Source organism: Triticum urartu, chromosome 2A, assembly GCF_056163025.1.
Source record: "Triticum urartu cultivar PI428250 chromosome 2A, HENAU_Tu73, whole genome shotgun sequence".
Lineage (NCBI taxonomy): Eukaryota > Viridiplantae > Streptophyta > Magnoliopsida > Poales > Poaceae > Triticum > Triticum urartu.
In genome coordinates this window covers 754606697-754678785 of record NC_141874.1, presented here as the reverse complement: position 1 = coordinate 754678785, position 72089 = coordinate 754606697, and the positions used below count along the sequence as shown (strand labels likewise).

Here is a 72089-nt window from a genome sequence, read left to right as displayed (position 1 = left end):
CTACCTTAGACTAAAAAAAGCCTATTGCTACCTATCTATATTTTTGTGTCAAAAAAACCTATCTATATTTATGGTCTGATTTTTTTAACAAGTAAATAATGATGTGAGGCGTATGTTGAAATGCAACTTGTACAAAAAAGACAAATTTATGATCTGGCAGGATGTATAGTATCATGTGTTAAAAAGTCCCAAATTTGACTTTTTTGCACAGCTCTCATTTCAACGTAATTTGTCATGAAAATATTACCCATCAACGCCACCTATAAGTGATAAAAAAAAGTTTTACACAGGAAAATCCCCCACCTGGGCCGGCCCATGCAGTAGGGACCTCCTATACCGCGCTCTACACTGAGAGAATACACAGCTGCCCATTTGGGCCGAACCCACTTCAGGGTGGCCTTTTTTAAAATTTCATTTTTTATCTTTTATTTTTACTTTCCATTTTAGTTTTTTTCAATATTAAATAATTTGGGACTTCAAAAAGTTCCAAAATAAAAAAAATGAGAATTCTGAAGTAAAATATGTAATAAATAATAAAGGTTTGTGGATTCAAAAAATGTTCTCGATTTTGTAAACAAAGGTTAGAATTTCAGTATCTTAGTATCTTCATTGTCCAACAAACTATAAAAGGTCATAAGTTTGGTTGTCTGGCCATTTGTGTGTGCACCCGTGTAAACGATCCTTGGACATTTCCCTTTTTTATATCTCTGAAGCACCTTGAGCTAGTAATCCAACCTACAATGTCACTTTTTGCATGAAAAATGCTCAAAAGAAAATATTTTGAATATTTTCCTAACATTCTTGTGAATCTGCACTTGAAAGTTCTAATTTTTGCAGCAAACAATGCAGAGAAACAAGAGTAACAAGTACGGAGTTGTAGATCATACAAAGGATCGGTGGTGATTCATTAGTCATGGTTCAAGAACGACGGGGAAATTGAAACTAAGCACGACATGTCCGCATAATAGTAGAACCAGAGCAAGAGAAGAAAGTTGATTAGCAGGTTGACAACGACGCCTACTAATAGAGAATCTACACGTGCATCCTTTTGCCACTTCCGAAGCCCCACATCCTCGAGCTCGACATGCTCACCTACCATCCTGGCCGACGTCCTCGCCATCTCCCCATGCCTCACAACCACCTCGTTAGCTGCTGCCAGAAGAGAGCATATTAAACCCATTAAGCTACGCATAAAGGGCGGCCAACCAGCTATGCCACATGGTGCAAGCTGGTTGGCCGCGGTGAGAAATCTTTTGGAATTATTTTAGATGAAGGTGCGGATTATTTTTTAAATGTATTTTTTTCTTTTTAGATGGAGGTGAGGACCTCTGGTATTTCTTTAAAAAAAGTGGCACTCGCTGATAGGTTGCGGTGGTAATTTATTTTCCTTTTTACTTCTTCTTTTAGATGAAGGTGAGGATTTTTTTTCTAAGATGTTTTCTTAGATGGAGGCGAGAACTCTATGTTCTTTTTTAAATGAAAACATGCGCACAACTTCTTCTTAAGCGACGCCACAGGGTGGCACCCCAACCACTAGTTGGCAGACCAAGATGAGGAGAGCCCATATCACACCCAAGGTAATATTTTCAGTCACACTTACAAACAAGTTTTTCCTATGAAAACACAACTGTCGTTTCTGGTCAGCATGTTCCTCCCAGGCATCAACACCGTGCAATCAGGTGCACCAAAGGGTGAGGTAGCACTTGCTGTTGTTTTATTTGATTTTGCCAAGGCATTACATACATAATTGTAGCCCGGCCTAAGCTTTCTAGAAATACATACGTTTCTCTAGGAAGTGTGAATATGTTCTAACTCTTCTTAGTTTGGATATGCTCTGACTCTTCATGACGAGGAGTATATATTTATCTTAGAAATTTGTCAGTGGGGAGAAGACGCAGCGCGTCCGTTTTGGACGGCCTGTTTTTTAAATTTTGTATTTTTTTCCTTTTTATTTTCCATTTCGTTTTTTTAACTTTAAATAATTTGGGACTTCAAAAAAGTTCCAAAATTAAAAAAAGAATTTTTAAATAAAATATTTAATAAATCATAAAAATTTCGTGGATTTAAAAATTATTCAAGATTTTATTTAAAAATGTTTAAAAAATATTCAAAATTTTGAAAACAAATGTTCAGGAAATCAAAAAATATTCATGTATTAAAAATGTTAATGAAATTGAACAAAAATTTCACGCATTCAAAAAGTGTTCATGAATGGAAAAATATCCTAAAAATTCAAAAACTGTTCGTGACTTACAAAATAGTTTATTCATTTATAAAAGGTTTGTTGACTCAATAACTGATCTTGCATTTCAAAAAATGTTTGTTAAATAAAGAAAAATGTTCGTGAATTTCAAAAAATGTTGCACCAATTTCCAAAACAATGTTCTTCCATTCTAGAAATGTCCGCCAATTCAAGAAAATTGTCAAAAAATGTTTGCAAATAGTATAAAATGTTCATGAATTCAAAAATATTCTTGATTTTAGAAAATGTTCGATTTTTTTTAAAAGTGTTCATGAATTTGAAAAATGTTCATAATTTAAGATATGTTCGCGAGTTAAAAAAATGTTAATGATTTCATGAAATTGAGAGTGATAGTGTATCTCGGTGATGCAACAATATATGATCAGGCCATTGGAGATTATAATTTTTTTCTCCCGTTGCAACGCACGGGCCCTTTTGCTAGTACGTAATACCTATTCCTAATCTTTACCTAATATTAATGGGAGGAAGCTTTTATAGTTCTTCAGACGTCATTCTTTTATATCCGTTGATTTTATGTTAATTATAAAGATTGACCGCTGAGATTTAATTGAGGGATCCTCCTATCCCGATAGAAGAAAAACAGACGAGGAGAGCACGGGCACGTCTCCTTTCTCCCTTCTCCTGTACGGCCTACTATATAGGAGTACTTTCTTTGAAAAAGATTAAATATTATACGAACAAAAGGTTAAAAAAATTATTATATACGAGCAAATGAAAACATCACGCGCACGATCCCTTTGTCCTCCGCATGCACGAAGACGACGCCATGTCGTCGCTGCTAGTACTCCTCACCTCACCCTAGACCGGAATCAAAGTCGTTGCCGAGGGATGGAGGCCACGGGGGAACGCTGGTGGAGATGCGCCATGACCAGGTGGGGATTGGTGCCGAGTGGCTGCGGGCGCGCCTCTCCCCTAATCCCCTTTCCTCTCCATGACGGCACATGCCAGTGGCCTCTCAAGCTCTCTCTTCCTTCCCCTCCTCCAACATTTTGGTTATTCAGTCCCCTTAGGACACAATTACTTTCAAATCGTTCAACTACAACTGCACTTGTCAAAAATTCAGAACAGTGCCATGCTACTAAGTTGGAACTTAGGACGTGCCACTCCCACCAACTTGGCAACCAAGACAAGATGGAAATGCTATTAATTCTGCTACCACTACATTATCAATTAGCTTTAATCGTCTCAGTGCCGGTTCATTCTAGCAAATTGTTGATCTGTACGGTTTTGGAAATTGATGAGATACTGGATTTACTGATGTGGGAATTGTCTATTTGAATTTTCTACATTAGTAGATTACCAGCGACAGCAAGGCACGGCGATGGCCGGTGGTGGAGAAGACATTCAGCCTTTTCAGCTATGCTGTCGACCACCAAGTATTGACTACAAATACTACTCACAGAATATCTTCAGGTGAATTTGCTGGGGCTTGAGCGAGGGGAATGGAATGGGAGACGACGACACAAGTGTTGAAGGCTAGGGATTTGGGAGCCAAGGATGTGACGACGTGGAATGAGATGGGGGACGACAGTGCAAGCGAGATGTAGGAGGGTAAAATTGGAAACCAACAAAATTTCATAACATGACAAGATTTGTATGTGGAAGTCTAAAACATCTTACATATGTGAACATAGGTAGTATTAGTTTACAATGGCTCCCAATCTGAGCCTAAGATGTCATTTACCATGAAGGTAGGCCATTCTAAAATTGGATTCTTTTTCCCATAGCAATTCATTTTTGCCAATTCTGGGAAAGATGATCATCTAATTTCATGCACGTCAAAATAAATAGAAATGAAAGCAACGAATAATGAGCAAAGAGCACCTCTATCTAACCCTTATTACAGTGTAGGCGCTACTAGAGCAAATACATCAACTAAAACAATCACTAGTTCCAATATTAATTTAAGAAAATAAGATCCAGCTACAACTTCATAACCAAATATAACTACACTTGACATCATTGTTCAACAGCATGATCAACCACGCAAACATTAATTTAAGGAAACAAGATCCTACTTGACATCATTGTTCGACATCATGATCAACTGCGCAGGACTCCAGAAACTCAGGATAGTAGACTTGCCATTGATTTCAACTGCAGAGTGCCCAGAATAGTTCATTACTTAAAGCATTTGGCATTAATATGTCCCTGTGACGTCGTTGCACTCCCAAGACTGGGGCATGTTAGCTCAACCAGGCCCTGAGAACATGACAGGCTAGCTCAACAAGACTCTTATTCCTTGGGGACACAACGCCCTCGAAAACTAGCACATGCTGCATGAGTTCATTGGATACCTAAAGATGAAAAGACAACCTTCATTCAGTTAACGATTACACACCATAACTAAGTACCAACATATTTGCAGGACACTGAGCAACTTACATGCGAGATGAAAGTCTCCAATGAAAGAGAAGCACCAAAGATAGAAGCCAGAGAAGAATAATCAAAGATCCGACCAAAGAGCAAATCTTCAAGATAGATACTAAAGAATTCAGGCCAGCAAGTTTAATAGGTAACGTTGGTGAGACCATCTGCAAAAATGATGTCAGGTCAATTGCATTTCACAAGTATTAACTTATGTAATCCCATAAATAAAACAGTAGTTTTAGAGCATACCTCCCTGCTTGGCGTGCTGGACACCAGCTCTGCTCGAGTGTAACAGATCAATTCGGTGCTGTTCACTAGTAAGTTCTTCACTTGCAATGCTTCTCCGAGTGAGACTCGAACTTTGAGGTTACCTTTAAACTGAAAACTGGAGAGATTTGGAGCTCTGCTCTCTATCAACCGCAGCTCGCTGCAACGTAACACCTTCAAGTGGCTTAACCGCTCAAGATGGCAAGGTATCCTCAAGCAGTCTACCTTACTGCAATCCCTGAGTAAAACCTGCTCTAAAGCTGCAGAACTGGAAACAAGACAGCTTAGCTCGTCCCCTGTAATACCCACCCTTAACAGCTCTAGTTTTGTCAGGCTACTCAAGCCACAGTGCCCAGCCATAGGATGAAAGGAACAATCGGAAAGGTAAAGACACCGGAGCGAGTTTCCCAGCCCATTTGATATAAGTGTGCACGGGAACTCGTATTTGCGTTTGTTGCTCATAGCCATAATAGTAAGGGTGAGTTCTTCAATTCCTGGTTTAACAGCCTTATGAAGCCATTTGTCGATATAATCACGGTCCTTCGCTTTGTCATTTGGAACAAACCGAAGTTTCAGTATTCTCACGCCAGTGCCCGAGTGGTTTTCCAGAATGTGGTCAATTTTGTTTCTAAAAGCTCTAGCTGTTTCCTTGTAATCCGCATATACGTCCAACCCAAATGCTTCCCAGTTCAAAATGAGGATCGAATGGCATCTCCAGGAAGACAGAAAGGACCGCGACAGGCAGGCGGCTCTGGCAGCATCTTTCAATGGCATTAAGGAGTGTATATGATGCCAGATGTCCTGCAAGCGCAAGCATGAGAGGGAGTTAAACATCAGCAATGTAAGATACATGCGCATGATATCACAAAGTGCACCAATGCTGCAGAGATACACCATGCGTTGGAACAAAGGTTGGGTATATTGAGCATCTTTTCCAAAGTGTTGGTTATGGTTTTTGCTAAGAAAGGTAGACGCCGCTGTTACCTGGTATGATCCTACTTTATTTAGGCATGGAGCAAAGCACTGAGCAAATATTCGTCTGTGCATCTCGTTAACCAAGATGCACAGGCAGAATATACACTTGAATGGTAAAAATTAAGACAGAGTGTCAGAAGTAAAGGTGTATGCATGCTGCACAAAGAACACATTTGATACAACTCGACAGCGCTAACAGCTAGGTCACGATATACAGCAAACAAACCTGAGTCACTAAGATGATGAGATGATAGGTTGAAAATGCCAGATAAATGATGCCTATGCACTTCAAAAGTTGCAATGTATTGCTTCCAATGGGAATCTGCCTGCCTGCCTAGTTCTATTCATGAGGAAAGAAAGCAGCCTAGTTATTATTACTACAATTGTGCGTTCCAAGAAGCTAGAGATTCAAATACTTGTGACAGGTTGCCATTGAAGCAGACCAAGTAGTAGTAAGTAATACTGTTGTTCGCGAAAGGAAGCTGCATTTATCAACTACATGATACCTCTGGAAGATTTGGCTCTGAACACTCCTCTGTTTGAGCAGTACCACCTTGTTGGCAGGGTGAGGCCTCTGCGTTTGCCTGACCATTTGCATAAGTTGATGCACCCGGAACACAATCTTGCTGGCAGGGTGAGGCCTTTATTCTTTTACCGCTTGACGAACCAGCAACCAATCCATCTGTGAATCATCGGCGTGATTACTTATGGATAATATGGACAGTAGCAGCAGAGCGAACTTAGTAATACCAAACCGTTATCATTAGATTCATCATGAAATATATTTCTATATTTTGTTTATTTAGCACTGTAATGTTGATATATTTTGCTATGAACTTGGTCAAAATAGGTAAACTGAGCAACACGACACAGTCCACGTCGATGGGCAAACTAAACAGCACACTGGGCAAACAAATTGTATACCTGAGACTTTCTTGCTCCTTGTCATATCTGTCATCGCGGATCTGCACCCTCTTGTGCTTGTGCTTGGGCACCTCCGCGAGCAGCTTGTCGTGCGCGCGGCCTGGTCGAATCGAACAGCACCCTCTTCTGCTTCCCTTTCACCTCTGCAACCTCCACACGGCATGATAAAACAAAGTGAGAGGGGGTGTGGTGCTGGGGTGGGCGGGCGGAGGCGGGGGAGCGCCGCCGGGGCGGGGAATGGCTGATCCGGGAGCGGGGCCTCGTACCTGGAGCGGCGGCTGGACCGGCCGCTGCTCGCGCCGCCTCGCCGGTGGCCGGCGCTCGAGGATGGTGCGGAATAAATTATTACTTGACGAAAATACCCACGCATGGTGCGGTGCGGGCCGCGCGGCTGTGTTCTGTGGTGACGAAAATACCCTCCTATGGTGCGCTATTTGTGGCTTTCAGTCTGAATTCGTGGAGCGGGAAAGCTTTTAGGTGTGGCCGAAGGACACTTGCAGCTGGTTTCGACAATTTGGACATCATTTTTTGGGGGGTTTTGTAAGTGTTGTTTGGCAAAAATCTTTACAAAAATGATTTGCAGGTGTTCTTCGAAAACTGGTTAAAATCTTTTATGAAAATGAAGAACACATGCAACAGCTCCGTCCGCCTCTAACAAGCCTTGGAGGGCCGAACTCACGTATGTGCCAAAATACGGGACTACCCCATCGCCACTCACGGTAGAATACATGGGCGACAATGGCATAACAGCAGTGCCATGACGGTCGCTCGTGGCAGCTGTTGCACTCGGTGCTTTTTCATCACCTCCTCGTGAGGATACAAATTTGGAACCTGAAGGGCACCCTCTACCCTCCTTGGTTCAACAAAACGAGCTAGTTTTTGAGAAGTGATGTGAATTTTCACAATTCAGGGTGTTTGATTGCACTAAGGCATGTCGGGGGATACCCTAAAGGTTTCAATCTTGAATTCCTAGCTCCTCGCATATTGATGATGGTTTTAGTTAGAACCCTAACTCATGTGTCAAACATAGAAGATGGGTCATGGTTAGTTTCTTATAAGAGAATAAAACAAACGGGCGAGGCGCACGGTGAAATTAGCAAAACCTTTAGATCAAGCCAAGATGGAAGACGGTGTAAAATAAAATGTCAGCATGGTTCTTCATAGAGAAATCCATAATATTCGATCATGCCCACCAAACAAGGGGTTAAATGTCAAGATCACTACAAGGATAAACTACAAGGGTTTGTGCTAGGAGTTGAACAAACTTTGACTTTTTGAACAATGGGAGGGGAATGTGGTTATGCTCTGGATTGGGTGGATAGACACAACACAATTTCAGGTTTCATGGTAGTAAAGTGACATCTAGCATGTCATTAACACTTAACAATCAAGCTAAATAGGCTTCGAAACCAAATGGTTCTAAGATCGCACCATGTTCTCATACATGTTCTAAGGTCAAACCATGTTAAACCAAACGGTTCTAAGATTATTGCATGTTCTTGGATCACCGAATTCGTGGACAACTTCTCATGTGTCATCTTCATGGGGACACCTGCAAATGGACGGGGTGGATATGACCAGACATGTAATTATGCAAGAAAGATGAAGGAAAGCACACATGTATGCATGTACAATATATTCAATCTTTAGGAAAGATAATTAACCAACGGAACTCTTCAAAAACAATGTGATAATACATGATCAAGTGTTTTTTATCGGTGTTGTTTAGCTTCTGCTCATTGGTCACATTAACTCCAGATCCTACCGCAAGCAGAAGTAGAAACACATGGAAAACAGAGCAAATCAAGTCATTCCCCATACGTGCTTGTCTTTCCTCCTCAAGAAAAAGTCGTCTTCCTCCCCCATTTCCTTTAGGCCGTGGAGATATAGAGGATCTCGGCCTCCCGCCGATGGGGTTGTACCCCGATCTCGTTTTTGGTAGGTTCAGCATCCTGGTTGGGGTTGTGTGGCGGTGGTGATGTCCTTAGTAGGAAAAGGTCTCCCACGTGCAATCCCCATCCCGCTTGTGCACCTACCATCGTAGGAGGGTGTGTGGAGGCGTGTCTCCGTCGGATCTCGCAGGATTCGGTTGCTGCTGGTCTTCAGTGGATCTATTTCGATCTAGTTTCTTTCGTCTTCGTTCGTGTGGTTACATGCTTTATCTTTCCGATCTATGACTCTCTTCATTGCCGATGGTTGCTGCTCTTGTGCGTTGGTCCTTTAGGGCCTTAGCAGGATGAATTCCCAATTGTCTACTATAATATAAGGTTTTCTCGGCTCCAGTGAGGAAGGGGCCATGACGGTAGCGTGCCTTCGGCTCGCTCCAGTGCTTGTAGTTCTCGCTAGGTGATCCATGGACATGGCTGTAATTTTTTATTACCTCTAGTATTCTTTGTACTATCATGACTGATTATGAATATATCAAAAAATTCTCTCGCAAAAAAGAGAGCAAACCAAGATTTGGTATGGCATATGGTTTTGCAAAACTGACCTTATATAACCAAAAAATAACATTAATTGAAGTTAAATGCACCAGTTGTATCCTCTCTCATGGCTCCAATAATTAATTATTATTAGTAAACATTATATTCAAGTTATTGTGACATGAAAAAAAAACTATTTTATGAACAATTTGATACATTAATCTTAATTTTTCGAGTTCATATGAATTTATTACGATCTTGGAAGTTTAAATATCATTTAAAGGATGCGGCCCCACACACCACAACTTTTTAGTTACTTAGGGAACTCTTTAGTACTTGGATTAAGCTGCAGGGCCTACATGCCCGCCTCTATTGGCAATGTTGGTTAGCATCATTTGGTAATCACCTAACCAGTCGGGCAAACAGTTGGTGGCACACCAGCGGGTACGCAAACATGGCGGCTGTATACTGGAGCTGACGAGAGTGAACAAGGCGAGATGGGCATGCGGCCAAACCAAGGTTTCGACTTTTGAAACCAATAAATTTTCGCTCACCCTCAAAAGCACCGAGATTTCATAAATATTGAAAACCATTCTGAGCAGATTAATGAATTTTTTATTTAAATTTGGATAAATTTGAATTTAAAGTATTGAATAAAGTAGTGTGAGCCGAGGCGAGGCCGCCCCGACCTAGGGGAAATGCTGATAGGATCACCGTGAGCACGTACTTGAGGTCTGGTATGGCGGAAAACATCGGCATCCATGGCCCTGGCAAACAGCGATGGCTCCAAGCATAGCTATTCAAAGACATAAGCTATTAAAACTTAATAAACACCTTAAGACATATGTGACGCAGATGCTAAGGACTCTTGTAAAGCCTTGAAGTTACTACAATTACTAAAAAAGAGAATGATAAAAAGAACTTCATACATGGTGTAGAACCTAATGAAACTGTAGGGTTCTTCTTTTTTACCACACAAGCTGTAGAATCTAACCATGGAAAGAACAAATTCCAAACAAACCAAACATGAGCATAGGATGTAGGAATATACATAAACCAGTTTGATACAACCATGGAAAGAACAAATTCCATTATTGCATTACAACCCTGTTCTCAAGTTTCTTATGGACATGTTCTCAAGTACCTTAGAGATGGTTTTCACTTCCAGTGAGGTTCCGATGAAATTCAGTAATTCTAGTAGATGCTGAAATAATTATGTATTGGCCAAAAAAATTCGGCAATTTCATTAGTGCACATGAATTCAAATAGTTTTAAAACAATTCAAACATTTAATTGAATTCAAGCAAAAATTCAGTCATTTGGCCAAAATGCAAACCGAAAACACTGAAATTCACTGAACTTCCGTAATTTTGCTTGGTGCTGAAATTTTCCCGAAACTAGAGTTGAAAACCTTTCTTACATCAACTTTGGCATTACATTCATGTTCTCAAGTTCCTTACAACCATTCTTGAATTACAACCATATTTTCAAGTTCCTTACAACCATTCTTGCAATGAGTCCCTTCAGAAGATTAAAGACCATTGAGTCCCTTCTAAAGATTAAAGACCTGGAACAATATTCACATATATGAACACATGGCATAAAATTCAAAGATACGAACACATGAGATAACATTCAGACAGATGTGAACACAGAAGAGAAAGTTCACAGAAATGAACATAGGAGATAAAATTGAGAGAGATGTGAACACAGAAGATAAAATTCACAAACCTGGAACTACTAATCATCATCACCAACAACAGGAATACTGTGACTATTGATCTTCATTGTCACCACACTATTGCATCATAGTATCATCATGGTCATCATCATCTTCGCTTTCCTCCATTAATTCATTATGTTGTTTGACAAGTTTTCCTACTACAGTGGGATCAATCAAAGAGTGTTCTTGGTCTTTACGCAACATATTCAACACAGACGGTTCATTAGCTCTCACCATAACTTCTTCCAAATCGTCATCCTGGTAAGTTAGTCCACTTCCATTGGGCCTTGATCCATGGAAGTTTCGGTCACACTCCACAAATATCTATGGTGAAATTTCTACACAACTTGGCAATCTCCACCATACATTGTGTCTTGTAAATAAAACACATTTGTTGTCTGTGTTGCCAAAATAAAAGGATCATTTTTATACCAACATTCTCCAATATTGATGCTTTTGAAATGTCCATTATCTTTAACTCATGTCTTTTTGGCATCGAGACCAAACTAATCACAACGAAATAAGACAGGATTGACACCTAGGGTAGAGTTATACTGCAACTTGATGATTTGTTTCAGTTGACCATATAAGTCAATGAACTCCTCTTCTTCTTCATCCTTGACTTCACTATCATTGGTTCCCTCAACCATGATTCCACTGTTTTTGCGCCTTATTATTCTTCTCACGGTCTGCTGTGTGGTACCGGACACCCTCAAGAACACATGCTGAATCTGATATAACTCCAGAAGCCGGTCCACATGCTAGAGCATAGAGATCAGATCATCACTTGCCTCTTCTCTCTTCTCCACAGGCAAAGAACTCACATGATTCTGAAACCATCTGGCAAATCCTTTCTGAAGCCTTTCATCAACATTATGACTATCTTCCTGCTGCAATTCCTCCTTGCATAGTCAGCAATGCAAAAGAGAGTAAGTTAAAACACCCGGCCTAAAAAATGGATCCTTCCAAAATAAAATTTACATGTGTACAAGAGATCATATACTGGAGATATGGATGAACCTGGATGCAATTATTGAGAACATACCAAACCATCTTGTCATAAGCACCCCAACATACGTCTTTCTCGAGCCTCCAAGTAAATTCACACCATGATTGAAAACTAACAAATCAAAAGTTTGCAGATCATCACACTCTATTTCTGCCCTCCCGATTAAATATTGTTTCCACATCATCGAAGTACCTTCAAAATATTAGGTACTCATCAACAACATATGCTTCTGCGATATACCCTTTAGGTCTGGCCATGTGTCTCCCATAACGCTTAAATGTAAGTAGCCTTCTCTCAATTAGGTACATCCATCCGTACTGTACTAGGCCTATAGGAATTGTCTCATCCGCTAAATGAACAACTAGATGCACCATGACATCAAAGAAATCCGTAGGAAAAAATTACTCAACTTTGCAAAGAATAACTGAGATTTCATCTTTAAGTCTTTACATAACATCCAGTTTCAAAGTTTTGCAACACAATTCTCTAAAAAAATTCCCCAAATCAGCGACCGCTTCATATATCTCCTTATCCATAATTCCACGGATACCCACTCGTATAAGTCTTTGGAGGAGGATATGGCAATCATGGGTTTTCAGTGGTTGGAGCTTGCATCCATCGGGACTAACACATTTTTGCTAAGTAGCGGCATACCCATATGGAAATCTCACATGCCTTATAAATTCACAGAATACAATATTTTGTTCTTTGGTCATTACCATGCTTCTGGCAAACCAATTGGATTTCTATCCTCCCGTGAGTAGACATATATACCTTGGGCCACTAGCAATTGGAAGAAGGAAACTAGACAACGACTGGTTATTAGGTGAGTCTGTGTCGCAACGTACACCGTCCATGCCTGCTGCCTACTACATGTGCGTACCTGGGAGGAGCCCCTTGATTCTTTGGGGCCTGGGGCAGCCGCCGCCCTGCCCCCCCTCCGTCCGGCCCTATGTTTCGGCCTCGCCTCGGTATCAACCGATGGTTGTTGTGTGAGCACCTTAGGAGCTACTATTCCATGTTAAAACTGTGGAATTCATGCTATAATGTTCACACGGGTTGCCCACAAAGCCTTTGGTCGCTCAGCTTGCCTCCCCGCTCCACTCACTCGTTAAGTTTTTATTGCTTGCTAAACTGCTAGCTCATAAAAATCCAACTACCATTTTTATTGTCTGAAAAAGTTCACTAAATCAAATGATGTTCATGAATTTTTTAAAAACCTTGGATTTTTGTAATTTTGCAAATTAAAAAATCATCATTTTAATAAATATAGAAAGATTTCAGATTTTTGTTAATCTGAAATAAAGTTTCTAAATTTTAGAAATATTCACAAACTTAATATATTCATGAATTTAAAACCCTTACATGTGGGGCCCAGTGAACCCACATCCCTTGACGCATCAGGAGGCTCCAAATCTATGTAGCTTAGTATTGTGCAGAGGAGCACGCTTGAATGATAATAGTGCAGAGGAGCACGCTTGCACAACATGGTGTCTCTTAATCTGAGCTAGCTAAGCATCTTATATGTGCGTGGTGGTTTGACAGACTTTTGGCGTGATAAACCTGCCAAAAGTCAGTTCAACCTCCTCCCACGACAATTTTGTTTTCTCTGAGATGATGCATGCAGAAGTTTTTGAGTGCAAAACAACTTGTGCCATGAAAGGTGCATTTCAATGTACCTAATTCACACCCGTATTAGACGTTAGAGCATCTTCAAGCATGCAACCGTCATGATAATAACTCAACTGAATTTTGGCATGTTGAGGGTAGCTTCATCGATTTAACATTGTTGCAATGCAAGACGTGTGATTAGCATCCTAGAAGGATGATGTGAAAGTTTGTTCCTCCTAGTACTATAAAAGGGTCATTGCCTTGTGTCGAGCAGTTTCAGGGGAGATATCACATCCCCACTCTAGATGAGATGACTACAATTGAAACAAGAGTCGCCCACATAGTTTAGATGAGATACTAGAAGAAAACTGAAGAAATGGGTCTAGAATTTTGGCATGCAGGACGTGAGATGAGCATTCCACAAGGATGATGTGAAAGTTTGTTTCTCCTAGTATTATAAAAGCGCCAGTGTGTTACGTTGAGCTGTTTCAGGGAAGATATCAAATCCCTACTGTAGATGAGGTGACTACAAGTGAAACGATTCACCAATAAATTTAGATGAGATACTAGAAGAAAACTGAAGAAATGGGTCTAGAATATGTAGGTATAGAAGGGATAGGCCGCGACATGGTTATAGTGCTGATCCGGTTCATAGCTCTAGGCAGATCTACCAAGCGGTTGGAGGGCATGATGGCGATGGTGAAGCAGACACACAAGTCGGAGCAGCAGCCCCATTGCTTACTTCTCGACCTCATCGTTCCAATCAGGGAAGCCTCCACCATGGTTGTCCGGATTGACAACTTTTACCTGGTAGATTTATGGATGACTTGCAAAAATGGCAAACCTTTGAAACCATACATGACCAAAGCTTTTATCCTTGATGATTCTTACGGGAAGAGTTCTGAAAACATATGGGGTGTGTCTTGTAAGGATGTAAAGCTGACAACTCCGACCCACACTGCTAAAAGAATCGACGCATAATAACACCCTAGCCTTAGCCGCATGGCTTCGCATGGTGAAGGCAGACCAAGTCATCGCAGATTCCTAATACTTTTGGATGATGTTTATCATGTTTTATTCATGAATTTGGAAAATATGTTACTTATCCCTCTGTAAAGAAATATGAGAGTGTTTAGATCACTAAAGTAGTGATCTAAATGTGTCTGAATATAAAATGAAAAAAAATCATCTCCAAGTTACGAGCGGGGCTCACAGGGAGAGGGCTGAGGGCACTCCCGGTTGTGGTCTCCTGCAGGCTGAAAACGCTCGCTTGGCTGCACTCGCCTTGCTATCAGGAAAACAAAATCATGTATGACCAGGTCGTAGGTAGTCACACTGGAGACAACCTCGAGCGTGTGACACACCTGGCAATGTATGAATCTCGTAGCAACACCACCCTTGTGCCCATCGTTCGCCGTTATCAAACCGTAGCATAGGGTTAATGCCCAACCTCTCTAACGGCCCCAACTCCTGCTCGTGGCGCTCTATCCCACCTTCAACGCCCAGGTTTATCGGCAGCCCAGCTCATTGTCGGCGAGGCTTCTCGGCCTCCAGCCCTCCACTCGTGGCACCACCAGCATACTAGGCAGGTTGCGGCCAACGTCTCGCACCTTGTGTGTCACTCTGCTCGCTACTACTCGGCACCAGGGTTGACTAGTAGACTCAATTGGCAAGTTCCTATAAATTTTTGTTGTGACGAGTTATAAAAAACTAATAAAGGCAGCTCTCTTTGTTTTTCTTCTGAATTTTATTCTTATGTGCATGGTGAGCCCTATGTTGTAAACGAGTTTGATGTGTGTGTGAATGAGAAAACTTGTGACATTTGCAGTCTATAGGTGTTGTTTTCCAATCTTTGGACAAATGTATTATGATGTTTGTTGTTGTCCACTATCTTCTTTGCAATTGCATTGATATATGTTCTCAACAGTTTGGCATGGACATTCTAGATATGTAAAAGAGACAAATCCACAAGGTACTATGTTGGCCAATTCACACAACCATATAGCTATAGGGCAAAAGGATACCTTCATTGTTCATGTCGCAGCAAGTAAATGGCACCACCGGCATGAACAAAACCAGGAACATGTGTCATCACAAAGCCGCCAGGAAACATGAACCAGGAAGATATATTGTCGACATAAAACAAGCAACAAAAGTTATCTGGCACCAATCGCCGTGGCCGTCGTCTCTGAAGAGTAGGACGGCCGGGACAATACGGTTATGCCTACGTGACCAGATCTTGTACCTTGTGATGGATGAGCGACACCGAACGGAATCTGGACCAAGCTGAATACTCAATTCCTGGATAAGACTGCGTCCAGCAAGTTGTATCTGAAACACCAGTTATTCATAACGAAGATGCAGGAAGGGGCAAACCTTACTGGGCACATCAATGTCTTCAACCAAGTGTTAGCGGACCTAGGTTGGCTAGATTCTAAAATGGAGGATGAGGACGTGGTGTTACTTCTACTGGCATTGTTACCAGAGTCCTATGCAATCTTGTCCACTACTCTGACAAATGGTAAGACTATTGTCGTTGCAAGCGAGATTACAACAACACTGTTATCGTACAATCAACGTGAGAGGAAAAGTACCGCCGAAGGTGCTGGAAGCAGGCAAGGTGTTGGCCTGGCGACTAGGTATACTCAAGGTGGAAGAAAGGAGAAGGATAAACCGAGGAAAAAGAAGGGGCCACAATGGTTTCATTGTAAGAATTTTGGTCACATAAGGAAGGAGTGCCTAGAGTGGAAGAAGGGTAATGGATCATCGCGTCTTCGGAAAGTGTGGTGACATGCTTACCCTATCAAGCAAGCGGTCCTATGAAGCGTGGATATTAGATAGAGCGAGCTCTTATCATGTGATGCCTAACAGAGAGTGGTTCACATCCTACAAGTTTGGTGATTTCGGAGTAGTTTTTAAAGGTGATGATATGCCTCAGTGTGTTGTGGGCATTGGAGATGTCAGGATCATGACTAAAAATGGTGTTGAACATGTGCTCATGGATGTTGGACGTGTGCCAAAGTTCTGGAGAAATTTAATTCCACTTGGTGGACTTCATGGTGATGGTTATGTCTATAAGGTGGACAGGGTCAAGAAGACCTTGATGTTCAAGAAGGACAAGAAACTCATGATGAAGGGAAAGAGGAACAAGAACAATTTGTACAAGATGCGAGCAAGCTTCGTTGAAGGCGGAGCTGATGAGGAGATACCAATGGCGATCATATCATTCGAGGCGGCCAAGTCCGAGGTGGAGGCTACGATCTACAATCTTGTAGGTCACACATATTTTTTTACTTATGCATATTAGAGAGGATTTTGCAAGGCTTACGGATTTGAGGTGTGTATGAGCATAACCTTCGATTTTTTGCATCGTTCCTCAATATGATCCAGTCACCTTTCCTCAATATGATCAAGACATTTGTGTGGATCTGGACATGATTCCAATTCTTCCTTCGTGTGAGTTTCTTAAACAAATTTGTTAAATAATTTATATTTCTTATTTAAAAATAGTTATTATTCACCACTAACTTAACTTGTTTATTTAATTTTGACAACTTATTTTCTGTCTCCATGAAAAACATGGAATATAGTAGACCAAACCTATTACGACACTGGCTCAAAGCTTACTTGAGAGGAGGAGAATCATCTTTTCTCCTTTGTTAATTTTGTTAAGTCGGTTAAGGAACTTCTAGAGCTGACCGAAATACTACACAATATGTGCCACTAGTCCACAATTTGAGCGATACTAACATTAGTAGAAAATGCATGGTAAGATTTTCTACTATTATGTCACTAGTCCATCTTTTTCATACATTCTTTTTAAATAAACTGCATTGCTTACTATGTTCCTATTATGTTCTTCATCAGAAGATCCCAAGAGTTGTTGTTGCCTGTGTTGATGGAAGTGCATGGTGAGATTACAATTATTTGACATGAGAAGACCAATTTCAAAGATAGATACTCAACTGAATGCTTACCCGATGGACGCCTAAAAGTTGAAGGATGGAGACAAATATTGAATGAGTGCAGGCTAGAAAGGGAGAACAGTGGATCTCTCTGCTCCATCATGGAGATAGAGGGGTTTTCCTATTCTTTTCAATTTTTCCCTAAAAGAGAGGAGTAGGTCCAAAAATGCTACACTTACGGAGGCTTCCTACGGATTGTTTTCACGGAAGAGGACTCACCCAATCTCAGCCCCCCTGATTTCCGCAGGTGGCCCCGTTTCACGTCCTAATCTCCAACCACAAAGCTGCACTTCAGCCCGTAACCATAAGTCAGTAGCACATGTCCGTAAGTGTAGCATCTCTGGGAGTAGGTCCTAATTCTTGTCATGATTGGTACTAACTACTGGATGTACCCTCGATCGTGTTTTGACTACTATGTATTGGGTAGCCATCTAGCTAAGATGATAACAATTAGTTGGTGCCAATTTAGTCATCCTTGATAACAATTAGCTAGTGGTTAACATATGCTGCAATGTATCATAATTTCTTATTGTGATCAGTGTAATGTCATGGCATATTGCAATATATGATATGTGTTTTATGCAAACAGCCATGGCAGCACAATTGTTGCGGTGGCTGCAATTTTTTTATTTGCATGCCAAAGTTGTCAGTGACGGGCATCAACGTCTGCCAGCCACTAAAGAGTTTGTACCAGTGACTGGCGCACGCCCGCCACTGCACGGCATTCCCACGGTAGTGATGGGTCGGCCACAAAACCTTCCCTACCTCAGCTTGCCTCCGTGCTCCACTCGTTCATTTAGTTTTTTTCCCTCGCTTGACTGCTAGCTCATAAAAAGTCAGCTATCATTTTTATTATCTAAAAAGTTCACAAAATCAAAAGATGTTCACGGTAAAAAATAACTTGGATTTTTTTGCATATTAAAAGATCATAATTTTAATAAAATGTATAAAGATTTCAAAAAAATGTGCCAGTTTGAAATAAAGTTACAAATTTTGAAAAATTGACAAACTTCAATTTTCTTCATGAACTTTAAATATATTCATGAATTTAACAGCCTTACAGGCGGAGCCCAGTGACCGCACACCCCTTGGCGCATCAGGAGGCTCCAAATCTATGGAGCTTAGAATCTTAATAGAGTAATAGTGCGAGGAGCATGCTTACACAACATGGTGTCTCATAATCTGAGCTGGCTAAGCATCTTATACATGCGTTGGTGGTTGGACAAACTTTGGGCGTGATATACCTACCAAAAGTCTGTTCAACCACCTCCCACGACAATATTGTTTTCTCTGAAGATGCATGCAAAAAATTCTGAGACCAAGACAACTTGTGCCATGAAAGGTGCATTTCACAATCTACTACATCAATGTACCTAATTCACACCCTTAGACATTAGAGCATCTTCAAGCATGCAATCGTCATGATAATTAACTCAACTGAAATTTGGCATGTTGAGGGTAGCTTCATCGATTTAACATTGTTGCAATGCAAGACGTGTGATTAGCATCCTAGAAGGATGATGTGAAAGTTTGTTCCTCTTAGTACTATAAAAGGGTCATTGCCTTGTGTCGAGCAGTTTCAGGGGAGATATCACATCCCCACTCTAGATGAGATGACTACAATTGAAACAAGAGTCGCCCACATAGTTTAGATGAGATACTAGAAGAAAACTGAAGAAATGGGTCTAGAAAACGTAGGTATAGAAGGGATAGGCGACTGACATGGCTATATTGCATTCAGACCCCGTTCTTAGCTCAGGGCACATGCACCGAGCGGTTGGATGGGACGATGGCGACCATGAAGCTCAGGCACAAGTTGCAGTAGTCACATGTGTGGTTACTTCTCGACTTCATCGTTCCAATCCGAGGAGCCTCCCCCGTGGCGTTCTGGACAGACAATTATTTCTACTGACTTGCCTGCCGCAATGGCAAACCTTCATGAGCTTAGAGAACGACGAAGATTTTATGCTTGATGTTATTTACAGAATGAGTTGTGCAAATATATTGGTGCCCTGCAAGCATGTAAATTCCAATTTAGCATGAATAAAATAAAAGAGTGAATTTCACTTTTACCTCCAATTTGTGATTTTGTGACTGTAATTACCGCATTTAAGTTTGGAAACGTTCTGAACTGGCTGACCGATCTGGTGCTGGATCGGTCGCACCACTCGCTCGTGTACTCCCCCTATGTATACACGTGTGGAGTTGGGGCCCACCCCACTGCCCGCGTCTACATGTTCCTTATCACATCATGCGTATTTTACTGCATCCGCTTTGCTCAAATGCGCTGCAGCCAGACATTCCTCCCACAAACTCTTTCACCTGTGTCTTCCGAAAGCATGGTTAATAAGATAGCCAGCTGCTGGCTACAACATGTTGCTATGTCATTTATAGTTAATGTAATAGCCAATACATATAATAATTGGCTATAAGAAAGTACTACTTTGTCAACATATGGCTCGTCTTCTATTCTCACAAAGCTTCTTAAAACTTGTGGTACAGTCGGCTGTAAGTCTACAGCCCGCTTCTCTTTTCTTCCACCTTCAACTAATCAAAAATATGATATTTAATTTCTTACAGCCCGCCTACATCATCCTATTATACTTGCTCTCGCAGCCTCTCGCCTATGTTGGTACCACCAACAACATGCCAATCTCACCAGCGCGCTGCTGCCTGCCGTTAGGGGCACACATCACCGCTGCAAAGGATGACGAGAGGCTGCTACAAGCCTAGGTCAAGCACTTGTGAGGCTCCTCCTCACGGTTGTAACGATAATGGCTTCGGTTGTGACGTGACTGCTGCTCGGTCAGGGAGTCAGTGTTGCGACCATGGTTTTAACTTTCGTTGTGACTTTGATAAAATTTATTGAATTCCATTAATTTCGTCAGTCACTAAAATACCTTTCGCCCAGAATATTTCAGCAATCTCAGTAGTAGACATGAAAAAATATATTTTTCAAAAAATACTTTGAGAAAAGTTCAAATAGTAAGTTGGCATAAAGTGAATATTTCAGCCTTTTGACCGAAACGCGAACCGAATTCATTGAAATTCACTGTATTTCTGTGATTTTTGGTTGGTGCTGAATTTTTCCAAAAACTGAAACTGAAAACCTTGGCGGTGACTTTGCAGTGGCCAAACAAACCGAGGGCAGGAGGCGCGTGTAGGCCTACAACGCGACGATTTATGGGGGAGCAGGGGCGAAGTGTTGTGTCCCATGTGTGTCGGAAGGTGGACCGGAAAGAGGGCAAGATCCGACGGCACACAACGCAGGAATCGGTTGGCCCAGAGTTGACCGATCCATGTGACACCCAGTCGAGCAAAGGCTAGCACTCTCCTTTTAATTTTTTTTGTCACATCTTAACCTGAATTTGCGTCGTTGTTTCAGAATTGGCCAGTAATAGGCGCCGGCGTGCCGGTCAGCGCGCAGCCACCCGATCTATTTAGCGCAACTGTTAGATTCGCATCCTCCCGCCGTAGCGCTTCGTCCTCGTGCAGTGCCTTCCTTCGCGCGTTGACCAACATGTCACGTTCATGGCGGACCGTGCTTTCTGCAGCCCGCGCTCGTCCTCGGCGGCCTGTGCTTGCCGGCCAACAATGTCAGCGTGCTCATCTCCTCCAGTGGTCGCCTTCCTGCTGTCGCATGTCGCCTCTCCGCTGACTCTAGTTGGAGCAAAAATCACCCCCGCCATGGTCGCTGGCGAGGACTGCCGATTCAAGCAAATGCAGTCGCCGGGCGGTCCCCAGCATCGTCGCAGGTGGTCGCAGCAATCTTTTGTTGTTCTGGCCAAATTGACGGTTGTAGCAGGAAAAATGCTGGATGTAGCTATCCGCATTACTGGTTCCAACAAAACCCGCCGATGCAGCTCCCCCGGCGTGCTGGTCCCATCGCCGGTTCCAGCACAAAACGTCGCCGGTTGAAGCAAAGCTGATGCATGGTTCCAGCAATAATACCTCTCTCCCCCGCCGCCGTCTGTTGGTCGTAGCACCATGCGCTGCTGGTTGCAGCTCTTCGCGAAGCTGGTTGCAGCTCCATGCAGTTTCGTTGTAGCTCTCACCATGGTAGCAATCCTCGCCGTTGTAGCTTCGCCATGGTAACCATTGCTTGTTCCAACATTCCCAAAAACATTGGTCCCAACACCCTCACTCGTCGGTTGAAGCTTTTCTCCTTGCTGCTTGAAGCTTTTGTCGACGCCCTGGTCGGAGCTTCGCTGTCGTGCCGTAGCTTTCCCATCGTTGTGGTTGAAGCTTTTTGTGATGCCGGTGGAAGCTTTTTGCGATGCCGGTTGAAACTTTTTGATGTGGCAGTGTTCTAGGCGGCCTGAGCTTGTAGCACGGCCATGGCATCACCATGTCGAGGTGGATGACCGTGGGGGGGGGGGGGGGGGGGGTGGGAGGGGGAGGGCCCCCTGGCAATGGCGTCACGTGCCGAGGAGGGCGACGGGAATGGATGGCGCATGGCCGTGGCGAGCGACTGTCCAATTGGTGGTGTGGAGAAGCTTGGATCCATGGCCGTCGGGGCGCAACTCGAAGTCCAGGACAACGCGTGGTGTCGGAAGAAAAAAGAAAGCAAAGGAGGACGATGAGATAAGATTGTTGGTGGTGTGGGCCCATGTGAAGCGTGCTCGTCCAATCAAAATAGATGCGTGTGCGAGGGGACTGGCCAAAACTCGGCCGATCGACCGTATGCAAACATTTACCTTCAGATTTTACCCTATTTAGCCATTTACGCCATCCTGACAACCTGAGCCCACATGTTAGGTCGATATGGATGTTAACTCACGTGCCAACTTAAATGGTAAATGCTTGTACCTGGACGACCGGCCAGGCTTTTGGCCAGTTCATTCGCTCACGTGTCATGCTGCGCACTGGCCCGTGTTTCTTCTCTTCCTTCTCTCCTTCTCTCTTGATTCTTCTTCGCCCATCTCAATTCTCTCCGACCCAGTAGCGTCCTCCATAGCCACACGCCCATCCATGCGCCTCTCCGCTGCCGCTCGTCCGTTGCTGGCGATGTGTTGGAGCAGGACGTCATTGCATTCAAGGCCGCCATGCACCAAGGACCGAAGTGACGTTGCAGACGCACAATAATCGCCGCCCCTGTGCTATGGAAAGCGCCATTGCGAGGCCATGGCGAGCGGCATGGGGCTGGTACTAGCGTGGCGTGTCTGCTACATCCGGTGCAGTGGCGTGCTGGGACGGTCATCGTTCGTGCTACAACCGACGGCCATCGAGCTGCAACCGGCATGACGCGGTGCTACATCCAGCTGTCGGCGAGGTGCAACCTGCATGGGGCGGTGCTACAATTGGCGGTCAGCGAGCTGCAGCCGTCCTGTCCGTGAATGTTGGAACCAGCAATACAAAAAGCTCGAAGCAGTGACGCAAAAAGCCGCAACCGGCAAACGATTTTGCTACATCCATCATGGCGGAGCTGCGACCCCGCGGTGACTGCAACTTTTTTGCTGCAACCATCGTTAGATTTTGCTACTACCAGCTAGGGAATTTGCTTCTTCCATGGTGACGGGGCTGCGATGGCGGTGACCATTTTTTTGCTGCAACCGTTGGTGTTTTTTGCTACTACTAGCGATGTATTTTCCTACATCCATTCAATGTCGTTTACTGGTGGTCGTCGATCACAGCGAAGGTCGACGACGAGTGTCGGCGACGGCACATCAGGTGCTGCAACCATGGAGCGTCGATTGCGGGAGTTGCAACCATCTGAGGTGGAGCTTGCAACTGCAATTGACTAGCGGGAAGGTTCTCCGTCGAGCAACAGAGGGGCTACAAGGTGTCGGGGTGCAAGCGCCTAGTGGCCGATAGCCGTTGCCCTTGCCGAGCTGCACACGAAGGCGGAGTGATGAGGCAGCGGTTTTTTTGGGGATTCGTTGAGAGGAAGAAAACAGGTTAAGGGGAGGCTAAATTGGGGGCTACAGATTTTTTTGGTTGGCTGTAGTGCACCAGATTGAATGGCTGGGGCCCGACCAGCCGAACCTAGCGCCAGGCCGCCAGTGCCTAGCACTAGCCAACTTAAATACACTTTTTAGTTTCCCACTTTCTCATGGCCCTCTAAGGTAGGTGACCCGCAGAGCCAGGACAACCCAACGCCCGCACTGTTTCGCTCGTTAGAGTCAGAGCAAGTCATCCTATAGAGAAGAAAACAAAGTCGCAGATGTCAAATCCTTTAGGATGATGTTTATCATGTTTTATTCATGCATTTGAAAAAAAATGTTATGTTCAAATCTAAAACTTTGAAATTTATGAATTTAAAATGACTTAAATTGTGTAAGGTTGGAACATGAAACTTCAATTATACTGACGCAAAAGTGGGTTTGAAATAGCACACATATAAGATAAATAAAATGAAATAACATACATAGTGTAACGCCCCGGACACACCCGCCATTGGTCGTTACTCCTGGCGAGATCTAGACTGGCCCCACAGATCAATACTAGTCTTTTCTGCGCACTTTGTCCTCACTCATGCGCACCCGGAAGCAACTTCCCAATCGGTCACCCATCCTGAAATTACTCCAAGATGAGCATGCTTAACTTTGAAGTTCTATCCGAATGTGCTTCCGGAAAAGAAAGAATTCCTTATTGATATGAGTAGTCTATCATCCCTAATAAGCCAGGCTATCACATACACACCCATTCAGAGGAATCGATGTCCTCGTCGGGCCACAGGAACGTTCCCTCTTGGCTCATACGTCTGTGCATCCAGTTCGGTACATGTGCCATGCCGTATGCCACGACGGGTCACAAACGTCAAGGACAACATGATCGCGCACCTGTCTGCAAACATCCATGTAACCGCGAGGGTCGGCTCTTATACCAACTTGTAATGCGCTTCAAATGTGATTGTGCCCCAATCATGAATTCATCACGTGATTGGGATAAAATCGCATCTTGGGCGCTACACATAGGCTCTACAGTTTTAGGAAATCTCAAATATCATAAGGCTCTGAAACTTTTTAAGGAATCTGAAAGAAGTAAATTGGCATTGGTGGTCATAGAACTTATGGGATGAGAGGAGTTTAGTCATCCTCTACTTGAAAACTACAAAATGTGGTAACATAACTTGAGCTTCGGTGAGATCACATAACTTGAGCTTCGGGTGCATATAGGTCATAATTAACTAACTCTTAGTTTTCTTGCAAGAATGCCCTAAAATTTCTAGCATGATTTTTTTGTAATATAGATGCACCCTTCAACCGACTCCTTTTCTGCGGTTGATGTGCAAGACCTACTAATGAAATTAACACTAGTCTCGACTAGGAGCGTGCGCGGCAGTGACGTCCCATGCAGCTCCGATTGCTACCATCAACGATGAACGATGACGCATCGTAGGGTTCTAGCCATCATGTCGTGCTCAGGGCAACCTTGCAAAGCAGTTGTAGGTGATGGTCAAGTCAGGCGATGGATGCTAACGAGGCAACACTCAGCAGGGATTGCCGTTGTGGAGCGCCGATGGGGACCTTCTGGCGACTTGGCGGCCCATCTCCGCATGGTGGCAATGCATGTCTGCTTTCAAGCTCCTCCCACACCTTGGAGATTAGTGCAAAACTCCAACAACTATAGGTTCACTAGCAGCAAAGTTCGGTGGGGACAAGGGAACATGTCTTCTTCGGGCACTAATGGATCAAATTGGAGTTGACAATTGTTACGCATCGACTCATGATACGTCTCCGTCGTATCTACTTTTCCAAACGCTTTTGTCCTTGTTTTGGACTCTAACTTGCATGATTTGAATGGAACTAACCCGGACTGACGCTGTTTTCAGCAGAATTACCATGGTGTTATTTATGTGCAGAAACAAACATTCCCGGAATGACTTGAAACTTCACGGAGCAACTTTTTTGGAAAATATAAAAAATACTTGCAAAAGATGAAGGCCAGGGGGCCCACCACCTGTCCACGAGGGTGGGGGCGCGCCTGCCCGCCTAGGGCGCGCCCCCTACCTCGTGGCCCCCCTGGAGCTCCTCCGACTCCAACTCCAACTCTATATATTGTGTTTCGGGGAGAAAAAAACCAGAGAGAAGAATTCATCGCGTTTTACGATACGAAGCCGCCTCCAAGCCCTAAAACCTCTCGGGAGGGCTGATCTGGAGTCCGTTTGGGGCTCCGGAGAGGGGAATCCGTCGCCATCGTCATCATCAACCATCCTCCATCGCCAATTTCATGATGCTCACCGCCGTGTGTGAGTAATTGCATCGTAGGCTTGCTGGACGGTGATGGGTTGGATGAGATCTATCATGTAATCAAGTTAGTTTTGTTAGGGTTTGATCCCGAGTATCCACTATGTTCTGAGATTGATGTTGCTATGACTTTGCTATGCTTAATGCTTGTCACTAGGGCCCAAGTGCCATGATTTCAGATCTGAACCTATTATTTTTTCATCAATATATGAGAGTTCTTGATCCTATCTTGCAAGTCTATAGTCACCTATTATGTGTTATGACCCGTTAACCCCGAAGTGACAATAATCGGGATACTTACCGGTGATGACCGTAGTTTGAGGAGTTCATGTATTCACTATGTGTTAATGCTTTGTTCCGGTACTCTATTAAAAGGAGGCCTTAATATCCCTTAGTTTCCATAAGGACCCCGCTGCCACGGGAGGGTAGGACAAAAGATGTCATGCAAGTTCTTTTCCATAAACACGTATGACTATATTCGGAATACATGCCTACATTACATTGATGAACTGGAGCTAGTTCTGTGTCACCCTAGGTTATGACTGTTACATGATGAACCGCATCCGGCATAATTCTCCATCACCGATCCATTGCCTACGAGCTTTCCATATATTGTTCTTCTCTTATTTACTTTCCCGTTGCTGTTGCTATCATCACTACAAAATACCAAAAACATTACTTTTACTACTGTTACCTTTTGCTACCGTTACCACTACTATCATATTACTTTGCTACTAAATACTTTGCCGCAAATACTAAGTTTCCAGGTGTGGTTGAATTGACAACTCAGTTGCTAATACTTGAGAATATTCTTTGGCTCCCCTTGTGTTGAATCAATAAATTTGGGTTGAATACTTTACCCTCGAAAACTGTTGCGATCCCCTATACTTGTGGGTTATCAAGACTATTTTCTGGCGCCGTTGCCGGGGAGCATAGCTCTATTCCTTGAGTCACTTGGGATTTATATCTGCTTATCATTATGAAGAACTTGGAAGATCCGAGAACTAAGATTTATCCCTCAACTACGAGGGGAGGTAAGGAACTGCCATCTAGTTCTGCACTTGATTCACCTTCTGTTTTAATTAAGCTTGCGACACCTAAACCTGCTTCTGCTATTCGTTCTGATATGTCGCATGTTATTGATGATGCCACTTCTGCTATACATGATACTTATGATGAAACTACTTCTATGTTTGATACTAATGTGCCACTTGGTGAATTTCTTGATGAACAACTTGCTAGGGCTAGAGAGATTGAAAATATTGAATCGGATAATACTGATGAAATTGATGATGAAGACTTGCCTGTTATTCCCGAGGGTTATGTTTTTGATAAAGAAGCTTCTTTAGCTATTTTAGCTTGCAAAGATAGATACGAACTCAAGAGGTTATTAGCTAAATGGAATAAGCAATCTCTAAATGCTAGGATGAAACCTGACCCTACTTTTGCTACTTCACCTATCTGTGTTACCGATAAGGATTATGAATTCTCTGTTGATCCTGATATAATTACTTTGGTTGAATCTGATCCTTTTCATGGCCATGAATCTAAAACTGTTGTGGCACATCTTACTAAATTAAATGATATAGCTACCCTATTCACTAATGATGAGAGAACTCGCTACTTTTATATCCTTAAAATATTTCCGTTCTCATTAAAGGGTGATGCTAAGATATGGTTTAATTCTATTGATCCTAGTTGTGTGCGTAGTCCCCAGGATATGATTTATTACTTCTCTGCTAAATATTTCACTGCTCATAAGAAACAAGCTGCTTTAAGGGATATATATAATTTTGTGCAAATTGAAGAAGAGAGTCTCCCACAAGCTTGGGGGAGGCTTCTCAAGTTACTTAATGCTTTGCCTGATCATCCTCTTAAGAAAAATGAAATACTTGATATCTTTTATAATGGACTAACCGATGCCTCCAGAGATTACCTGGATAGTTGTGCTGGTTCTGTTTTCAGGGAAAGAACACCGGATGAAGCTGAAATTCTATTGAATAATATGTTGACAAATGAAAATAATTGGACACCTCTGGGGCCAATTCCTGAGCCTATTCCTAAACCAACTCCGAAGAAGAGGGGTATTCTATTTCTTAGTCCTGAAGATATGCAAGAAGCAAAGAAATCTATGAAAGAAAAAGGTATTGAAGCTGAAGATGTTAAGAATTTACCTCCTATTGAAGAAATACATGGTCTTAATTTACTGCTTGTTGAAGAAACATATGATCTTAATCCATTACCTATTGAAGAAACTTATGGTCTTGATAACCCGACACAGGTAGTAAAGGTAAATTCTCCCTATAGATATGATAAAGCTGAAATCCCATTTACTAAGTTTGCTAGCCCATGCTTAGATGAGTTTGATAAATTTCTGGTTAAGCAAGAAGATTTTAATGCTTATTTTGGTAGACAATTGAAATACAATTCAAATATGCTTGAACACTTGGGTGATTATATGGCTAATGTCAAAGGTGAACTTAAACTTATTAGTAAACATGCTTCTATGGTTAACACTCAAGTAGAACAAGTACTTAAAGCTCAAAATGATTTGCTCAATGAATTGAATAGTAAGGATAATGATAATGCTGTTAGAGTTATGACTAGAGGTGGGAGAATGACTCAGGAACCTTTGTATCCTGAAGGCCACCCTAAGAGAATTGAGCAAGATTCTCAGAGAAATAATATAGATGTACATAGTCCTTCTAAAAGGAAGAAAAAGAAAAATGACAGGACTTTGCATGCTTCTAGTGAACCTGTTATTGAAACACCTGAGAATCCAAATGAGATTTCTATTTCTGATGCTGAAACTCAATCTCGTAATGAACCTGAAACTAGTAATAATGTTAATGATAATGTTCATGATGATGCTCAACCTAGTAATGATAATGATATAGAAATTGAACCCGTTGTTGATCTTGATAACCCACAATCAAAGAATCAACGTTATGATAAGAAAGACTTTGTTGCTAGGAAACACGGTAAGGAAAGAGAGCGTTGGGTTCAGAAACCTATGCCTTTTACTCCCAAACCATCCAAGAAAAAGGATGATGAGGATTTTGAGCGCTTTGCTGAAATGATTAGACCTATCTTTTTGCGTATGCGATTAACTGATATGCTCAAAATGAATCCTTATGCTAAGTATATGAAAGATATTGTTACAAATAAGAGAAAGATACCGGAAGATGAAATTTCCACCATGCTTGCTAATTATACTTTTAAGGTTGGAACACCAAAGAAACTTGGAGATTCCGGTGTACCAACTATACCATGCTCCATTAAAGGAAACTATGTCAAAACTGCTTTATGTGATCTTGGAGCCGGTGTTAGTGTTATGCCTCTCTCTTTATATCATAGACTTGATTTGAATAAGTTGACACCTACTGAAATATCTTTGCAAATGGCTGATAAATCAACTGCTATACCTGTCGGTATTTGTGAGGATGTGCCTGTTGTAGTTGCAAACGTTACTATTTTAACGGACTTTGTTATTCTTGATATCCCGAGGACGATAGTATGTCTATTATTCTTGGAAGACCCTTTTTGAATACTGCAGGGGCTTTTATTGATTGCACTAAAGGCAATGTCACTTTTCATGTTAATGGTAATGAGCATACGGTACACTTTTTGAGGAAACAACCTCAAGTTCATAGTATCAACTCTATTGGAAAAATTCCATCGATTATATTTGGAGGTTTTGAATTTCCTCTTCCTACTGTCAAGAAGAAATATGATATTCTTATTATTGGGGATGCGCATATCCCCGTTGAGGTAACATAGTGTTATTCGAAATTTCTCCGGTTCCATGTTATTCAAAATGAGTTCGTTAACAGGACTTGATCAACCTTGTTAGTGGATTCCTTTTGATGAGCATGAGATGGATGAAACTAGAAGGCACAACCTTCTGTACCCTCATTTTACTTTTTGTTATTTATATTAAATAAAATAAAAATAAGTACTTTTTGTCTGTTATCTGATTATCCGTGCAATATAAAAATACCCCGAAAATAAAAGTTCTCCAAATGCCCTGAAATTTAAATATGATTTTTTCTGGAATATTTGAGAATATTTGGCACCGAGTACACAGAAGGGGGGGGTCAACCACCTGCCCACGAGGGTGGAGGGCGCTCCCCCTGCCTCGTGGGCCCACGGTGGCCCTCCTCCACTTATCCTTTCACCCACACACTCCTTCTTCCTCCCCCAAACACGAATATCCAGTTCATACCCGAGACCAAGCTCGTTTTGCTGCCATTTTCGATCTCCTTTCTCAAAGCACCTCTCACAAAACTGCTTGGGAAGATTGTTCCTTGGTATGTGACTCCTCCATTGGTCCAATTAGTTTTTGTTCTAGTGCTTTATTCATTGCAAATTTTTGCTGCTTAGGTGACCCTGTTCTTGAGCTTGCATGTCAAATTTATATGGTCAAAAGTAGTTTTGATGCATGATATAGGCCCTAGGCACTTGTAGGAGTAGTTGCTATCAATGTTATTGAGTTTGGTTTACTTTTATTTTGAAGTTACTAAAAATTTCAGAATTTTTCAAAAAATGATGAAGAGACTTTTGAGGGGCTCATCAAGCCGAAGCTCGAAGGAAAAGGCACCGAAGCCTAAGTATAATCTGCCTCGCACCGCGGAGGTTCAGTCGTGTGAATGGCCTTCCGATGATTTCTTGAGAGTAGCTGGGATTTATGAAGATTTTCATGAATTGGCTAAGAATGCAGGCCTCACCGCTTTCCTCCACGACCAACGCGATCAGTATCTCTTACTCACAAATATCTTTGTGCAAAACTTTCATTTCCATTCTAGGAGTTCACCACCTACGGTGGAGTTTCATTTATATGATGAGCATAAGGAGATGTCACTTTATGATTTTTGTCGGGTTTGTTTAGTCCCTTTTGAGGGCAAGACAGAGGAACCACATCGCGAGGATGTGGATGAGTTTATTGACACTATCACTGTAGGGGAAACAAGGAATGTTTCCGATGCACGAATCACTAGCATACATTTTCCTGTTTTACGCTATTTTGCATTATTTGCTAGTCGTTGTTTAATTAGCCGCGGAAACTGTGGAAACCTTAGTGTCCCTGATATTATTATTTTGCTCCACCATTTATACGGTGATAACTTGGTTAGTATGGGCGGCATTATTGCTAAACGGTTAAGTCTGAACCGTACAAAGGGGCCCATCTTTGGAGGCATCTATGCTTCACGCCTACCTGCATATTTTAACATACCTATTAGGCATTATGAGAAGGAAGAAAAAGTGCTACCTCGTGTTTATTTAGATTATAAAAGTATGGTGGCACATGATTTTATTGTTAAGAATCGGGAAGGAGAACTTAAATACAAATTGTTCTTTGATAAACATCATCCTGAGACTATTACCCTGCCTGCTCCTTCTTTGTTTGATTTATCTGCAGGCCAGTACCTTATTCCGTTAAAGGCTATTCACGCCTACCGGAACCCTGCACCAGCTATGGTGCCAGAGCCGGAACCACCAGTTGATCCTTCACGACAGTCTAATTACCAGTGGGATCCGGAGATGATTGCCAACCAGTGGCAATCGGAGTCTTCTTCTTCTTCGCAGTACGGCCCCAACTATTATTATGGATATCCGTCAGGCCAGCCGTGGCCATAGACCAACTTAGGCCAAAAGCCTAAGCTTGGGTGAGTACGTATTTTCCACCGACATTACATTTATGTTCACACACTCATTGCTAGATGTCGGTGCTCATACTTTTTCATTGTATCATCCATGCTAGTTTATTTTCTTTTTATGCTTTCTTCTTATGTGTTTGATAAACCTTAAGAAAAACCAAAAAAAATAGTTGTAGCTTTTAATTAGTTTACTTTCCATGCTTGTAGTAGTAATTAAAAAGAAAACCCAAAAAGATTTCCTGTTCTTCTTTTGCTTGTTGGGAGCTCTCCCGTGTAAATAGTTTTATTCCTTTCCTTTTCTTTGGGGGTCGATGGGAGAAGACCTTAATTAAATTGTTAAAGTGGCTCTTGTATGCATAATTGTTGATCTGACAAAAGAGCCCATATCGCCTTGTCTTCTCCTGTTTATTGAATACTTGCAGATTCCAGCTTAGTCCAATGCACGTGCACTATTATTATTATTCACATCGTTCGGTCGTGCAAGTGAAAGGCAATTATGACGATATATGATGGACTGACTGAGATGAGAAAAGTTGGTATGAACTCGACCTCTTTTATTTTTGTAAATATGATTAGTTCAACGTTCCTGATTCAGACTATTATGAATAAACATGTTTGCAATGACAACTAGAGATCATATTTTCTTGTGCCATGCTTGACTAGCTATGAGTTATAATGGTTTACCTTGCGTGCCAACATGCTATTAAAATGGTTGTGATGTGGTATGATAGGGTGGTATCCTCCTCTGAATGATTTAAGTGACTTGAATTGGCGCATGTTCACGCATGTAGTTGAAACAAAATCAACATAGCCTTCACGATATTTATGTTCATGGTGGATTATATCCTACTCATGCTTGCATTCGGTGTTGATTGATACGTCTCCAACTTATCTATAATTTTTGATTGCTCCATGCTATATTATCTACTGTTTTTGATGTTTATGGGCTTTATTATACACTTTTATATCATTTTTGGGACTAACCTATTAACCCAGAGCCTAGTGACAGTTTCTGTTTTTACCTTGTTTTAGAATATCGCAGAAAAGGAAAACCAAACGGAATCTAGTTGACCTGAAACTTCACGGAACTTATTTTTGGATCAGAAGAAGCCCAGAAGACTAGGAGTGCACGTCAGAGGATCTACAAGGAGGCCACGAGGCAGGGGGCGCGCCCTCCACCCTCGTGGGCCCCTCGTGTCCCCCCTGACGTACTTCTTCCGCCTATATATCTCCATATACCCTAAAAACATCCGGGAGCACAATAGATCGGGAGTTCCGCCGACGGAAGCCTCCGTAGCCACCGAAAACCAATCTAGACCCGTTCCGGCACCCTGCCGGAGGGGGCAATCCCTCTCCGGTGGCCATCTTCATCATCCCGGTGCTCTCCATGACGAGGAGGGAGTAGTTCTCCCTCGGGGCTGAGGGTATGTACCAGTAGCTATGTGTTTGATCTCTCTCTCTCTCTCGTGTTCTTGAGGTGATACGATCTTGATGTATCGCGAGCTTTGCTATTATATTTGGATCCTATGATGTTTCTTCCCCCCTCTACTCTATTGTAATGGATTGAGTTTCCCCTTTAAAGTTATCTTATCGGATTGAGTCTTTAAAGATTTGAGAACACTTGATGTATGTCTTGTCGTGCGTATCTGTGGTGACAATGGGATATCACGTGATTCACTTGATGTATGTTTTGGTGATCAACTTGCGGGTTCCGCCCATGAACCTATGCATAGGGGTTGGCACACGTTTTCATCGTGATTCTCCGGTAGAAACTTTGGGGCACTCTTTGAGGTTCTATGTGTTGGTTGAATAGATGAATCTGAGATTGTGTGATGCATATCGCATAATCATACCCACGGATCTTTGAGGTGACATTGGAGTATCTAGGTGACATTAGGGTTTTGGTTGATTTGTGTCTTAAGGTGTTATTCTAGTATGAACTCTAGGGTTGTTTGTGACACTTATAGGAATAGCCCAACGGATTGATTGGAAAGAATTACTTTGAGGTGGTTTCGTACCCTACCATAATCTATTCGTTCGTTCTCCGCTATTAGTGACTTTGGAGTGACTTTTTGTTGCATGTTGAGGGATAGTTATGTGATCCAATTATGTTATTATTGTTGAGAGAACTTGCACTAGCCAAAGTATGAACCCTAGGCGTTGTTTCAACGCATTGCAATACCGTTTACGCTCACTTTTATCATTCGTTACCTTGCTGTTTTTATTTTTTCAGATTACAAAAACCTTTATCTACTATCCATATTGCACTTGTATCACCATCTCTTCGCCGAACTAGTGCACCTATACAATTTACCATTGTATTGGGTGTGTTGGGGACACAAGAGACTATTTGTTATTTGGTTGCAGGGTTGCTTGAGAGAGACCATCTTCATCACTTAGGTCATCCACTTGAGGGAAATTTGCTACTGTCCTACAAACCTCTGCACTTGGAGGCCCAACAATGTCTATAAGAAGAAGGTTGTGTAGTAGACATCATTGATTAAGTTTAATGCATGTTCATGACTGTTGTCGCTCTCTAGCTGGTCGCTTCCCAGTCTTTTGCTAGCCTTCACCTGTACTAAGCGGGAATACTGCTTGTGCATCCAAACTCCATAAACCCCAAAGTTATTCCACATGAGTCCACCGTACCTACCTATATACGGTATCTACCTGCCGTTCCAAGTAAATTTGTATGTGCCAAACTCTAAACCTTCTAATAAATATCCTGTTTTGTATGCTCGAATAGCTCATGTATCAACTAGGGTTGTCTGTATCTTCCATGTTAGGCAGGTTATTCTCAAGAGGAGTGGACTCCGCTCCTCACTCATGAGAAAGTGGCTGGTCACCGGGATGCCTAGTCCCATGCTTTATGCAAACTAAATCAAAATAATTGCAAACAAAACTCCCCCTGGGACTCTTGTTAGTTGGAGGCACTCGTTGTTTCGAGCAAGCCATGGATCGATGCTTGTTGGTGGAAGGGGGAGTATTGAAGGAAATATGCCCTAGAGGCAATAATAAAGTTATTGTTTATTTCCTTATTTCATGATAAATGTTTATTATTCATGCTAGAATTGTATTAACCGGAAACATAATACATGTGTGAATACATAGGCAAACAGAGTGTCACTAGTATGCCTCTACTTGACTAGCTCGTTAATCAAAGATGGTTATGTTTCCTAACCATGGACAAAGAGTTGTTATTTGATTAACGGGATCACATCATTAGATGAATGATCTGATTGACATGACCCATTCCATTAGCTTAGCACCCGATCGTTTAGTATGTTGCTATTGCTTTCTTCATGACTTCCATATGTTCCTATGACTATGAGATTATGCAACTCCCGTTTGCCGGAGGAACACTTTGTGTGCTACCAAACGTCACAACGTAACTGGGTGATTATAAAGGAGCTCTACTGGTGTCTCCAAAGGTACATGTTGGGTTGGCGTATTTCGAGATTAGGATTTGTCACTCCGAATGTCGGAGAGGTATCTCTGGGCCCTCTCGGTAATGCACATCACATAAGCCTTGCAAGCATTGCAACTAATGAGTTAGTTGCGGGATGATGTATTACGGAACGAGTAAAGAGACTTGCCGGTAACGAGATTGAACTAGGTATTGGATACCGACGATCGAATCTCGGGCAAGTAACATACCGATGACAAAGGGAACAATGTATGTTGTTATGCGGTCTGACCGATAAAGATCTTCGTAGAATATGTAGGAGCCAATATGGGCATCTAGGTCCCGCTATTGGTTATTGACCGGAGACGTGTCTCGGTCATGTCTACATTGTTCTCGAACCGTAGGGTCCGCATGCTTAACGTTACGATGACAGTTATTATGAGTTTATGCATTTTGATGTACCGAAGATTGTTTGGACTCCCGGATGTGATCATGGACATGACGAGGAGTCTCGAAATGGTCGAGACATAAATATTGATATATTGGAAGCCTATGTTCGGATATCGGAAGTGTTCCGAGTGAAATCGGGATTTTACCGGAGTACCGGGAGGTTACCGGAACCCCCCGGGAGCTATATGGGCCTTAGTGGGCTTTAGTGGAAAGGAGAAAGGGGCAGCCCAAGGTGGGCCGCGCGCCTCCCCCCGCCCCTAGTCCTATTAGGACAAGGAGAGGTGGACCGCCCCCTCTCTCTCTCTTTCCCCCCTCGAGGAATCCTATTCCAACTAGGATTGGGGGGGAGGGGGAATCCTACTCCCAGAGGGAGTAGGACTCCCTTGGCGCGCCCTCCTTGGCCGGCCGCCCCCTCCCCCTTGGATCCTTTATATACGGAGGCAGGGGGCACCCTAGGACACACAAGTTGATCCTTGAGATCGTTCCTTAGCCGTGTGCGAGGCCCCGACCACCATATTCCACCTCGATCATATTGTAGCGGTGCTAAGGCGAAGCCCTGCGACGGTAGAACATCAAGATCGTCACCACGTCGTCGTGCTGACGGAACTCCTCCCTGACGCTTTGCTGGATCGGAGCCCGGGGATTGTCATCGAGCTGTACGTGTGCTAAGAACTCGGAGGTGCCGGAGTAACGGTGCTTGGATCGGTCGAATCGGGAAGACGTACGACTACTTCCTCTACGTTGTGTCAACGCTTCCGCAGTCGGTCTGCGTGGGTACGTAGACAACACTCTCCCCTCTCGTTGCTATGCATCACCATGATCTTGCGTGTGCGTAGGAAAATTTTGAAATTACTACGTTCCCCAACAGTGGCATCCGAGCCTAGGTTTTATGTGTTGATGTTATATGCACGAGTAGAACACAAGTGAGTTGTGGGCGATATAGGTCATACTGCTTACCAGCATGTCATACTTTGGTTCGGCGGTATTGTTGGACGAAGCGTCCCGGACCGTGTTGGAAATATGCCCTAGAGGCAATAATAAATTGATTATTATTATATTTCCTTGTTCATGATAATCGTTTATTATCCATGCTAGAATTGTATTGATAGGAAACTCAGATACATGTGTGGATACATAGACAACACCATGTCCCTAGTAAGCCTCTAGTTGACTAGCTCGTTGATCAATAGATGGTTACGGTTTCCTGACCATGGACATTGGATGTCGTTGATAATGGGATCACATCATTAGGAGAATGATGTGATGGACAAGACCCAATCCTAAGCATAGCACTAGATCGTGTAGTTCGTATGCTAAAGCTTTTCTAATGTCAAGTATCATTTCCTTAGACCATGAGATTGTGCAACTCCCGGATACCGTAGGAATGCTTTGGGTGTGCCAAACGTCACAACGTAACTGGGTGGCTATAAAGGTACACTACGGGTATCTCTGAAAGTGTCTGTTGGGTTGGCACGAATCGAGACTGGGATTTGTCACTCTGTGTAAACGGAGAGGTATCTCTAGGCCCACTCGGTAGGACATCATCATAATGTGCACAATGTGATCAAGGAGTTGATCACGGGATGATGTGTTACGGAACGAGTAAAGAGACTTGCCGGTAACGAGATTGAACAAGGTATCGGGATACTGACGATCGAATCTCGGGCAAGTATCGTACCGCTAGACAAAGGGAATTGTATACGGGATTGATTAAGTCCTTGACATCGTGGTTCATCCGATGAGATCATCGTGGAACATGTGGGAGCCAACATGGGTATCCAGATCCCGCTGTTGGTTATTGACCGGAGAGTCATCTCGGTCATGTCTGCATGTCTCCCGAACCCGTAGGGTCTACACACTTAAGGTTCGGTGACGCTAGGGTTATAGAGATATTAGTATGCGGTAACCCGAAAGTTTTTCGGAGTCCCGGATGAGATCCCGGACGTCACGAGGAGTTCCGGAATGGTCCGGAGGTAAAGAATTATATATAGGAAGTGCTATTTCGGCTATCGGGACAAGTTTCGGGGTCACCGGTATTGTACCGGGACCACCGGAAGGGTCCCGGGGGTCCACCGGGTGGGGCCACCTGCCCCGGAGGCCCACATGGGCTGTAGGGGTGCGCCTTGGCCTATATGGGCCAAGGGCACCAGCCCCTAGAGGCCCATGCGCCAAAGGGACAAGAGGAGGGGAGAGTCCTAAAGGGGGAAGGCACCTCCGAGGTGCCTTGGGGAGGATGGACTCCTCCCCCCTTGGCCGCACCCTTCCTTGGAGGAAGGGGCAAGGCTGCGCCCTCCCCCTCTCCCTTGGCCCTATATATAGTGGGGGGAAGGGAGGGCAACCAAACCTAAGCCCTGGCGCCTCCCTCTCCCTCCCATGACACATCTCCCTCCTCCCGCAGCGCTTGGCGAAGCCCTGTTGGAATCCCGCTACTTCCACCACCACGCCGTCGTGCTGTTGGATCTCCATCAACCTCTCCTTCCCCCTTGCTGGATCAAGAAGAAGGAGACGTCGCTGCTCCGTACGTGTGTTGAACGCGGAGGTGCCGTCCGTTCGGCGCTAAGATCATCGGTGATTTGGATCACGACGAGTACGACTCCATCAACCCCGTTCTCTTGAACGCTTCCGCGCGCGATCTACAAGGGTATGTAGATCCACTCCTCCCTCGTTGCTAGATGACTCCATAGATAGATCTTGGTGACACGTAGGAAAATTTTGAATTTATGCTGCGTTCCCCAACAGTGGCATCATGAGCTAGGTCTATGCGTAGTTTCTATGCACGAGTAGAACACAAAGTAGTTGTGGGCGTTGATTTTGTTCAATATGCTTATCGTTACTAGTCCAATCTTGATTCGGTGGCATTGTGGGATGAAGCGGCCTGGACCGACCTTACACGTACTCTTACGTGAGACTGGTTCCACTGACTGACATGCACTAGTTGCATAAGGTGGCTAGCGGGTGTCTGTCTCTCCCACTTTAGTCGGATCGGATTCGATGAAAAGGGTCCTTATGAAGGGTAAATAGCAATTGGCATATCACGTTGTGGTTTTTGCGTAGGTAAGAAACGTTCTTGCTAGAAACCCATAGCAGCCACGTAAAACATGCAAACAACAATTAGAGGACGTCTAACTTGTTTTTGCAGGGTATGCTATGTGATGTGATATGGCCAAAAGGATGTGATGAATGATATATGTGATGTATGAGATTGATCATGTTCTTGTAATAGGAATCACGACTTGCATGTCGATGAGTATGACAACCGGCAGGAGCCATAGGAGTTGTCTTTATTTATTTATGACCTGCGTGTCAACATAAACGTCATGTAATTACTTTACTTTATTGCTAACCGTTAGCTGTAGTAGTAGAAGTAATAGTTGACGAGACAACTTCATGAAGACACGATGATAGAGATCATGATGATGGAGATCATGGTGTCATGCCGGTGACGATGATGATCATGGAGCCCCGAAGATGGAGATCAAGAGGAGCAAAGTGATGATGGCCATATCATGTCACTATTTGATTGCATGTGATGTTTATCATGTTTATGCATCTTGTTTACTTAGAACGACGGTAGTACATAAGATGATCCCTCATAATAATTTCAAGAAAGTGTTCCCCCTAACTGTGCACCGTTGCGACAGTTCGTTGTTTCGAAGCACCACGTGATGATCGGGTGTTAGATTCTAACGTTCACATACAACGGGTGTAAGACAGATTTACACACGCGAAACACTTAGGTTGACTTGACGAGCCTAGCATGTGTACAGACATGGCCTCGGAACACAGAAGACCGAAAGGTCGAGCATGAGTCGTATGGTAGATACGATCAACATGAAGATGTTCACCGATGTTGACTAGTCCGTCTCACGTGATGATCGGACACGGCCTAGTTGACTCAGATCATGTAATCACTTAGATGACTAGAGGGATGTCTATCTGAGTGGGAGTTCATAAGATGAACTTAATTATCCTGAACATAGTCAAAAGATCTTTGCAAATTATGTCGTAGCTCGCGCTTCAGTTCTACTGTTTAGATATGTTCCTAGAGAAAATTTAGTTGAAAGTTGATAGTAGCAATTATGCGGACTAGGTCCGTAAACCGAGGATTGTCCTCATTGCTTCATAGAAGGCTTATGTCCTTAATGCACCGCTCAGTGTGCTGAACCTCGAACGTCGTCTGTGGATGTTGCGAACATCTCACATACACGTTTTGATAACTACGTGATAGTTCAGTTAAATGGTTTAGAGTTGAGGCACCGAAGACGGTTTTTGAAACGTCGCGAAACATATGAGATGTTTCGAGGGCTGAAATTAGGATTTCAGGCTCGTGCCCACGTCAAGAGGTATAAGACCTCCGACGATTTTCTCAGCCTGCAAACTGAGGAGAAAAGCTCAATTGTTGAGCTAGTGCTCAGATTGTCTGAGTATAACAATCATTTGAATCAAGTGGGAGTTGATCTTCCAGATAAGATAGTGATGTTTCTCCGAAGTCATTACCACCAAGCTGCTAGAGCTTCGTGATGAACTATAATATATCAGGGACATATATGATGATCCTTGAGATATTCGCGATGTTTGACACCACAAAAGTAGAAATCAAGAAGGAGCATCAATTGTTGATGGTTGGTGAAACCACTAGTTTCAAGAAGGGCAAGGGCAAGAAGGGATACTTCATGAAACGGCAATTCAGCTGCTGCTCTAGTGAAGAAACCCAAGGTTGAACCCAAACCCGAGACTAAGTGCTTCTGTAATAAGGGGAACAGCCACTGGAGCAGAATTACCCTAGATACTTGGTAGATGAGAAGGCTGGCAAGGTCGATAGAAGTATATTGGATATACATTGTGTTAATGTGTACTTTACTAGTACTCCTAGTAGCACCAGGGTATTAGATACCGGTTCGGTTGCTAAGTGTTAGTAACTCGAAATAAAAGCTACGGAATAAACGGAGACTAGCTAAAGGTGAGCTGACGATATGTGTTGGAAGTGTTTCCAATGTTGATATGATAAAGCATCGCACGCTCCCTCTACCATCGAGATTGGTGTTAAACCTAAATAATGGTTATTTGGTGTTTGCGTTGAGCATAGACATGATTGGATTATGCCTATTGCAATACGGTTATTCATTTAAGGAGAATAATCGTTACTCTGTTTATTTGAATAATACCTTCAATGGTCTTACGCCTAAAATGAATGGTTTATTGAATCTCGATCGTAGTGATACACATGTTCATGCCAAAAGATATAAGATAGTAATGATAGTACCACCTACTTGTGGCACTGCCACGTAAGTCATATCGGTATAAAACGCATGAAGAAGCTCCATGTTGATGGATCTTTGGGCTCACTCGTTTTTGAAAAGTTTGAGACATGCGAACCATGTCTATTGGTGTATATGCATGAAGAAACTCCATGCAAATGGACCGTTTGAACTCACTTGATCTTGAATCACTTGATACATGCAAATCATACCACATGGGCAAGATGACTGAAAGCCTCGTTTTCAGTAAAATGGAACTAGAAAGCAACTTGTTGGAAGAAATACATTTTGATGTGTGCAGTCCAATGAGTGCTGAGGCGTGTAGTGGATATCGTTATGTTCTTACTTCACAGATGATTTGAGTAGATGTTGAGTACATTTACTTGATAAATCACGAGTCTGAATTATTGAAAGGTTCAAGTAATTTCAGGGTGAAGTTGAAAGATCGTCGTGACAAGAGGATAAAAGATCTATGATATGATCATAGAGATGAATATCTGAATTACGAGTTTGGCACATAATTAAGACATTGTGGAAATTGTTTCACAACTAATACAGCCTGGAACACCATAGTGTGATGGTGTGTCTGAACATCATAACTGCACCCTATTGGATATGATGCATACCATGATGTCTCTTATCGAATTACCACGATAGTTTATGGGTTAGGCATTAGAGACAACCACATTCACTTTAAATAGGGCACCACGTAATTCCGATGAGATGACACCGTATGAACTATGGTTTAGAGAAACCTAAGCTGTCATTTCTTAAAAGTTTGGGGCTGCGACGCTTATGTGAAAAAGTTTCAGGCTAATAAGCTCGAACCCAAAGCGGATAAATGCATCTTCATAGGACACCCAAAACAGTTGGGTATACCTCCTGTCTCAGATTCGAAAGCAATAAGGGATTGTTTCTAGAATCGGGTCCTTTCTCGAGGAAAAGTTTCTCTCGAAAGAATTGAGTGGGAGGATGGTGGAGACTTGATGAGGTTATTGAACCGTCTCTTCAACTAGTGTGTGGCAGGGCACAGGAAGTTGTTCCTGTGGCACCTACACCAATTGAAGTGGAAGCTTATGATAGTGATCATGAAACTTCAGATCAAGTCACTACCAAGCCTCGTGGGATGACAAGGATGCGTACTACTTCAGAGTGGTACGTAATCCTGTCTTGGAAGTCATGTTGCTAGACAACAATGAACCTACGAGCTATGGAGAAGCGATGGTGGGCCTGGATTCCAAAATGGCTCGAGGCCATATAATCCGAGAGAGGATCCATATATGAAAAAAAAAGTGTAGACTTTGGCAGAATAGCTCGATGGTCGTAAGGCTGTTGAGTGCAGATGGATTTTAAAAGGAAGACGGACAATGATGGTAAATGTCACCATTAAGAAAGCTCGACTTGTCATTAAGATGTTTTCCGACAAGTTCAAGGAGTTGACTACGATGAGACTTTCTCACTCGTAGCGATGCTAAGAGTCTGTTGGAATTATATTAGCGATTACTTCATTATTTATGAAATCTTGCAGATAGGATGTCAAAACATTGTTTCCTCGACGTTTTTTTAGGAAAGGTTGTATGTGATACAAACCGGAAGGTTTTGTCAATCCTGAAAGGTGCTAATAAGTATGCAAAGCTCCAGCAATCCTTCTAAGGACTGGAGTAAGCATCTCGGAGTTGGAATGTATGCTTTGATGAGATGATCAAAGATTTTGGGTGTATACAAAGTTTATGAGAAACTTGTATTTCCAAAGAAGTGAGTGGGAGCACTATAGAATTTCTAATGAGTATATGTTGTTGACATATTGTTGATCAGAAATGACGTAGAATTTCTGGAAAGCATATAGGGTTATTTGGAAAGTGTTTTTCAATGGAAAGCCTGGATTAAGCTACTTGAACATTGAGCATCAAGATCTATAAGGATAGATCAAAACGCTTAATAGTACTTTCAAATGAGCACATACCTTGACATGATCTTGAAGGTGTTCAAGATGGATCAGTCAAAGAAGGAGTTCTTGCCTGAGTTGTAAGGTATGAAGTTAAGACTTAAAGCTCGACCACGGCAAAATAGAGAGAAAGGACGAAGGTCGTCCCCTATGCTTAAGACGTAGGCTCTACAGTATGCTATGCTGTGTACCGCACCTGAAGTGTGCCTTGCCATGAGTCAGTCAAGGGGTACAAGAGTGATCCAAGAATGGATCACAGGACAGCGGTCAAAGTTATCCTTAGTAACTAGTGGACTAAGGAATTTTTCTCGATTATGGAGGTGGTAAAAGAGTTCGTCGTAAAGGGTTACGTCGATGCAAGCTTAACACCTATCCGGATAGCTCTGAGTAGAGATACCGGATACGTATAATGGAGCAACAATTTAGAATAGCTCCAAGTAGAACAGTTATTTGGAATGGCTCCAAATGTAGCGTAGTAGTTGCATCTACAAGATGACATAGAAATTTGCGAAGTACATACGGATCTGAATGTTGCAGACCCGTTTACTAAAACCTCTCTCACAAGCAACATGATCAAACCTAGAACTCATTGAGTGTTAATCACATAGTGATGTGAACTAGACTACTGACTCTAGTAAACTCTTGGGTGTTAGTCACATGGCGATGTGACCTGTGAGTGTTAATCACATGGCGATGTGAACTGGATTATTGACTCTAGTGCAAGTGGGAGACTGTTGGAAATATGCCCTAGAGGCAATAATAAATTGATTATTATTATATTTCCTTGTTCATGATAATCGTTTATTATCCATGCTAGAATTGTATTGATAGGAAACTCAGATACATGTGTGGATACATAGACAACACCATGTCCCTAGTAAGCCTCTAGTTGACTAGCTCGTTGATCAATAGATGGTTACGGTTTCCTGACCATGGACATTGGATGTCGTTGATAACAGGATCACATCATTAGGAGAATGATGTGATGGACAAGACCCAATCCTAAGCATAGCACTAGATCGTGTAGTTCGTATGCTAAAGCTTTTCTAATGTCAAGTATCATTTCCTTAGACCATGAGATTGTGCAACTCCCGGATACCGTAGGAATGCTTTGGGTGTGCCAAACGTCACAACGTAACTGGGTGGCTATAAAGGTACACTACGGGTATCTCCGAAAGTGTCTGTTGGGTTGGCACGAATCGAGACTGGGATTTGTACATAGGTGGCTTGCGGGTGACAGTTTCTCCAACTTTAGTTGAACCGAGTGTGGCTACGCCCGGTCCTTGCGAAGGTTAAAACAGCACCAACTTGACAAACTATCGTTGTGGTTTTGATGCGTAGGTAAGATTGGTTCTTGCTTAAGCCCGTAGCAGCCACGTAAAACTTGCAACAACAAAGTAGAGGACGTCTAACTTGTTTTTGCAGGGCATGTTGTGATGTGATATGGTCAAAACGTGATGAGATATAAGTTGTTGTATGAGATGATCATGTTTTGTTAAAGTTATCGGTAACTGGCAAAAGCCTTATGGTTGTCTCTTTATTGCATAAGATGCAAGCGCCAAATAATTGCTTTACTTTATCACTATGCGATAGCAATAGTTGCAAGAGCAATTGTTGGCGAGACGACCACGTGACGACACATTGATATAGATCAAGATGATGGAGATCATGGTGTCATGCCGGTGACGATATAGATCATGACAGTACTTTGGAGATGGAGATCAAAGAAGCAAGATGATGATGGCCATATCATGTCACATATTTTGATTGCATATGATGTTTATCTTTTATACATCTTATTTTTGCTTTGATTGACGGTAGCATTATAAGATGATCTCTCACTAAGTATTAAGAAGTGTTCTCCCTGAGTATGCACCGTTGCCAAAGTTCGTCGTGCCCAGACACCACGTGATGATCGCGTGTGATAAGCTCTACGTCCATCTACAACGGGTGCAAGCCAGTTTTGCACACGCAGAATACTCGGATTAAACTTGACGAGCCTAGCATATGCAGATATGGCCTCGGAACACGGAGACCGAAAGGTCGAGCGTGAATCATATAGTAGATATGATCAACATAACGATGTTCACCATTGAAAACTACTCCATTTCACGTGATGATCGGTTATGGTTTAGTTGATTTGGATCACGTGATCACTTAGAGGATTAGAGGGATGTCTATCTAAGTGGGAGTTCTTTAAGTAATTTGATTAATTGAACTTAAATTTATCATGAACTTAGTCCTGGTAGTATTTTGCAAATTATGTTGTAGATCAATAGCTCGCGTTGTTGCTTTCATATGTTTATTTTGATATGTTCCTAGAGAAAATTGTGTTGAAAGATGTTAGTAGCAATGATGCGGATTGGATCCGTGATCTGAGGTTTATCCTCATTGCTGCACAGAAGAATTATGTCCTTGATGCACCGCTAGGTGACAGACCTATTGCAGGAGCAGATGCAGACGTTGTGAACGTTTGGCTAGCTCAATATGATGACTACTTGATAGTTTAGTGCACCATGCTTAATGGCTTAGAATCGGGACTTCAAAGACGATTTGAACGTCATGGACCATATGAGATGTTTCAGGAGTTGAAGTTAATATTTCAAGCAAATACCCGAGTTGAGAGATATGAAGTCCCCAACAAGTTCAATAGCTAAAAGATGGAGGAGAATCGCTCAACTAGTGAGCATGTGCTCAGATTGTCTGGGTACTACAATCGCTTGAATCAAGTGGGAGTTAATCTTCCAGATAAGATAGTGATTGACAGAATTCTCTAGTCACCATCACCAAGTTAGTAGAACTTCGTGATGAACTATAATATGCAAGGGATAACGGAAACAACTCCCAAGCTCTTCGTGATGCTGAAATCAATGAAGGTAGAAATCAAGAAAAACATCAAGTGTTGATGGTTGACAAGACCACTAGTTTCAAGAAAAGGGCAAAGGGAAGAAGGGGAACTTCAAGAAGAACGGCAAGCAAGTTGCTGCTCAAGTGAAGAAGCCCAAGTCTGATCCTAAGCCTGAGACTAAGTGCTTCTACTGCAAAGGGACTGGTCACTGGAAGCGGAACTACCCCAAGTGATTGGCGGATAAGAAGGATGGCAAAGTGAACATAAGTATATTTGATATACATGTTATTGATGTGTACTTTACTAGTGTTTATAGCAACCCCTCAGTATTTGATACTGGATCAGTTGCTAAGAGTAGTAACTCGAAACGGGAGTTGCAGAATGAACAGAGACTAGTTAAGGGTGAAGTGACGATGTGTGTTGGAAGTGGTTCCAAGATTGATATGATCATCATCGCACACTCCCTATACTTTCGGGATTAGTGTTAAACCTAAATAAGTGTTATTTGGTGTTTGCGTTGAGCATGAATATGATTTGATCATGTTTATTGTAATACGGTTATTCATTTAAGTAAAAGAATAAATTGTTGTTCTGTTTACATGAATAAAACCTTATATGGTTACACACCCAATGAAAATAGTTCATTGGATCTCAATCTTAATGATACACATATTCATAATATTGAAACCAAAAGATGCGAAGTTAATAATGATAGTGCAACTTATTTGTGGCACTGCCGTTTAGGTCATATTGGTGTAAAGCGCATGAAGAAACTCCATGCTGATGGGATTTTGGAATCACTTGATTATGAATCACTTGATGCTTGCGAACCATGCCTTATGGGCAAGATGACTAAAACGCCGTTCTCCGGAACAATGGAGCGAGCAACAGATTTGTTGGAAATCATACATACTGATGTATGTGGTCCGATGAATATTGAGGCTCGCGATAGGTATCATTATTTTCTGATCTTCACAGATGATTTGAGCAGATATGAGTATATCTACTTGATGAAACAAAGGTCTGAAACATTTAAAAAGTTCAAAGAATTTCAGAGTGAAGTGGAAAATCATCGTAACAAAAATGAAAAATTTCTACGATATGATCGCAGAAGTAAAATATTTGAGTTACGAGTTTGGTCTTCAATTAAAACAATGTGGAATAGTTTCACAAACTCATGCCACCTGGAACACCACAGCATAATGGTGTGTCCGAATATCATAACCGTACTTTATTAGATATGGTGCGATCTATCATGTCTCTTACCGATCTACCACTATCGTTTTGGGGTTATGCATTAGAGACAGCTGCATTCACGTTAAATAGGGCACCATCTAAGTCCGTTGAGATGACACAATCTGAACTGTGGTTTGGCAAGAAACCAAAGTTGTCGTTTCTTAAAGTTTGGGGTTGTGATGCTTATATGAAAAAGTTTCATCCTAATAAGCTCAAACCCAAATCGGAGAAATATGTCCTCATAGGATACCCAAAGGAGACTGTTGGGTACACCTTCTATCACAAATCCGAAGGCAAGACTTTTGTTGCTAAATTCGAAGTTTTTCTAGAGAAGGAGTTTCTCTCAAAAGAAGTGAGTGGGAGGAAAGTAGAACTTGATGAGGTAACTGTACCTGCTCCCTTATTGGAAAGTAGTTCATCACAGAAATCTGTTCCTGTGACTACTACACCAATTAGTGAGGAAGTTAATGATGATGATCATGTAACTTCAGATCAAGTTACTACCAAATCTCGTAGGTAAACCAGAGTAAGATCCGCACCAGAGTGGTACGGTAATCCTGTTCTGGAAGTCATGTTACTAGACCATGACGAACTTGCGAACTATGAGGAAGCGATGATGAGCCCAGATTCCGCGAAATGGTTTGAGGCCATGAAATCTGAGATATGATCCATGTATGAGAACAAAGTATGGACTTTGGTTGACTTGCCCACTGATCGGCAAGCAATTGAGAATAAATGGATCTTCAAGAAGAAGACTGACGCTGATGGTAATGTTACTGCCTACAAAGCTCGACTTGTCGCAAAAGGTTTTCGACAAGTTCAAGGTGTTGACTACGATGAGATTTTCTCACTCGTATCTATGCTTAAGTCTGTCCGAATCATGTTAGCAATTGCCGCATTTTATGAAATCTAGCAAATGGATAAACAAAACTGCATTCCTTAATGGATTTACTAAAGAAGAGTTGTATACGATGCAACTAGAAGGTTTTGTCGATCCTAAAGGTGTTAACAAAGTATGCAAGCTCCAGCGATCCATTTATGGACTGGTGCAAGCCTCTCGGAGTTGGAATAAACGCTTTGATAGTGTGATCAAAGCATTTGGTTTTATACAGACTTTCGGAGAAGCCTGTATTTACAAGAAAGTGAGTGGGAGCTCTGTAGCATTTCTGATATTATATGTGGATGACATATTACTGATTGGAAATGATATAGAATTGCTGGATAGCATAAAGGGATACTTGAATAAGAGTTTTTCAATGAAAGACCTCGGTGAAGCTGCTTACATATTAGGCATAAAGATCTATAGAGATAGATCAAGGCGCTTAATTGGACTTTCACAAAGCACATACCTTGACAAGATTTTGAAGAAGTTCAAAATGGAGCAGTCAAAGAAAGAGTTCTTGCCTGTATTACAAGGTGTGAAGTTGAGTAAGACTCAAAGCCCGACCACGACAGAAAGAGAATGAAAGTCATTCCCTATGCCTTGGCCATAGGTTCTATAAAGTATGTCATGCTGTGTACCAGATCTATTGTATACCCTGCACTGATTTGGCAAGGGAGTACAATAGTGATCTAGGAGTAGATCACTGGACAGTGGTCAGAATTATCCTTAATGAAATAAGGATATGTTTCTCGATTATGGACGTGACAAAAAGGTTCGTCGTAAAGGGTTACGTCGATGCAAGTTTTTGACACTGATCCAGATGATTCTAAATCTCAATCTGGATACATATTGAAAGTAGGAGCAATTAGCTAGAGTAGCTCCGTGCAGAGCATTGTAGACATAGAATTTTGCAAAATACATACGGATCTGAATATGGCAGGCCCGTTGACTAAATTTTTCTCACAAGCAAAACATGATCACTCTTTGGGTGTTAATCACATAGCGATGTGAACTAGATTATTGAATCTAGTAAACCCTTTGGGTGTTAGTCACATGGAGATGTGAACCAATCACATAAAGATGTGAACTATTGGTGTTAATCACATAGCGATGTGAACTAGATTATTGACTCTAGTGCAAGTGGGAGACTGAAGGAAATATGCCCTAGAGGCAATAATAAAGTTATTGTTTATTTCCTTATTTCATGATAAATGTTTATTATTCATGCTAGAATTGTATTAACCGGAAACATAATACATGTGTGAATACATAGACAAACAGAGTGTCACTAGTATGCCTCTACTTGACTAGCTCGTTAATCAAAGATGGTTATGTTTCCTAACCATGGACAAAGAGTTGTTATTTGATTAACGGGATCACATCATTAGATGAATGATCTGATTGACATGACCCATTCCATTAGCTTAGCACCCGATCGTTTAGTATGTTGCTATTGCTTTCTTCATGACTTATACATGTTCCTATGACTATGAGATTATGCAACTCCCGTTTGCCGGAGGAACACTTTGTGTGCTACCAAACGTCACAACGTAACTGGGTGATTATAAAGGAGCTCTACAGGTGTCTCCAAAGGTACATGTTGGGTTGGCGTATTTCGAGATTAGGATTTGTCACTCCGAATGTCGGAGAGGTATCTCTGGGCCCTCTCGGTAATGCACATCACATAAGCCTTGCAAGCATTGCAACTAATGAGTTAGTTGCGGGATGATGTATTACGGAACGAGTAAAGAGACTTGCCGGTAACGAGATTGAACTAGGTATTGGATACCGATGACCGAATCTCAGGCAAGTAACATACCGATGACAAAGGGAACAACGTATGTTGTTATGCGGTCTGACCGATAAAGATCTTCGTAGAATATGTAGGAGCCAATATGGGCATCCAGGTCCCGCTATTGGTTATTGACCGGAGACGTGTCTCGGTCATGTCTACATTGTTCTCGAACCGTAGGGTCCGCACGCTTAACATTACGATGACAGTTATTATGAGTTTATGCATTTTGATGTACCGAAGATTGTTCGGAGTCCCGGATGTGATCATGGACATGATGAGGAGTCTCGAAATGGTCGAGACATAAAGATTGATATATTGGAAGCCTATGTTTGGATATCGGAAGTGTTCCGGGTGAAATCGGGATTTTACCGGAGTACCGGGAGGTTACCGGAACCCCCCGGGAGCTATATGGGCCTTAGTGGGCTTTAGTGGAAAGGAGAAAGGGGCAGCCCAAGGTGGGCCGCGCGCCTCCCCCCTCCCCTAGTCCTATTAGGACAAGGAGAGGTGGCCGGCCCCCTCTCTCTCTTTCCCCGCTCGAGGAATCCTATTCCAACTAGGATTGGGGGGGGAGTAGGACTCCCTTGGCGCGCCCTCCTTGGCCGGCCGCCCCCTCCCCCTTGGCTCCTTTATATACGGAGGTAGGGGGCACCCTAGGACACACAAGTTGATCCTTGAGATCGTTCCTTAGCCGTGTGCGGTGCCCCCTGCCACTATATTCCACCTCGATCATATTGTAGCGGTGCTAAGGCGAAGCCCTGCGACGGTAGAACATCAAGATCGTCACCACGCCGTCGTGCTGACGGAACTCCTCCCCGCAGCTTTGCTGGATCGGAGCCCGGGGATTGTCATCGAGCTGTACGTGTGCTAAGAACTCGGAGGTGCCGGAGTAACGGTGCTTGGATCGGTCGGATCGGGAAGACGTACGACTACTTCCTCTACGTTGTGTCAACGCTTCCACAGTCAGTCTGCGTGGGTACGTAGACAACACTCTCCCCTCTCGTTGCTATGCATCACCATGATCTTGCGTGTGCGTAGGAAAATTTTGAAATTACTACGTTCCCCAACAAGTATAAACTTTACCATTCTGTTTGGGAACCGCCTATAATGTGTGTAGCATGGAAGATATTGCCATCTCTTGGTTGTTATGTTGACAATGAAAATATACCGCTCAAAATATTAGTCACCTCTATTTCAAAGCCGAGCTTTGGCACCTCTATAAATCTCTGCTTCCCTCTGCGAAGGGCCTATCCATTTACTTTTATGTTGAGTCATCATCCTCTTATTAAAAAGCACTAGTTGGAGAGCACCGCTGTCATTCGCATTCATTATTGTTAGTTTACATTGAGTATGACTTGACTGGATCTCTTTTACCATGAATTACAATGTCTAGTCAGTCCTTGGTCTTTAAAGGTGCTCTGCATTTATGTTTTGCGGTCTCAGAAAGGGCTAGCGAGATACCATCTTGTTATATCATATTATGATTGCTTTGAGGAAGTGTTGTCATCCGAAATTTATTATTATTGCTCGCTAGTTGATTATGCTATTGATATGAGTAAACTTGAGACCTAAGCGTTATTGCGAATGTGATCAGTTATAATCTTTGTTGAAAACTTGAATGCTGGCTTTATATATTTACAACAACAAGAGCAAACAGAGTTTGTAAAAGTTTTTCTTTATCACTTTTAGTTTATCAACTAAATTTCTTGAGGACAAGCAAAGGTTTAAACTTGGGGGAGTTGATACGTCTCCGTCGTATCTACTTTTCCAAACACTTTTGCCCTTGTTTTGGACTCTAACTTGCATGATTTGAATGGAACTAACCCGGACTAACGTTGTTTTCAGCAGAATTACCATGGTGTTATTTATGTGCAGAAACAAACGTTCTCGGAATGACCTGAAACTTCACGGAACAACTTTTTGGAAAATATAAAAAATACCTGCAAAAGATGAAGGCCAGGGGCCCACCACCTATCCACGAGGGTGGGGGGCGCGCCCCCTACCTCGTGGCCCCCCTAGAGCTCCTCCGACTCCAACTCCAACTCTATATATTGTGTTTCGGGGAGAAGAAAATCAGAGAGAAGAATTCATCGCGTTTTACGATACGGAGCCGCCGCCAAGCCCTAAAACCTCTCGGGAGGGCTGATCTGGAGTCCGTTCGAGGCTCCGGAGAGGGGAATCCATCGCCATCGTCATCATCAACCATCCTCCATCGCCAATTTCATGATGCTCACCGCTGTGCGTGAGTAATTCCATCGTAGGCTTGCTGGACGGTGATGAGTTGGATGAGATCTATCATGTAATCGAGTTAGTTTTGTTAGGGTTTGATCCCTAGTATCCACTATGTTCTGAGATTGATGTTGCTATGACTTTGCTATGCTTAATGCTTGTCACTAGGGCCCGAGTGCCATGATTTCAGATCTGAACCTATTATGTTTTCATCAATATATGAGAGTTCTTGATCCTATCTTGCAAGTCTATAGTCACCTATTATGTGTTATGATCCGTTAACCCCGAAGTGACAATAATCGGGATACTTACCGGTGATGACCGTAGTTTGAGGAGTTCATGTATTCACTATGTGTTAATGCTTTGTTCCGGTACTCTATTAAAAGGAGGCCTTAATATCCCTTAGTTTCCATAAGGACCCTGCTGCCACGGGAGGGTAGGACAAAAGATGTCATGCAAGTTTTTTTATAAGCACGTATGACTATATTCGGAATACATGCATATATTACATTGATGAATTGGAGCTAGTTCTGTGTCACCCTAGGTTATGACTGTTACATGATGAATCGCATCCGGCATAATTCTCCATCACCGATCCATTGCCTACGAGCTTTCCATATATTGTTCTTCGCTTATTTACTTTCCCGTTGCTATTGCTATCATCACTACAAATACCAAAAACATTACTTGTACTACCGTTACCTTTTGCTACCGTTACCACTAGCTACTATCATATTACTTTGCTGCAGATACTAAGTTTCCAGGTGTGGTTGAATTGACAACTCAGTTGCTAATACTTGAGAATATTCTTTGGCTCCCCTTGTGTCGAATCAATAAATTTGGGTTGAATACTTTACCCTCGAAAACTGTTGCGATCCCCTATACTTGTGGGTTATCAACTCACTGGCGAGGAGGCTTCGGTTAGATAAGGATTGGCAATGAGCTGGCGAAGCAACATTTGGCCGGATGCGGTGAAGGAGGTGCCTTCAGTTCTATTCCTTGGGTTAGAGGCTACCGAAGGGGTGGAGGGGGAGACAACAATGCTTAAAAGAGCTCGGGGTTGCCTCTAATGAAAACTCGGGAGAGAGACGGATAAGGATGACATCCTCTTTGTCGCACAGATTGCCACCAAGGCTCTCGAGCTTCAGACAATGGTGCTACTAACCTCCTTATTGACGACGAACACTTTTGGATGCGTTCGAACTCTATGCCCAAATCAAACGACATGAATTCTATGTCTTCAACCCATCTGACGACATCTTCATGCTTCTTGAACGATTTGTTCGACCATATGAACTCTTCGATGAGAAGGTAGGCATAGAAGCCACACATCAAGCTACCATTCGGTTCTTGCTTGCAAACGAATTGGTATCACACTTGAAGCATATGTTACGATTCCTATAGAACCTCCTTGGGATCATTCGCTCCTTTCATATTCAAATTAAAGAGACAATAATCCATCAATTCCATCAGGAGCCACCAATCTTTTGTCGTCTCTTCAGGGAATCCATCAACTAACAATTGGACATTTGGATTATAGTAATATGAGAATCCAGTGGTCCTTGCGCAAACAGGTGAACATACCCTGAATTTGACCAAGATTAAAAGTTTTGTATGTCCAAACATATATATGAAAAAGAAAACCATGAAAGTTAAGATCAAACAAGTACTTAGTCGGGACGGTAGAGCATGAGCATGTGGTCTTTGTTCTTGTTATCTTGCATGAAACGCAAAACATAGTTCTTCATGGACTGCTTACCAGTATTGTCGCAAAGGTCCACCCAGTTCACGAGAAAAGGGTCGGCTATCACGACATTTGGAACATTTATGCGTATGACCTCATTAGCATGTGAAAGTGCCCAACTGCCCATAGCCTGGTCAGGCAAAATTGAGTTTATAGAAGTTGAACAGATAAAAGATTCCTTTGAAATCCACAAATAATTTGCTTGGTTAGTTTCCTAATACTCTGGTACTATCTCTGTCCCAAAATATGTTTTGTGATTTTAGTAATTTGAAATAAAACTACAACACTTATTTTGGAATGGAGGGAGTGTGTATTCAAGTCAAATATTAGGTAGGTTTCCATTTGCCGTTGGGTCGTGCGTTACGCTAGGTTATTAGATGAGTTGTGGAGTTTGTATCCTAGCTAGTAGGATTAGGTAGCTAGGACCGAGTGAATATCCGTCGAGGATATCATGGGCTAGTGGGTCGCCAAAACATATGCTTGTACAGTGAGATTTTGAGAGAAAATAAAGAAAAAGAAGAGGCATGTCAAGTGTCTCTGGATTTGCACCGCCATGTTCCACCGCTACCTGCCCGAAAGCAGCTGTCAAGGACCACTACAACGGCTTCCTCCACCTGCTGGGCCGCTGCGTGGTTTTTTTTTTAAAAAAAAAGAAGAAGACCCATGACCTCTGCATTTGGGTGATGCATACAACCACTTTATGGCGGCTGCATGTTGAACCCTGCTCCTTTGCACAACATGGTGTCTCTTAATCTGAGAAGACTTGGCGGGATATATGTCGGTGGGGGTTGAACGGACTTTTGGCATGATATATACCAACCTAAAAGTTGTTCACAATCACAATCTCACTCTACTACTACATCATTGTACCCAATTCACACCGTTAGACGTTAGAGCATCTTCAAGCATGCAACCATCATTATAATTAACTCAACTGAAATTTGGCATGTTGAGGATAGCTTCGTCGATTTAACATCGTTGCCATGAAGGACGTGGGATGAGCATTCCACAAAGATGATGTATTAGTTGTTTACTCATTATTAGGAAAAAGGCTATAGATGATATGGCCACTAATGACGCACCAGACATGTGGTGCATCATTACTATATATTAATGGTGCATCATGTGTTACTAATGGCGCACCAGGTGTATGATGCGCCATTAGTAGTTTTGAAAAAAAAATTGTTACTAATGGCGCACCGTGGAATAGTGCGCCATTACTAGTTGACATAGTAATGGCGCACCACACCCACCGTGCGCCATTAGTAGTTTTGAAAAATAAATAAATAAATAATGTGTTAGTAATGCCAAACCCCACCTCCCCTCGCCCCGTCGCCCCCCTCCCCTCGCCGCCCCCTTGCCCCACCTCCCCTCGCCCCGTCTCCCCACCGTCCCAACCACCCGCCGCCGCCGCCGCCACCCGCCGCCCCTCGCCCCGTCGCCCCCACCACCCGCCACCGTCCCGTCGCCCGAACGACGCCCTGCCCCGGCGCCCCGTCGCCCGAACGACGCGCTCCCTGGTGCCCCGCCCCCCCCCCACCTGCCCGTCGGCCCCTGCGCCCGTGCCGCCCCCGGAGCCAGGCTCGCTGCCGCCCCTGCGCCCGCGCCGCCCCCGGAGCCAGGCTCGCCGCGGGCCCCCTGCGTCCGCCTCGCCCCCCCCCCCCCCCCCGGAGCCAAGCCCGCCTCCGCTGCCCTAACCGCGGCCGTCCACCACCACCCCTGCCCCCGAAGCCAAGGTGAGCATTTTTTTGTTTTTTCTACTGTTTTTCTTTGCTGTTTAGGTTTAATTAGGTTATTGATAGGTTTAGGTTAGTGGTTGGTTTAGGTTAGTGCTAGATTTAGGTTTAGATAATTAGAAGAAGAAAGTTGAAAAAAAGAAGAAGAAGTAGAAGAAGAGGAAAAAGGAGGAGGAAGAATAAGAAGAAAGTTGAAAACAGAACAAGAAAGGAAGAAGGAGAAGAGGAGGAGGAGGAAGGAGAAGAAAGAAAAAGGAGAACAAGAAAAGAAGAGAGGTGGAGAAGAAGAAGATGGAAAGGAAAAGGAAGAATGCATCATTGTTTAATTGTAGAGGCTGATGATTGAAAAGTTGACCTTTCTTAGGAGTAGCATCTTCAAATAAGTAACCCTTCATGTCTTCAAATAAAATAACAGAACAACATAACTCAGAACGGTAATATAACCAAGAATGCATCTTCGAGGACGAGAGCTTTTTTCAAGTGTTTATTTGCTGCTTCCTCATAAGCAACGAGACATCTCTAAGGACAGAACATCATTTTAGTAGGATGTAACAATCATTAGTCTTCAAGAAGAATGATATTAAATAACATAGTGACCTGTGATGTATTTTCGTACCAAAAATGCATTTGGCACTAGTCCTCGCTTAACAACATCATGGGTGGGAAGCGGGAACTTCGGAAGTGCATTGGTGTAGTTGATTATCTTCTGCTCAAAATTTATGCTGCTATAATGTTGTATGATAATGTTGTAAGGGTACTAATTGGTCTCTTCTACTGCTTATCAGAGATGGGGGGAAGCAGCCACCGCCGCTCTACCTCACCGGAGTACGAGTTGGATGCTTTCGAGTTCTTCAGTATAATACTTGGGACTTCAGTATCAGCCACGAGGCAGGTATATAAAACGAGAGATCTCCCCTTCACCCATCTCATTATGATAACTCTGTTGTTTGCTACATCACTCCTTGTCCCAAATTGCAGAGGCTGCCTGACACTTTTATGAACATGCTGGGTGAAGATCTGCCAGATAATGTGAAGCTCCGACAGGCCAGCAGCGGGGTTCGCAGGCTGTGGGACGTGGAGTTGGTGATCGAGGAGGGCCACATGTACCTGTGTCGTGGCTGGGAGAAGTACTACAGTGCCTATGACCTGCGGACCGGGTACTTTCTTCTCTTCAGGTACGACGGTGACGCCACAATGCTCATCGTGAAGGTTTTCAACGCGACTATGTGTCGCATGCGCTACGCTGACGACGAAGATGCTAGTGCATTCTGCCTCTTCTTATTCCTCTACATTTGGCTTTGTCTCACATCGATTGTTAACGGTCATTGTTGCATTTGGACAGGCAATGGGAGCAGCAGCAGCGACACTGGCTACAGCCAAAGCAGCAGCGATTATGGCTGTAGCAAAAGCAACAACGATTCTGGCTTTAGCGATAGCAGCAGCGATTCTGGCAGCAGCAAAGACAACAAGAAGGATGATCCGGACTGGAGTGGGGGAGAAGAGGAGCAGAGTGGGGATGAGGAGCTGCAGGATGACGATGGGCATCAGGCTGAGGATGACCTAGCGCTGGTGGTGGCTGACCAAGGGCAAGAGCTGGTGGTGGCTGACCATGGGCAAGAGATGGTGATGGCTGAGGATGACCTAGCAATAGTCGTGCCCGTCCTTTCTGAAGGTGGCCTCGCGATGGTGGTGGTGCCTGACAATGACCACGCACCGGTGGTGGCGCCGGCGATCCCACAACTGGGCGACATGACCACGCCAATTGTGGTAGAAGACTACATCCCACAGCTGCCTCCACCGCCTCGCCGCTCTTGGCGCATCAGGCTGAGGAAGAAGAAGGAGAAGAACAATAAGAACTGAACTATGTCAGGTATGTCAGATCTCCAAAATGATATATATATATACTTAGTTACCTATGTTATCTCTAATATGCTTAGTTTCCTATAGGTTAGCTCCAAAATTATTTATGTTAGCACAAAATGATCAAGTTTACACAATAAGCTTACAGCCTTCTTCTTATTCTTCTTCTTTTCCAAAATGACATATGTTAGCTTCATTTTACCTAAGTTGGCTCTAATATGCTAACTTAGAGCTTATATGCTTAGTTTCCTATAGGTTAGCTCCAAAATAACTTATGTTAGCACAAAATGATCAAGTTTACATAATAAGCTTATAGTCTTCTTCTTTTCCAAAATGACATAGGTTAGCTTCATTTTACCTAAGTTGGCTCTAATATGCTAACTTAGAGCTTATATGCTTAGTTTCCTATAGGTTAGCTTCAAAATTACTTATGTTAGCACAAAATGATCAAGTTTACATAATAAGCTTATAGTCTTCTTCTTATTCTTCTTCTTTTCCAAAATGACATAGGTTAGCTTCATTTTACCTAAGTTGGCTCTAATATGCTAACTTAGAGCTTATATGCTTAGTTTCCTATAAGTTAGCTCCAAAATTACTTATGTTAGCACAAAATGATCAAGTTTACATAATAAGCTTATAGTCTTCTTCTTATTCTTCTTATTCTTCTTCTTTTCCAAAATGACATAGGTTAGCTTCATTTTACCTAAGTTGGCTCTAATATGCTAACTTAGAGAGCTTATATGCTTAGTTTCCTATAGGTTAGCTCCAAAATTACTTATGTTAGCACAAAATGATCAAGTTTACATAATAAGCTTATAGTCTTTTTCTTATTCTTCTTATTCTTCTTCTAGTATTCTTCTAGTGTTCTTCTTCTTCTAGTATTCTTCTAGTCTTCTTCTTCTTCTTCTTCTTCTTCTTCTAACTTTTTGTTTATCATTTTGCAGATTTGATTTAATTCACGGAAGCTTGCATGGATGGAGTGCTTCTTTTCCATTTGTGTTTTTATTTTGTATCAATGTGAAACTTTTGTGAATTGATGGATAACGGTGTTGGATGAACAATGTGAAACTTTTGTGAATTGATGGATAACGGTGTTGGATGAACAATGTGAAACTTTTGTAATATATAATGATGGAACTATGTGTTGGCTATGTATGTATATATGTTGAAACTTGTATGTTGGATATGATTGTTATATGGATGCTTATTGTATATATATGTGTTGGATATCTCATATGTGAAATAGTGACCTGAGATTAAAAAAAACCGATTTTTTTAAAAAAAAATTGTTACTAATGGCGCACCTGTGGGATACTAATGACGCACCTGTGGTGCGCCATTAGTATACCTACAGGTGCGCCGTTACTAAAATATACTAGTGGCGTGGTACTAATGGCACACCTGTAGTGCGCCATTAGTAGCCAAAACAGGTGCGCTATTAGTAGGCCTTTTCCTAGTAGTGACTTCTAGTATAATAAAAGGGTCATTGCCTTAGGTTGAGTCTTTTCAGCCGAGATATCACATCCCTACTCTTGATGAGATGTGCACAATTAAAACGAGTCACCCACATCATTTAGATAAAATACTAGAAGAAAACTGAAGAAACTGGTCTAGGATATGTAGGTGAAGGTATAGGACACCGTATGCGGGGTGAGGGCTTTTGGAGGCCGAGCTCCACAGAGCTCGTTTTCAAAATATGATTTTTCCATGGCATGAAAAAAATTGAAAAATATTTGTATACACTCTCACATATGTGTATTGCGTATATCCAAAAATTCATAACCATATACTTTCACACGTGGCCTACGGAAAAAAGACAAAAACGTATTTCTAAAATGGGCCACTTTTTTTGTTGTTGGGCCAGAATTTTGTCTTTTTTGTACAGCCTACAAAATACAAAAATTTCAAATGATTTTTTTCACACGTGCATGCAGAAATCTAATAAGTTTCCATATAATTTTTTTAAATTTATTTAAAACTTTGAAATATGACTTTTGATTTTTTTTAAATACCGAGCTCCGTGAAGCTCGGCCTCCGTTGGCATTTTTCGACCGCATGCGTGGTTATATTGCAGATCCGGTTCCTAGCTCTAGGCACATGGTACCAAGTGGTTGGAGGGCGATGACGATGGTGAAGCAGACACACAAGTCACAGCAGCCGCCCGATTGCTTATTTCTCCACCTCATCGTTCCAATCTGGGAAGCTTCCACCATGGCGGTCCGGACTGATAACTTCTACCTGCTAGCTTTATTGACGACTTGCAAAAATGGCAAACCTTTGAAACCACCGTGACCGAAGCTTTTATCCTTGATGATATTTACGAGAAGAGTTGTGAAAAAATAAGGGGTGTTTTTGTAAGGATCTAATTCCCAATTTGTATGAATAAAACAAAGAGAGAATTTTACTTTTACCCCTGACAGCCCGAGCCCTAAAATTCAGAAGCACTTTCTAGTTTCCCGTTTTCACGTTACCCATAGGCATCTCTAGCCGATCCCTAAAATATAGAGGAGTAAACGGCCGAGTAAACCTTAGCAGAGTATACTTACTCCACTAAGTTTTGGCCGGTTCTAGCTGGTCCTCTAAATTTAGCAGAGTAAAAGTATTTTTTTATCAAATCTTTCTAATTTTAGTTTGCATGGTATATTTCAACTACAAATGAATACATTCTTCCTTCTCGAGCGGTTCTGACCATGTCTGAACTGAAATTCAAAACACGGCAAAACAAAAAAAATACGACTATGCAAGACATCTCAAGAGCATCACCAGAGATAAGTTAATTCTAATAAAATCATAATAAATAGGTGTTTATAAAGTACAGTATGTCTAGTAAAATCCCAACTACTCCCTCCGTCTAAGTGTATAAGTCACCTTATGAAAACCAAATAATCTCAAAACACTTAGGCGCGGTGTATTAACTCCCACCTCGTTTTTTGTTTCTTGACATATCAACCAATAAGAGATGTGGAGCGTGCATGCTTTCAGTTACTTGAGACTAGCAAACACTACATGCAGTGGTTAGTTCATTGCATGCAATACTATTAATTAATAAATAAACATTAAGTTATCTCGTTTTCCTCTCCTCCTTGGTCATGGTGCACAATCTAAAATGACTTATTCACCTAGACGGAGAAAGTAGCTAGGATCTTATCTGAATTTGTAAACTCTACTACCTACCTATCGCATTGAGAGTTGAAATCGCCACCGGAAGATCGCAATACTATTGCAGAATTCAGTGCTGAGTGAAAAATCACATTTACTGAATCTACCATCGATTATGTCAGAGAAAATTACGTCCACGCATCCTCGTGACTCGAACCAGGGACGGCGGCGGCTCGATCTTCACCAGAGGTGAACGAAACGGCGGCAGGTGCATGGGATCTTGCGCGGATGAGATGCGGAGGTGACGTGTGGTACTCCGGTGGCACGGACGCGGAGCGGTGGGGAGCTCCAAGCGGCCATGCCGCAGCGGCGTTCTTCGGTTTCTGGACAGAAAGAATACATGAGAGAGAGAGGGATCGTTTAGGGAGAGAGAGAGAGAGAGAGAAGCAAAGAGGGGGAAGAAGGCAGAGGGGCGCACAGGCGAGGCTGGTCGCCGGGGTCGACGGGTCACGGGTGATTGGGGCCTCCGGCCTCGGGCACGGATCGAGGGAGGCGCGCGGGCAAGGAGCGAGCGCTCGGGCTCTCCCCTGCATCGTGGCTGCGGCAGAAGAAGGAAAAGCAGCAGCAATTTTCGAACTACTCAAGGATGGAACGCATCTTTGCAACAATGAGTATTTCTTTAGTGTGTCAAAGGGTCAGCGAGTCTGCCAATGACGTAGCTACGAGCTTCTACAGGGACAAAATGGTGGCTGGAGATGGCTCGCTGGCCAGGATGAGGGATAAGGTTGGTCACAACGGGGAGGAACTTAGGAGTAACATCACACACTCCAATACTATTTTGCTTATGTGTCACATATTTAATGAAGAGAGAGATGCTTGTGGTAAGAGGTAATATCACCGGGAGTCATAAAACTTGTGTTGCATGTTCAGTTTGGTGCTAAAACTTGTAAAATATGGATTTGTGATCATCTAACTTGTCGTGTGGTGCAAATACGGTGTGTTATACCATATCCGGACGTACATGTTGCATGTGTGGCATTGGCTTGGAATAAATGTTTCTAGATAACTCCCTGAATTTTTTAATTGCGCAAAAAAGCCCAGGTGAGGCCCACCTGTCATTGAATAATGTACGAGAAAAAAATGATAAGTCGTCATATATAGAGGGGCCGGGATTCTTACTCACGAACTTCAGAAGGTACGCACACGTGGTCAACCAGCACAGCCAATGACACATTTTTTTTTGACGGGTAGCCAATGACACATGATTGCATGATAAGGATAACTATCTTTTATATCCACATCTTAAAATACGTGGGCCTGTTAGCTCAAATGGCCTACGAAATAACTTACTCTCAAACTGTTCATGTATTATTTTACAAATATTATATATTAAAAATATCCATCCGTCCCATAATATAAGAGCGTTTTTGACACTACACTAGTATAAAAAATGTTTTTATATTATGTGACGGAGGGAGTATTTATGAATAATGAACATGTGTGTATAATTTCAAATAATACAAATGTTTGTAAAATTTAAATTCCAAAATATTATTTTAGTTTTACAAACATTTCAATAATTATATGCGCATTTGTATAGTTGAATCTCCATGTAATAACATATCCATAATTTAACATTTAAATTGTTGATATGAATATTCAGTCGTGTTTAATATAATACATAGGTTTATATTTAAATATTTTATTTAATAATCATTTTTTGTATGTATAATGTTTTTATTACTCATGTTTTACAAAAAAAAATATAATACTCAAGCTTATATCAAACCTTTTGGTTTACAAATCATCTTCTGTATGTATAGACAATAGAGTGTTTTTGTCGCGGCCTCGTGTGTTTGAGACCTAGCGACTCCCTTATTTTTATGTTAAAAATCCACTCATCTATGAGCATTAAAGTTTTGCATTAATCCACTCATCCGTCCCATAATTTACATACAATTTTCTAAAGAAAAATCAAAGGTGGAAAATGGGCTCTACTGCTCATGGCCCATTTGAGCTGGCAGGCCGAGGTATGCCGGGAGTAGAGCAATTATTTATTCTTCACAAACATCAAACTGCGTTAGGCCTGTTGGTTTACCTGGTGTGTTTGCCTTCTGAAGATCTGTAGTTCGAATCCTGCTGCTCTAAATGATATTTATTTCCTTTCTCTTATAACACTGTTCAACTTTTTTTTGCGTGACCAAAAAATATAGGGAGTTATCTGGAAAATGTTATCCCTACACACTGACATGTGGGCTGCTGGCATGCCATGTAGGCAGGATGTACACCTAGATACAGTAGAATGCACCGTATTTGCATCAATCAACAAGTTAGATGACCGTAAATCCGTATTTTATAAGTTTTAGCACCAAATTGAACATCCAGCGCAAGTTATATGACTACCAGTGATATTACCTCTTGTGGTAACTAGTTAAGTTACCGGAACATCACACACTCCAAGAAACAATGAGTCTATAACCTAATAAATACATTGTTGCATTCACCCGCAAAAAAAAATACATTGTTGCATGACACTACATAGATGTTCCTACCCACTGTGGAGGTAGTAACATAGTCTAAGGAAGTGTGTAAGTTACTAGACTATGTTCTTGCCCATTGTGACCAGTCTAAGACCTCCTCCAGTGTAAAGGTGTTTAGATGAGGTGCTAAGTATATTAAATGCTTTAGCAACTCAAGCCCCAATGTAAATGTGCTAAGCTGCATGCATTTAATTAGTTGTAGACTCAGAATTATGCTTCCACCTAGGTACATGTGTTTAGCATCATTTCTTTCTGGGGTCACCATACTACTCTCACTCTTTTTAACTAACATGTCACATCAAATTTTTTGCTTAGCTAGCAATTTTAGCACTTGTATAAGGTGGAGCAATTGAAGGGGCGTAACGCTGGCTGCTACGGGGTGCAGAGGAGGGGATTAATGACCGGGGCATGCACATTGGCGGTCATGGCCGAGCGGTGTTGTGCGCATGGATCGAGAAGAGCAAGACCATGCCAGGTGGTGGGAAAAGCCCTTAGCGGACGGCAATTTGCTGACAAAGACGGTTTCAACGCCCCATTGGGGAGCATTGACGGTTTAGTAATTTGATTGTTTGTTCATACATTTTGATTATTTGTTTCATTTTGAAAGGCGGATCTCGACAGGAGCACTTCTCTTTAATTCCCCCTCCATTCATTCATATATTTTGCAAATCCAAAATTAACGAAACTAAAAGATAAGCTAGCTATTATACCCAAACTGTAAAGTTATTTATTCAATGAAAAGATTTGTTGTACATTCTTTGATTTGGATGGAACACGTCTTTTCATGGTTCCGATGATAATCTAATTTCCCCGCTCATGATTTGCTACAAAAATATTATGTGCATTGGTGTTGGTGCTATATATGGTTTGTTCAGTTTGTTATTCGTTTGAAGTAGATAGTCTCTGTTTGTTGTTCGTAGAAAGCAACGATGAGAGGAGAGCGGTTGCCGCTGGCCTCGATGGGGGTGAGGGGACAGCGCGGCGTCAAGCGAGCCATCGGAGAAGAGGAGAGCAACGGGCTGATGAGGAGAGTGGGGGGGGGGGGGATGGAGAGTGGGCGGTGACACGAGAGAGGGGGGAGTTATTGAGACGTCCCATCCGTCTCACGTGTTCCCTTAGGTGTGCAACCAAGAGCCATGCGTGGCAGCAGCGAGCCTCGCTGCCGAGAAACTACCGATTCGGCAGTAGCTCGCAGCCTGGCCCGGGACTGCTTTAAGTTTCGTGCGATCCAAGATGTAGATGCAGCCCAGGCAACCAAACAACCAGTTTTGATCCCACACGGGCCTGTTTGGGTCTTATGCAGGCAACCAAAAACGTTCTTAGAGAGAGTAGTGTTGATGATAACATGTGGGCCTGTGACCAACTCAACTATCAACCAAACAGAGTTGACCTTGTGGTCCCGTGTGGACCTAACCGCTGGGCGCCGTCACCGATGATGTTGCATGTTTACTCTTTGACAATGGACGACATAGTACTCGTGGCAGATCGACGGAGCTCTGTTCCACGTTAATCACTCTTTAGCTTGTTTTATAACGAATTACTTCATTTTTTGTCCAAGGATGTACTCATTTATTTTCTGCACGAACAATTGAAATGTTATTCCTGACGAATAGATGTAATAGCCTGCAGAGTGGTGTCAGCTACATCTTGCAATGTCACCCAGACTGACAAACTGATATGCACAACATGCCCACTTGGCCCTATTAATTTTCTGCGATGTACACCTTTCTCACATGAGGGACCATCTTAAAAAAATACGGGTTGTCAATATTATCTTTTGCTTGGAGAAACTTCATAATCAGAAAACCACACAACTTAAGATATCTAATGTTTAGCTCCATGATCGACTGTGCAAAACTTCAAAATTGTTTAGCTCAACCAGGTCCTGAGCATATGACATGCTTCCTCGACCCGTGACTTCTTCTCGGGGGATACAACACCGGTCGTGTTGAACCTCGACAACCTTGTAGGATCTCCGAAAACTAAAGCATGATGCATGAGTTCGTTGAATACCTGGATATAAAAACACAATGTTTAGTGAAATTCCATGACTAACTCTTCACATAGCTGCAGGACAGTAAGCAACTTACATGCGAGATGAAAGTCTCCAAGGTAAGAGAAGCACCAAAGAGAGGAAACAGAGAAGAACAATCAAAGCTCCGACCAAAGGGCACTTCTCCAAGAACAAAACCCACAGACTTCAGGTTGACAAGTTTGCTAGATTCCATTGGTGAGTTGATCATCTGCATAAGGATGTTAGACTAATTGTATTCGAAGTTGACCACTTCTGTAATCTCATTAAACACACAAACCGATATTTTTAGTAGAGCGTACCTCTCTGCTTGGCATGCTGGATGCCAGCTCCGCCTGAGTGGAACAATGAATGTCGTCACATGTTATGCGTAAGTTCCTCATTTGCAATGCTTCTCCAAGTGAGATTTGTACCTGGAGGAGCTCGCCTACAAACTCAAATCTGGAGAGCTTTGGAGCTTTGCTCTCTATCACTTGTAGCTCGCCACAACCTTGCACCTTCACGTAGCTTAGCCGCTGAAGATGACGAGGTATTTTCAAGCAGACTGTGTTGTCGCAATACTTCAGTTCAAAACGCTCTAAAGCTGAAGAGCCGGAAAGAAGGCACCATAACTCATCCCCCGTGACATGCACAGAAGTCAGATCCAATATGGTCAGGCTTCTCAAGCAACAAGGCTCAACTGTTGGACAAATGAAACAATCCTCAAGGTGAAGATGCCGGATCGAGTCTCCCTTCCCCTAGAGACAACGAGAACTCGTATTCGTCATCTCCTGGACGCGGAACAAGGGCGAGTTCTTGAATCCCTCGTGTAACAGCCATCCGAAGCCATCTGTCCACATACATATATTCATTCACATTGGAAGTTGGAACAAACAAAAGCTTGAGAGTTCTCATGCCTGTGCCCGAGTGGTTTCTCATAATGTGGTCAATTTTGCGTGTAAACTCTCGTGTAAACTCCCCAGATATTTTCGTTCTATATGATTTTTTATCCAAGCCCAATGCCTCACTACTGAAAGTGAGGTTGGGATAGCTACTCCACGAATCCCGAAATAAACGAGACACACATGCTACTCGGGCAGCAGACCTCAGTGGAATTAGAGAATGTATATGGCACCAGATATCCTACATGGGCAAACATGAGAGATAAGCTCAACATCACACTAGTAGAAAAAGGGTCAAACGTGAAGTACATTAGTGCCGGTTTGAATTAGAGCCGGCACTAATGTGTACATTAGTGCCGGTTCGTGGCGGCGATCAATAGTACCGGTTCGTGGCGAACCTTTAGTACCGGTTCATGCCACGAACCATACTAAAGAGGTTGCATCAGCCTGCGGTCAGGTTATGGCCCCACCATCACCATTTAGTGCCGGTTCTTACCACGAATCGGTACTAATGAGTTTATGGCAAGCTGTTTTTAGTCCCACCTCGCCAAGAGAGAGGCAGTATGAGCGGTTTATAAGCCGTGAGTGCACAGACAATGATGAAGAGTTGCAATGCTCACCTACATGTTGATTAGCTTCAAGCCTTGCGGAATAGCATAGATTGCACTGAGCTATGTGCAGTGCAGTCTACACTATTCCGAATGGCTTGAAGCAAATTAACCAGCATTGCACCTCTTTTTTATTTTTAATAACTTATTTAAACTCCAGACTTCTTTTGTGTTCAGTATGCAGCATTTAAAGCGACGTCATCAATTTCCAACATGTTCTGACATCATTTGTTGTTTTTCGGTCATTTACCTAATTGTTTAGAGAGCTAAATGACCGTGAAATTGAAAATCACTACAAAATGAATCCTGAAAATGTTGAAACTTGGCATGGTATCATCATATCACTCGCATAGCATGCGCGAAAGAGTAGAGAGGGTCACGGCAAAAACTGGACGCACTTCGTGTACAAACTGGACAAACTCTTTCCGAGTATCAGGGTTTTGGAGTTCGGAGTGGGTACTAATGTGCATCCCACCAATCAGGAAGAATCACACGGATCGTGTTTTTCTTTCTAGCTCTTGCGAGTCATTGGATCAAGGGTGTGTTTCTTCCTAGCTCATGTGAGTCGTTGGATCGAAAATACCACAATCACTTTGTGAGCCAGACGACCCTATATATAGCTAGCCCACCTCTCGCCTTCCCTGCATAAGTCTTTCAGTTCATCGACTGCATACATCTACCAGTTCATCGACTGAATACAAATCATTCGGATTCGCCATCATACGTCCAACCGTGCATTTGATATGCATATACATGCATCACGAGCCACGGTTGGGCTGTATGATGGCGATACCGATTGGTTTGTTCTAGATCCGACATAAAAGGTTTGATACAACTTCTTTTTTGTGACATAAGAGCTATCTCTCCTCCTACCTATTTTAGTTACACAACTACCTATTTGTGCCAAATTTTCACTTTTGCTGTTGCTCTTGCATCATAAGCATCCATGTTAACTGGACTTACAAGTAATGCAATTTAACCAAACCATCTTGTGATCTTCGCCAAGAGAGAGGCAGTATGAGCGGTTTATAAGCCGTGAGTGCACAGACAATGACGAAGAGTTGCAATGCTCACCTACATGTTGATTAGCTTCAAGCCTTGCGGAATAGCATAGATTGCACTGAGCTATGTGCAGTGCAGTCTACACTATTCCGAATGGGTTGAAGCAAATTAACCAGCATTGCACCTCTTTTTTATTTTTAATAACTTATTTAAACTCCGGACTTCTTTTGTGTTCAGTATGCAGCATTTAAAGCGGCGTCATCAATTTCGAACATGTTCTGACATCATTTGTTGTTTTTCGGTCATTTACCTAATTGTTTAGAGAGCTAAATGACCGTGAAATTGAAAATCACTATAAAATGAATCCTGAAAATGTTGAAACTTGGCATGGTATCATCATATCACCCGCATAGCATGCGCGAAAGAGTAGAGAGGGTCACGGCAAAAACTGGACGCACTTCGTGTACAAATTGGACAAACTCTTTCCGAGTATCAGGGTTTCGGACTATACAAAAATAAATAATGCAGAAAATTAAAAAACCATACAAAAAAATTACTCAAAAATAAATAGAAGAAAATAAATAATGCAGAAAAGAAAAAACTATATAAAAACTACTCAAAAATAAATAAAAGAAAATAAGTAATGCAGAAAAGAAAAAACTATATAGCAAATTTGTTGGCACACTGCCCTGTGGGTCTACCAGACCTAGGGTGTGCAAATGCAGGCCTAGGAGGGCCAGCAGACCCACAGGGCAGCGTGCCCTAATTAATTAGGCCCAGAAGCCTGCTATATAGAGGAGTTCGAAGAGGTAGCCGTGGTTGGGTTTATAAACCACTGCAGCTGCCCTTCGCCGGGCGAGGTGGGACTAAACTTTGGGGTGGCAGCGCAAGGACTTTAGTACCGGTTGGTGGCTCCAACCGGTACTAAAGGCCCCCCCCTTTAGTACCGGTTGAAACCACCAACCGGTACTAAAGGCCTGCTCTTCCCGCCTCTTTGCCTGGCCAGAGTAGGCCTTTAGTACCGGTTGGTGGCTCCAACCGGTACTAAAGGCTCACCCTATATATACAGCACTTACGAAATTTCAGTTACATCTCTTCCCACTTCTTTCGTCGCCGCTCCCGTCGTCGCCGCCCGTCGCCCGTCGTCGTCGTCGTCGTCCCCGCCGCCGCCCCGAACGCCGCGCGCCGCCGTCCGTCGTCGTCCCGCGACGCGGTCCCGTCATCGTCCCGCGCCGCCGTCCGTACGTATCTCGCTCTCTCCTCGCGCGTACCCGGCCGCCGCGCCGCGCGCCGTCCGCCCCGAACGCCGCGGGCCGCCGTCCGTCCCCGCCACCGCCCCGAACGCCGGCGCCCCCGCCCCGTACGCCGCCGCCCCCGCTCGTACGTACGGGGCGGCGCGCATGCACACACACACACATGCATATACCACACACGCATACACACACATACACACATACGTACACACATATACGTATACACACACATACACACACATTTTTTTCTTCTTATTTTCTGTTTTTCAGAAAAGTTAATTAGATGATCGAATGTTAGATTAATGTCGAATGTTAGATGAATTAGCTAGATAGAAAAATTGTCGAACTAGAGATTAGAACTAGTTGAATAATTAATATAACTAGTTTATTTTTAGTAAGAAAATTTAGGTATATGAGATTTGAACTAGTTCAATAATTAATATAACTAGTTTATTTTTAGTAAGAAAATTTAGGTATATGAGATTTGAACTAGTTCAATAATTAATATAGCTAGTTTATTTTTAGTAAGAAAATTTAGGTATATGAGATTTGAACTAGTTCAATAATTAATATAACTAGTTTATTTTTAGTAAGAAAAATTTAGGTATATGAGATTTGAACTAGTTCAATAATTAATATAGCTAGTTTATTTTTAGTAAGAAAAATTTAGGTATATGAGATTTGAACTAGTTCAATAATTAATATAACTAGTTTATTTTTAGTAAGAAAAATTTAGGTATATGAGATTTGAACTAGTTCAATAATTAATATAACTAGTTTATTTTTAGTAAGAAAAATTTAGGTATCTGAGATTTGATGATCTAATTAAAATATTATTTGTTAATGAGTTTTTCTGTTTATTTAATTTTTTTATATATTTTGAGTTTATATAAATGTTAGATTAATGTCGAATCTTAGATGAATTAGATAGAAAATTTAAATATATAGTAATGTCAATTGAATATATAGTTAGATATATTAATGTCAAATGTTAGATGAATATATATTTGGCTAGATATAGGTGTTTAATGTTTCACCTATATGAACATAGGAAATGTCATCTGACGACGAAAAAGATTTTATTTTGTGCGAACACTGTGAAGACCAGCGCGGCCTGTGCGACCAAAATTTCCTTGTTGATGGTAGGCGCTTCAGCATCAAGCTGGATGAGACATTCGAAGTTGATACAGTAAGTCACTTTGTCAATTATTATTTGAATGCAAAACTTATGCTTCATTTGCTTGAACTTATAATTTTAAATTTTCACTATTCTACTATAGCGCATCCCCTGCCATGCAAGAATTTTTGTCTTGGATAAGATAGGTTTTAGTGCTATAGATGATATGGAGGTAAAGAGAATTTACTTGAAGACGGAGCATGGGTATACTTTCAACGTCAAATTATATAATGGAGACACATACACCCATTTTGAATGCAAAACTTGGCAAGCACTATGCAAGGCTTATGCATTTGAGCCTGATATGGTTATCACCTTTGATATTCGTCCGGAAGATGATATTGAAGGTAATATAGACATCTGGGTTGATGTGCAAACGCCTCCAGTTCTACCATTTGGTGAGTTTTTCTCAACCATGCATGCATATGTTTATGTCTTTCATACAGTTTATTCAAAAATAGTTGACAACTAATTTGTATTGTCAGCTTATTTCGGTTCAAGCAAACATGTCCGGCGCTTGGTAGACAGGACCTACTACTGCCCCGGGGCTCAACTAAACTGCGAGGAGGTAAGTCATTATGTTTCATGGCTTGAGGATCTTAATACTGTCAAGACAATTTTTTTTCCTAAACTTAGAAATGTTAGTACTCAAAACGTGCGACCAATGGTGATCGTATTAAACTACGGTCACATCTATAATCAAAAGATGGTAAGATTTTAAATATTTGTCCTTAATTAGTGCATCTTTTGCATACATTATTTTTGAAGCTAAACTTTCATTGCTTAGTATATTAATTACTATACAATGTTGTTCAACAGGGACTTCCGATGACAGTTGTGCCTCGGTGGATCGAGATAAAAGGTCGCATGTCAATGGTTAGCTTACGACCAAGATTTCCTACATTGCACATGAGTGCATTCAGGATTTCTGAAAGCGAAGAATGCTTAATAGTGAAAGATTGGAGCAAAATTGTTAACGATCGCAGAGAAGTACTAGGGGGCAGTAAGGTGAAGCGCAACCCAAGATTAGGAGACAGATTCATCTGCATGCTCCAGTATGATGAATCAGGAGAGCTATACATGTTCTATGCTATTCTACCCGAGAGGGAGCAGCAGGATCAGTAGCTACTAGTTCATGCTCTTAATTAGTACTTGTCTCATGTCCGTGTCGACCTGAACTTCGATCTTGGTGACGATTATGTTGAACTTGATGATATCTTTGCTTCTGTTACAAAGTGAATGTTTCCTCTTTAAGCTAGCCAGCGTTGATGATGATTAGATAGCTAGCGCGGTAATGACTATGATGATTAAATAGTGGTAATTAGACGACTACGATGATTTTTAGCTAGCTAGAGTTTATTTATTTATTAATATGCGATGATGATGATGATGATGATGACTACAACTCATTATAACGTAAAACAATCCTAAATTAAATTGATAACACAAATTTAATTGAAAAATACAAAATAAAACAAAAACCCACAACCATTTAGTACCGGTTGGTGTTACCAACCGGTACTAAAGGTCTCCCGGCCCCCGGAGCTGGCTCGTGCCACGTGGTTCCCCTTTAGCACCGGTTCGTGCTGAACCGGTACTAAAGGGGGGGGGGGCTTTAGTGCCGAAATGTTAGTGCCGGTTCCATAACCGGCACTAAAGGCCCTTACAAACTGGTGCTAATCGCCCGTTTTCTACTAGTGTCAACACGTACCGTTATAGAGATTTTTTTCGATAAAGAACATTTCATTCAATTGATATATCAAGGTGATACAACCGCATTGAAGAATGCCCGGCCTCTGCATAGCGCGATGCACACAGCCAACATGTCCAACAAGCCTAAAAATAAATACCGTTTTACAGCAAAAGTAAATCAGTCCAGCCTAGGGTGGGGCAACGCCTATCCGGAGATTACACCGCCATCCATGTTGGAAGAAAACCTCCCTGGTTGTATGCTCTAGCCGTGTAGACGCCATCATAAAAAGGTCTCTGTCCTCCGGCCTCTGCAGGATAGACCACGTACGGAGCCATCGCGTACACGCATGGATAACACTCAAAAAATAAGTGTTTGATGGACTCGTCATGTTGGCAAAAGACACATGTCTTGCTACCTTGCCAGTTGCGTCGTGCCAAGTTATCTCTAGTTAAGATGACCCCTCTGTTTAGAAACCAGAGGAATATCTTCACTCTTAGGGGAATTTTGAGCTTCCACAATTTCTTGTTATCAACCGGTACATCGGTGTGGGTCATTGCATCATACAAGGATTTGACTGAAAAGGTACCATTCTGATGCAAATTCCATCGGAACTTGTCTGGTTCGCATTGAGTAATTCATTCCATGCTACTAGACGAGGCCCAATTAGGTCCCTACGGAAAGAAATATCAGGTTTTTTTGTCCCAATACTTGTTTGATCGTGACTAATTTATGCCTGATGATCCTATACAAGCTAGGGTATTGCACCATAAGTGGAGTGGCCCCCCGCCAGGTGTCTTCCCAGAATCGAACCTGAGAACTATCCCTAACCGAGAAAGTACCAAATTGAAAAAAGAATTCCTTGGCCTTCATCACGCCACTCCAAAAATGTGAGTCACCGGGTTTCCAATGAACTTGAGAAATGGCTTTAGACCCACGTACTTGTTACGAATGATTTCCTGCCATACTCCATTCTCAGTGAGTAGTTTGTATACCCATTTACTCAAGAGAGCGATGTTTTTAATCTCAAGATCCTGAATTCCA

General features: G+C 42.4%; 3 protein-coding genes across 3 annotated transcripts; 1 reads left to right on the top strand and 2 right to left on the bottom strand.

Annotated features, from left to right (window-relative positions):
- Nucleotides 1–4222: 4222 nt before the first annotated feature.
- LOC125540387 (uncharacterized) lies at nucleotides 4223–6923 on the bottom strand. The gene is made up of 5 exons (XM_087545482.1): nucleotides 6800–6923; nucleotides 6382–6557; nucleotides 4883–5701; nucleotides 4649–4797; nucleotides 4223–4560 (listed from the first exon to the last, which is right to left on the bottom strand). The coding sequence occupies exons 1-5, from the start codon at nucleotides 6831–6833 to the stop codon at nucleotides 4530–4532; spliced, it is 1209 nt and encodes a 402-aa protein (XP_087401608.1). The 5' UTR covers nucleotides 6834–6923; the 3' UTR covers nucleotides 4223–4529.
- A 47548-nt stretch (nucleotides 6924–54471) lies between these two features.
- LOC147987820 (uncharacterized) lies at nucleotides 54472–60167 on the top strand. Its single transcript, XM_087542513.1, has 5 exons — nucleotides 54472–54789; nucleotides 55657–55795; nucleotides 55919–56164; nucleotides 56246–56589; nucleotides 60045–60167. Exons 1-5 carry the CDS (start codon nucleotides 54472–54474, stop codon nucleotides 60165–60167), a joined length of 1170 nt encoding a protein of 389 aa, XP_087398639.1.
- Nucleotides 60168–64271: 4104 nt separating this feature from the next.
- On the bottom strand, nucleotides 64272–64817 carry LOC147987819 (uncharacterized). Its single transcript, XM_087540446.1, has 3 exons — nucleotides 64737–64817; nucleotides 64493–64645; nucleotides 64272–64415 (listed from the first exon to the last, which is right to left on the bottom strand). Exons 1-3 carry the CDS (start codon nucleotides 64815–64817, stop codon nucleotides 64272–64274), a joined length of 378 nt encoding a protein of 125 aa, XP_087396572.1.
- Between the last annotated feature and the right edge of the window lie 7272 nt (nucleotides 64818–72089).

What these genes read in the sequence shown, in the direction of transcription:
- LOC125540387 (XM_087545482.1), bottom strand. Translation starts at nt 6,833, where the DNA reads ATGACAGATATGACAAGGAGCAAGAAAGTCTCAG. An exon ending in AAGGAGCAAGAAAGTCTCAG is followed by an intron (nt 6,558 to 6,799) that starts GTATACAATTTG and finishes GATGATTCACAG; the next exon opens with ATGGATTGGTTGCTGGTTCG. An exon ending in TGGAGACTTTCATCTCGCAT is followed by an intron (nt 4,561 to 4,648) that starts GTAAGTTGCTCA and finishes TTTCATCTTTAG; the next exon opens with GTATCCAATGAACTCATGCA.
- LOC147987820 (XM_087542513.1), top strand. Translation starts at nt 54,472, where the DNA reads ATGCCAAACCCCACCTCCCCTCGCCCCGTCGCCCCCCTCCCCTCGCCG. An exon ending in CGCTGACGACGAAGATGCTA is followed by an intron (nt 56,165 to 56,245) that starts GTGCATTCTGCC and finishes GCATTTGGACAG; the next exon opens with GCAATGGGAGCAGCAGCAGC. An exon ending in CTGAAGGTGGCCTCGCGATG is followed by an intron (nt 56,590 to 60,044) that starts GTGGTGGTGCCT and finishes CGATTATGTCAG; the next exon opens with AGAAAATTACGTCCACGCAT.
- LOC147987819 (XM_087540446.1), bottom strand. Translation starts at nt 64,817, where the DNA reads ATGAGGAACTTACGCATAACATGTGACGACATTCATTGTTCCACTCAG. An exon ending in CCAGCATGCCAAGCAGAGAG is followed by an intron (nt 64,646 to 64,736) that starts GTACGCTCTACT and finishes ATCCTTATGCAG; the next exon opens with ATGATCAACTCACCAATGGA. An exon ending in TGGAGACTTTCATCTCGCAT is followed by an intron (nt 64,416 to 64,492) that starts GTAAGTTGCTTA and finishes TTTTATATCCAG; the next exon opens with GTATTCAACGAACTCATGCA.